Below are 72,089 nucleotides of genomic sequence, written 5' to 3'. Positions count from 1 at the left end.
ATGTAGGCATGTGTTTTTCCTTTTTTTCCTTGCTATTGCTTTTGTTATGAAGAATTTCTTAAAAGTCAATATGTTTTCCAAAAATTGAATATGTTTTGGGATATAAAAGCAAGTAAGTTTATGATATTTTTTCTAAAGAAAACATTGAATCATGAAATTTATATACTTAGGAATTTCATAATTTAAATATTAAAGCTTTAATATTTAAATCCAAAAATTTATCAGAATAAATGATAAATAACATGACTTATGAAGTAATCCATGTAATAATCTTCATTTTTTAAAGTAGTCAGTTTCAGCATTTTTTGCTATAATTGCATATTGTGAAAAACATAATCATTGAGCATAATCTATTATACTTTTTAATTTTAAATATATATTTAAATTTTCTTAATGATATAATAAAGTTTTAAAGCTTCATAGCAATCAAAATAGAGTTTTGAAATTTTTTAGACATTAAATTTATTTATCATTTCAATAATATACTTACTAATTGGAATAGGTTGTGTTTTCAGGAATTGTTTTTGCTTATGGAATATAAAGCTTACAACTGACTTCTGTCATGTACCATTGAATTCAATACTATGCATTAGCCTCTTTGTTTTCTTGGTGCTTAGTTATGTATTAAATGGAATCATAAAAACATAAAATCAGTTTTGTTGAATGTGCACTTCATGAATATTTATATAGGATTTTTTTTCTCTATTACAAAAACTACAGTCTCACTCAATCATTTTAATGAATAAATGGTAGATATATTTGATTTTCAAGTTGAAATTTATTTAAAAGTGGACTTACTAAAGAGTAATATATTAGAAGACCATATATGGTATGTTTTTTAATAAGCCCATGTAATTAGTAATGTATTGTGTTATTTACTTTTATTCTTGTTTAATTACACAATTATTTATGTTACAAAACTAATCGTAAATATTCTATGTTGAAATTAATCTTGACTTAGAACTCAATTATTTACATAAAAAGCCATTCATATTATTTGTTTACTTTTGTAAGTAATGCATGAAAATTTAGGAAATAAATATAAATATAAAGGACAGAAATGAAAGTATGAATATGTGTAACATTTTGTGTTATGTAGTCATGTATCTTATCCCATGTTGATGCCATGTTTTTTTGTTGTTGTTGTCTGTTTGTTTGTTTTTGTAGTCAAAATTTAGACCAGATTTTTTGAGTACTGAAGTAGTAAAAAGGGATAATAATCAATTTTTGTCATACAAAATCCATCACAGGTATTGATATGGCTGAAAAATATTTTGAGTTAAAATAGACAAGAACTTGATTGTGAAAATAATTTATGTATTATTTGTTAGACTGCATAAGGTAATCATTATGATGGTGAGAGAAGAGAGAAGGAGGAGAAAGAGCAGAGAGAGAGAACTGCATGGTTTTGGGAAACTAAATTTTGGTTTAATTTTGAGGTTTTAATAAAATATGAAACAGATCAGTTGGAAGGGTAAAGTAATATCACATATTCTGGAGCTTATAATAATAGTGGTAATAGAAATGTTCAATGAGCCTTGGGGTATAGTATCAAAAGGACCTTGTTTCTTTCTTTTAGTCATAAACTAACATTTTGAGCATCTTCTATAGGCAAGGCATTGGGCTTACTAAAAGAAAGTACAGGATTTTTTTTTTTTTTGGTAGATGATTGGATAACCCAATGAATGGGCCCTCTACTCAGTCTAGGTAGTCAGCTTGAGTAAATTTTGGGCAAAGAAAAGAGAGAAGACAAAGGTTATTTAAGTCACAGTTATCTACATGTGCAAATGTATGGCGGTACCAGTAATAGGAAGAGAAAAAAAAAAAGTAGGAAAAGCACATTTCCCACATCTGATGATATTTACTTTAGACATTTGATAGGGGCACATTCCAACTAGTTCTTTAAATTTCAATACATAATTTTAAAGGAAGTTGGAAGTAAGCATAACTCATCTTAATGTTCTTCCTCTGAAATATTGAGGTTTTATAGTTAATTCCTTGTCTGAGTTTTTATGTATGCTACATGGAATAATTCCCTTATATGTACACACATTGATCTTTGGGATCTCTTTAACACTTCCATCATCCAATCATTTTCTGACTTCCTACTAATACATTTATTTACATCTATTTAGTGACTACTAGGCATCATTTTGCATTTATGTAATTTACAAATCACTAGTACTCATACAATCCCTCAAATTTAGACATTTTTAACTGGATAGCAATATAATTTTATTTCATTTTCCAAATATATAAAAATAAGCTATAACCACAGATTTATTTAATAAAGATGCTAAGGGTATGTGTTTCCTAATATACCCACCAGGAAATACTAATACTAATACGGCATGATTACTATTAAATATGCATGTAATATGATACTTATTGGCAGCAAGAGTGCTCTAACAAAAGGGCACCTCTTTTTTGAGGTAACAATTCTTTAGTGTTTACATTTAATACTAATCAACATACCATTTCTAATGTAAAAATTAGTTTAAAGATTCTCATCCTTAAGGTAGAAAGAGCTTTCTCTGTATGTTTGTAAAATTAGAAAAATATCTGCTGCACATCAAAACCTAAAGGAGAATTAAAATATGTATTTAAAATATTTTAAAAGTCGAATTAGAGTTATATAGAATTGTTGCAATGCTCCATAACTGTTTGATTATTTCACAAAGAGACAGGAAAGTTCTATTCGAAGCCCAAATAACCTTGATTTCATAGAATCTTCTGAGTGTCACCACTACCTCATTAGGCAAACTTCTCACCAGCTGATTGTCATTGTTCTAGGGCAAAGAATTTATTCTTTAAGCATTCTGATTGCAGTGTTCAATAAAATTACCCTGACTTGGGAAATAATGTTAAAAGGAAGAATGCATTTGTTTCCAATGCCTTCTTCCTAAATATAACAGTATTTATTCATTTTCTATTAACCTTATGTTTGTTTGACTTGAAGTGAGGATTCTGCCCAGAAGATGATGAAAAACCCTGTTGTTTTTGACACATAGTTGATGGTTTTGATACAAGATAGTTAAATAAGGAAGACTGTATACAGGTTTGCATGTAATGTGAATATTATATTTTATATTTAAGCTTTCAACTTATTAAATTCTAAAAAAGAATGTGTACAGCATAGTATGTTAGATTCTGTTCCCCTCATCATATTAGAGTCACACTTTATATATATTAAAGCTGATACTTCTGAGAGAATGTGGTCCCAACATCTTAGAAGTGTGATACTCTGCTAGGTCTCTTACTTTTATATCTTCCTGGAAATATTTATATTAAAATAAGCCTCTCAGAAAATATATAGTTTGATTTATTTTTTCAATTCATTCTGACAATTTCTCTAATTTAAATGGTATGCTTAGACCATCACATTTAAAATGATCATTTGTGTGATTATATTGATATCTACTCTATTTGTCACTGTTTTCTCTTTGTCATATTCATTTTTGTTTTATAATCCCTCTATTTTGTTCCTTCTTTTGTTTGGTTGGATGTTTTGTGTAATTCCAATTTATTCTCCTTCTCTTGCGTTACACATACACCTATACACACATAGGCACACACACCTTTTAGCACTTTAATAGTAGTTTATGGAACTATTTTCAAATATTCTTAGGTGACTTAAAAATACACTGTATCATTTCATGTGTAGTGAAAGTACCTTATTAACAGAACATTCTCAATTCCTCCTCTTCTCTCCTCTGATACTATTGAAACTCATTTTAGTTGTTCAAATGCCACAGTCACCTAATACATTATTACTAGTATTTATCCCTCATTTGATGATTAATTATCGTCCATTTGAAAGGTAATTTCACTAAATAATGATTTGGTGGTTGATACTTTTCTCTTTCAATACTTTACTCTCTTATTCTTTGAAATTTCTAATGAGAAAGTTGGCTATGATCCTTTTTTCTCCATGAGTAAACTGTTTCACAGTGCTGTAATTCTTTTAAGATTTTCTTCTTAAACTATCAATATAAATTAATTTCATTCTTTATATTTTTATTCTATTGAGCCATCATTTCCAAAAATATTTAAATACATTTTGATATAGTTTTATTTGCTTTAGATAACATGAAAAGTTGAAAATTCAGGTCATTGCCTGGTATGTTGCCCACCGTGTCATTGAAAAAGTTGGAAATGTCAGAGGATTGGCACTGTATTATAAGTTCTGACTTGGGCTTACTAAAGGGCATACTTTACTTTTATAAAATGGAATAGCTATTAGACATTATTGAATCTCATGAGGATTTTAAAATATAAAGTTTAAAATTAAGCCAATTACTATATATGTATATATAATGTATCACATATATAGAGAGTAAGGGGAGGGGCAGAGAAAGACAAAGAATTTTAAAAACTCAATACAAATGCTGTACTGGAATGTGTCTAAATAATACACACTTATTACATATGTTAGGTAAATAGGAATATAATAATATGAAAGACAACTTAATGAGCATATTTTATCCACAGGTATGTGATGGATGATTGATACATTAATGTTTGAAAAGAAAAAAAAAAGGTCGTTTAAGTTCTCACTTGGAAAAATGCCTTTTCTACTCAACTTTAACATATGCTGAGAGAAGTAAAAACTATGAAGATGATTTTTTTAGCTTACTTGTATATAAGAACCTGCTTGCAAGTAAATCTTACAGAAGGATATCTGCTAAAAACAACTGTGAAAACCACCAAGGGTTGTCATGTTTGGGGATGATTGTCATATCACTCAAGCCTTACAATCTGTTATTCTTCACACTTTATTAAGAACATTGGAAAAAGGAGAGTTGTCATGCAACTTTGTAATTTCATCCATTTTTCATATATATATATATATTAATTTATAATAATTTTAAAATTTATATTTAAATAAGACTATGAGTAATTTGTCTATGAACATTCATCAGTATCATGATAGTTATAACTTAGGAGTCATGTGCAAGGGTGTTCATATTTTAATATTTGTTTTTAAATGACTTATCTTAAAACATAGTTTATATCAAATGAAAAGTATTACACCAAATAATAGATACTCACAAAATATGTTAACTAAAAAAATGTTTTGTTTTTCACACATTCACAATGATTTCATTTAAATAATCTACTGATTCTCATAAAATCCCTGTAATAAAATAGCTCACTTAATGAATCAATTTATACATTGATAGGGTCTTAAAATAACTTCCAATACTTTTTGATTTGGCAAAAAACATCAAACTTCATATGTAAGATAAGAAACTAGTACTTTCAATGTTTCACTTGTTAATGAAGGAGGCTCATGTAAATAAATATACTTAGGTATGGGAGTTGAAAAAAAGCAGTATTTAATCTTTTGGAAAGATAAATTTTATAAACTTTAACCAACAACTGATTTTAACACAATAAAATGGCAGGAAAATTTAAATAAATTAATCATTTAAAATTATGTACATGTTAAAGTTATATTTATATTAAGATTAAAAGTGTATCTCTAATAATTCTTATGGATGCTTTTAAACTATTAAAATATGGAATGTCAAGTACTTTATATGACTTTTTATTCTTTATAATAATCATAGAGTTAAATATTATAAAGCATCTGATGATAATAACTAAACAGTAGAAAAATGAACTAAAACCACAAATGTTTGGGTGAGATATCACTTACATTCCTATTTACAGGAAATGCATTCATTGTACTCAAACCCATCCTAGTTGAATTACAAGAGCCCTGGCTGACATATGTCCTACAGAGAACTGGTAGGAACAGCTGTCAAAATAAAGCTGAGAGTTCACAGCAGAGGATTTCCTCTAACTTTTGCAGGGTACTCAGTTCCAAGGCTCCCATTTTGTAATTGAGTTCATCTCTTAGGTAGCCAGACACTAAATACTCATTTGTAATTTTTTTAATCAAATGGTATTCCATTTCCGTTCTTGAAAATAGTCATCCCAAATTTCCCCATACATATAAAAGGCAATTAAACCCTTTAAGGCTCCACCAGTGAGCTTCACCCATTATCCCAAGATCCTAGCACACAGATTCACCTAAGAATGAAATGGCACCAGCTTTTTGGTCAGTGAGTTTATGCCATTTACATTCAGAGTTATTATTGAGCCAAAAACATGCACTGGAGAAAAGATAGCATCTTCAACAAATGGTGCTGGGAAAACTGGAAATCCATATGCAACAAAATGAAATTGAAGCCCTATCTCTCACCATGCAAAAAACTTAACTCACAATGGATCAAGGACCTAGGAATTAAACCAGATACTCTGCGTCTAATAGAAGACAAAGTAGGCTCTAATCTTCTTCATGTGGGATTAGGCCCCAACTTCCTTAATAAGACTCTTACAGCACAAGAATTAAAACCAAGAATTAATAAATGGGATGGATTCAAACTAAAGAGTTTTTTCTAGGAAAAGAAACAATCTGTGAGGTGAACAGAGAGCATACATCCTAAGAGCAAACTTTTACCCCTCACACATCAGATAGAGCATTAATCTCTAGGGTACATAAAGAACTCAAAAAGCTAAGCACCAAAAAAAAAAAAAATCAACAAATGGGTGTTACTGAGTTCTATAGTATCTTTGTTCAGCTTTTGTTTGGAATATCTATCTAGTGGTGAAAGAGGTGTGTTAACATCACCCAAAATTATTGTGTTGTGGTCTATTTAACTCAAGAACTTGAGAAGAGTTTGTTTGATGAACATAGATTCTCCATTGTTTGGGGCATATATATTTATAATTGTTATGTCTTGTTGATGTATGGTTCCCTTGAGCGGTATATAGTGTTCTTCTTTATCTCTTTGTATTAACTTTAGCTTGTAGTCTACTTTATTTGATATAAGGATGGAAACCCCTGCTTTCTTCCAAAGTCCATGTGAGTGATATGTTTTTTTCCCACCTTTCACCTTCAGTCTTGGGCTAACTTTATTTATGAGAGGAGTATCTTGAAGGCAACATATTGTTGGGTCTTTTTTTTATTCAGTTATGTTTTTTGGTCAGTGGGTTTATGCCATTTACATTCAGAGTTATTATTGAGACATTATTTGTATTCTTAACCATTTTTGCTTACTTTTTGTATTTAATTTAGTTTCTCCTCTGATTAGTTTTTCCTTTAGTATAATACCTCTTTCTGCTGATTTTCATCATTGTTTTTCATTTCCTCTTCATGGACTGTTTTGCCAAGGATGTTCTGTAGTGAAGGCTTCCTAGTTGTAAATTCTTTTAACTTTTGTTTATCATGAAAGGTTTTCATTTCATCATTGAATATAAAGGTTAATTTTGCTGGATATAAGATTCTTGGTTGGCATTTTTTTTTTTTCAGAGCTTGGTATATTTTGTTCCATGATCTCCTGGCTCTGAGGGTCTGGGTTGAAAAATCTGCTAAGATACGAATTGATCTCTCCCATATGTGATCAGATTCATCTCTCTTGTGGCTTTTAATTTTCTATCCTAATTCTGTATGCTAGGCCTTTTCATTATAATGTGCATTGGTGTAGATCTGTTGTAATTTTGTACATTTGATGTCCTGTAAGCCTTTTATATTTGGTTTTCCAATTCTTCATGCTTGAGAAATTTTCTGATATTATCTCATTGAAAAGATTGTGCATTCCTTTCATTTGAAACTCTGTGCCTTCCTCTAACCCAATCACTCTTAGATTTGGTCTTTTGATAATGTCCCATAATTGTTGGATGTTCTGATCATTGTTTCTTACTATCTTCACTGTGTGGCCAATTTTATTTTCCAGATTGTATACTTTGTCTTCATTATCTGACATTCTTTCTTCCAAGTGATCTAGTCTGTTGGTTATGCTTTCTATTGAGTTTTTTATTTGGCTTATTGTTTACTTCATTTCAAGGATTTCTTACTTTTTTTTCACAGTCTCTATCTCTTTCTTGATGTTATCGTTTGCTACCTGTTTTTGCTCTCTTATCTCATTAGGAATGATCAATTTTTGCTTGTATTTTTTCATTTAGGTCATTCTTTAATTCACAGGTGATTTTTAATTATGAACCTTCTGAACTTCTCTGTCATTTCATCAACTTCCCTGTCCATGAGTTCTGTTATTGTAGTATCCTAGGTTGTTTTGGGCACTTTCCTTTCTTGTGTTTTCATATTGTCTATGTGTCTTCCTTTCTTACAGTGTGGATCTGAGATATCACAGTTTCTACCCTATATTCTTATAGTACCTATGCAGATTGTCTGTACCGCATCTTTATATTGAGGTTCCAAACCCTGATGGTGTCCCTCAATTTATGCTACTGCAACTAAAGGTGGTGGTGGTAATAGACAAGGTAACTCAAGATAATAATGAATGTGCCCCAAGATGAATGCAATACCTTACAGAGATGGGGTTGAAAGGTTGGGCCTTACACTGTCTTTGGGATGCCTTCTCTGATATGCAGTTGCTTCTAGGCCCTATCTGTTGTCATAAGGCAAGGAAAACTGTGTGGGGAAGGCTATAGCGATGTCTGTGGTGTCCCAAGTTGTAAGTGAGTTATGGTTGGGCTGGAGGGGGTGGTGGTTGGTGGTAAACTTGAACCTACCCTGGGCCTTTGTCCTGCCTATGTTGGTATGGGCGGATCTGAGCCAGGCCTGGGCTCCTGCGGTGGTCTGCTGGTCTGCAGAGATGGGCATATGCTGAAGCTTAGGCTTCAGCAGGTGTCTGCTGGTGCCATGGATATTATTTTGATAAGATCAACAATATCACCTTAGGAAACACAGAGCACACCCTACAAATTCCTTTGCGTAATATAGGTGCATTTTACTGTTTATTTCATAAGTAATCTCACTACTTTTTGCCCTCTGATGAGATTAAATTAAGATTTATAACCTCAAGGTAGTCAGTGGAGTGCTCACTGGAATTTTCAATGCACAGAACCTCTCAATTAGCTATGTTTTGATTGCTGTTTGAAAGCAAGTTGCAATGTATCCTTAAAAATTATTAAACACATGTTTTCAATGACTAAAACATTGATCTTTTCCAAACTAGTCTGTTCAATTCCTTTATACTGAGATCCTTATGAAGCTTTTTAACTCCAGAAAGTCACATAAGTATCCTTGAAATGATCTAAAATAAAAGTTTTATAAAGGTAAGATCATAGAGGAAAAGGAATGCAACACTAGAATTAAAAAGGAATTGCAAATGTACAGAGAGAACCTTGATGAACTCATTAGTTGTCAAGTCTGAGAGCAAGTACTGTCCCTCTTAGCTGTTACATGTTAGGATGAGTGTAAATCTTGCATGTGTTCTTTTTTTTTTTTTAAGAAAAGAAGAACAAGGGCATTCATTTTCTTCTCTTATTATTATCTAAATTTATAACAGAAAAAGCTGCAGAGATATCAAGTTTTGCCTGCTAGTCACTTAAAAAATATTTTAATAATTATTACTATTTTGGAAAGTAATTCTGTTTCTCTGTCATTTTGTATCCTTCTAGCTTATTTTTTAATATAAATGGACAGCATTATGTGGGTATATTTCATTCATAAAAGAGTACCTTGAAATCGTAGCTTATTTTGATTTATCAAAGAAAAATACAAAATAAGAACAATTTATAATGCTTCTGCTAAAACTGCCTAGAATACAGGTTTGTTTGAACTTCAATTGAGAGCACTTCTTTTTCCAGAGGTAGAAAAAGTGAAAACCAAAGACAGAAAGAAAGAAGGGCATAGTAAGTCTTATGCATTTTCTCACTTTTCTTACAGAAAGAAATAAAAGTGATATTTAAGCAAGTCTCTGGACTGTCTCAAAAGATCATTAGTTTCTAGAATTTAAAAACAAATAGATACAGTACTAAAAATCATCAAGAATTAAAACAAAAGGGAAAAACTTTGAAACTAACTTTCTAACACAGTATGTAACTAATAATTTTAAATATAACTTTTCCTAAGAAAATATGTGGTTATATTTTTATATAGAGACTGTGCTAGATTTTTCATTAGACAAAACATATTTTTTAAATCCTATGAAAGTACTTTTAAATATCCCTCTATTCTTTCTCTTAATTCACTAGTTTTGACTCCCCTGTCTCTGGCTAGAAATAGATATTTTCTACAACTTGAATTTTTGATTTTTCATAATATTCAGACATTTTAAGAATAGTAACATTTCACATAATTTGTAAAAAAAAAAAAAAACCTTTTCTTTTAGAACACTTTTAGATTTGCTGAATGACTGCCATGATAGCTCAAAAATCTCTATATGCCCTACTGCATTACACTGATTATTAATGTCTGACATTTTATGGCACATTTCTCATAACTAATAAACCAATGCTTGTTCATTAGAATGGCTAAAGTTCACATCTCATTAAGATGTTTTCCCCATTTTTCTTCTGCCTTAATTTTTTATTTATTCAATCATTTATATCTCTAAGGACTCCTGAGCTTTTTTACTCCATTTTTTTTACTCATATTATTTCAATTATGACCATCAGGAGTTCTTGCTGTTAGCATCTGTATCCATTTGGTAGATCCTCATCAACGTGCATCAACGTGGTGTTTTGTTTTACTTATATACGGGATATTCTTACTCTCTGGCAGTATAACATCATCATAGGCATATTTTTGACTTGACATATGCATGAATTTTCTAACAGGTAATTAACTACATCGTAAAATACAAGAATTCCTTAAAAATCAGTATATAATTTAACCATATTATAAATAGATAAGATCCTTGAAAGGCATAATATATCCCAATTACAAAAGCATCAAAATATGTAGTTTAAATGTGTTAAAAATGCAAAATGACATATGTAATGCAGTAATAATCCTGTTATGGGTTCAGTTGTGTCTAGCAAAAAGAAAAGTGGAAGTCTTAACTCTCAATCCTGTGAATGTCACCTTATTTTAGAAAAGGATCTTTGAAGATATTATCAAATTAAGAAGAGACCATACCAAATTAAGGTAGACTGTAAAAACTGCAGATGACTTTACAAGAAGAGAAGCAGCATAGACACATTCACATGGAGATGTTGACCCTGTAAGGGCAGAGGTGGAGATGGGCGTGTTGTTGGCCCAAGCGGAAGGATGCTACAGATGGCTGGGGCTGGACAGGCCAGGATACACCTCGGGAGATTTTGCATTTGGGTTCTCTGGAAACCTTGTTTTCAGACTTCCATCCTCCAGGTGGTCAGAATAAATTTCTGTTTTTTAAGTCACTCAGTTTGTGGTAGATTATTATAGTCTCTAGAGAGCACCAATAGAAATACTAAATCAAATACTAAAATCAACTTTAGTGCAACATTCAAAATACTGTTTTCAGATTTTAATGGATCAAATATATAAAAAGTACATGACTAGAAAATGTCAGAGTAAAATCTACTAGAAAACATTTATTTAGTTTGTACTCAATGTTAAATTCTCTTCTAATCATTTTGTATACATAATGTTTTAGTAATTCTGTGATAGGAGATGGTAAATATTCCTATTACGTGATCTTACAAAGTGATACCTAAAGGACTTAAGGAGCTAACATATCAAATATGTATCAGAGCCAGAATTTACAAATTTAATTAAAGACTGTTTGACAACTATCTCTCTCTCTTTTGCTCATGGTCTTTGTGTCTTGATGCTTATTTAAACCATGTTCATCTCAGTCCTCTATAGATCTGTTTTCTTCATTACACTGCTTTCTCCTCATCCCCTCTTTATTATCTATTTAGTTCTTATCACTGCTTTTTCCCTCTAAAATGCTAATATTTTATATGTTAAAGAAAACACATCTCAAGGATTTCATTACCTATTGAGATTTCATGTTTATTGGACATTTAAAGCCAATATGAAACACTGGAAAATATTTTTCAAAAAAGACTTAATATATTACTTTCTCTTGCTGCAATGCATGAAAAATATTTCAAAAATAACTTTCTATACTATAAAGTATTAAAAATATTTGTTCTTTTTTTTTACTGTAGAAACATTATAAAAAGCTCTCTGAGGAAGAAAACAAACTTGAAAATTTAGATTATTTAGAAATCATCAAAAACTATGATGAATGCTCAAGGATATTCTTGAATTAATACAATTGGAACTTTAAATATTATTCTTTTTGGGAAAAAAAATTAAAATAAGTTAGCTCTGTACAGTTCAATAACTTGTTAAGGGAGAGGGAAGAGCAACCGTTTCTTTATCAGCAAATAAACTGACACTTATTGACACCAGTTGACACTTATTATTACAGAGAGGGTTTATTATGAAAGGAATATTTAAGAGATCTGTGAGTTCTACAGCACACAAATGATGTTGTATTAACCCGAAACTTGTAAACAAGAAAGCTGTACCACCATTTTTGGTCCAAAGTTGGAACAGTAAGAAGCAGTGACAAAAAAAAAAAAAAAAAAAAGAACATTTTGGGTAGATAAGCTGAGTCCACAATCCAGAAATAATTTTCCAAGGTGGGAGATGAAGAAATAAAGCTCAGCTTCACTCTTTCCTTTAACTGCGATTTTACTTCAGGGATGTCCGTTGACTGAAACCAACCTAAAATGAGAAATCTGGAAACGTTTGATAGGGCCATTTCAAGTTGAGTCATTGGGAGAAAGAAATGCCAAAGGATGGGCAGCGGATTTAAAAGTTATATTGATTAAATTGTAATACATCCTGAATGAATAACTTCTTTTATTAAATTATGACTGAAAAATCCCTTGTAATGATATCTGCAGAGTTGAGATTCTGGGAACCTCACTGTTCAGTCTGTAGTCTTTCACTTCACCCAAATATTCTTGATATATTCTTCCCACTCTCTGCTTCAGTCTGCCAGTAACTAAAATGGTTAAATAATATTTTGCAGGACAAGAGATGGGAATTAGCATGCAGTGAAAAAAGATACAGGATATTCCAACTCTACTTTTTTTAGGCTACATTTGCCTTACAATGAATAGACTAATTTTTTGTGCCTTCCTGAGTATCTGAACAATAATAGAAGGCTGTGGAATTTCCTTAAATCTGACTACAATTTTAGTTAGGATTATTTCCCACAACTTTACATATTTTATCTCCTTCCCAATTGTAAAATATTCTTGATATTTTATTAATTCATTTTTTATTTTGTTTCATAATTTAAATTCTTTTACAACTTTATAATAAGCATAATGCATTTATAAGAAGATTAGATATAAAAATGTGTGTCCATATTGACATATTTAATATGAGTATGTTATAAAATAATATAACATTTCCTTTAGCCCTTGATTGGTACTAATCACAGAATAGTAAAAGCACATACCTCCATTATAATTTAAGTATAGCAATTGTGTTAACACCTATTCAAGTAGAAATTGTTAATATATCAGTTATAAGTCACAGGTTTTTGGAGAAATGGACAAAAGTAAAAATGATACAATACTTTGGTTCTGTTTGAAGTAGGAATGGAAATAGAGAAACTGATGTTTCTGAGTTGATAAGGAATAAAATACCTAATTTTGGAAGAACACAGAAACAAGATATTGGGAGCAGAGGAATTTAAACTCTGGTAATAAATGCAGCTTTGATAAAGGTTACACAAGTCTTTAAGATTAAAAGGACTTATGCTATAAATAATCATGGAGAAGATTAATCTGATTTTTAATTTCAATTGAAATCCAGGAAGATTATATTGGTAGCAAATTTCTTTGAACTACCTTTTAGATAAGACAAATTATAAAACTTCTCACCTGAACATGGACTGTGATAAAAAAACTTTGTTTAAAAACTTACAGAGGGGTGTAATTTATTATATTTTCATTTGTGTTATTCTCCAGGGATTTTATTCTCTCACAAATTGAATTAATTTCTAAAAGGATCGCATGATAACCAGTAATACAAAAATCTACTTAAAAAATATTCTATTATATACTTTGTAATAATGTCCATAAGCTAAATTTAAAGTAATATAAAAGGTTAAAACAGAGTGGCTATATTTGGAAGTAGATACCAAATCATTTTAGTGATTTCAGAAAAAAAAAAACTCAGAAGATAATATGATACTGTTGTGCTATTATCATTCTTTTTTATCCATAAAAGTAACTCATTTTTAAAATTTTAACTTTGCTGGAGAATTTTATTATGCTGTAATTTTTCTTTTGTTAGTGCTTCATCTTGTTGTGTTTGCTATTAATCTGTAGAAGTAAATATGTCCTTTAATTGTTTTTGTCACTGCTGCCATAGGTATTATCCAAATACTGCACTAAAATATCATTGGGGACATGCTCCATATCTTTTTTTACCAGTTTTACTAATTGCTCTGAACAATGAAGTAGGTCACATGAGAAATGTACAAGGCTTGCTGATACTTCTTCCCTAGATTGATATGCCCTCCATAAATTTTCTCCCAGAACAACTACTCTGTGTGTACGTATTAGTCAACTTTCTTATAGGATTATTTAAAAATATGTTGTATAAAAACCCTGGTATGAACTGTATTACAGCTTTCATTCTAATGTTATCTTATAAACAGATTGGTACACATGTGTTTCCTTCTGTTAAAATTCATGATAGGATAAATGTTGTTTTTCTGTATTTGGTTTTGGTTCCTCTGAGAAAAACTGAATGGAGTCAATTTTTTATGCAAACAATTGTCAAGAGACTGTACAGTTCCAAGTTTAAAAATCTCTCCTTTGAATTCAAGCCTGATTAATTCCTCTTTAATACTGGGAACAGTTTCACAGATGTGAAGTTTTACATATTGTATTTTCATATCAAACATCTACTTTAATTATTTACAATTTCATGTACTAAGTTTATTTAATACTTTTCTTTGGATAAAATTCTAATTTTTAGATTTCTGTTAAAAATTCCCTGCTCCAGATACTTCACAGGAGAAGAAATACAATTGACCAATAAACATATGAAGAAATGTTCATCATCTCTAGCAATTACAGAAATGCAAATCAAAACCACTCTAAGATTTCATCTCACTCCAGTAAGAATGGCAATTATCAAGAATACACATAATCATAAGTGTTGGTGAGGATGTGGGAAAAAAGGCACATATATTGGTACAAATTGGTGCAACCATTCTGTATGTGCTGTCCCACTCCTTGGTTTGTAGCTGAGGAACTTAAAGTCAGCATATTACAGTGACAACAGCAACATCAGTGTTATAGAAGCACAATTCACAATAGCTAAACTATGGAACCAACCTAGATGCCCTTCAACAGATGAATGGATAAAGAAAATGTGGTATATATACACAGTAGAATATTACTCAGCCTTAAAGAAGAATAAAATTATGGCATTTTCAGGTAAATGGATGGAACTAGAGAAGTAATGCTAAACAAAATAAGCCAGTCCCCCCCAAAACAAAGGCTGAATGTTTTCTCTGATAAACTAATGCCTATCCATAGTTGTTGGGATGGTAGGAAAGAATAAAGGAAATGTTGATTATGCAGAGGAGAGTGGGGGGTGGGGCTATTGGGGTAGGAAGGATAGTAGAATGAGACAGACATTGTTACCTTATATACATGTATGATTATACTACTGGTGTGACTGTACACCATGAACAGCCAGAGGAATGAGAAGTTGTGCTCCATTTGTGTTCAATGTGTGAAAATGTATTCTACTGTCATCTATAACTAACTAGAACAAATAAAAAAAATTCCCTACTCGAACACAAAGATAATCATTAAGAATAATTTTATCATTATTCTCTTAAATGAAGGGATATTAATATTCAGTTTCTTCACTTAAAAAATAAAATATAAAAATGTAAGTATTTTATAGAATATTATGCTCCTTTATTGGTGAGAGAATCTTGAAATATAAACTGAATATCTGTGGAAATTTGGGCAATTTAACTTTTTGAAGAATTTTGAAATTAACTTATGAAGTAGAAAAATATCTATCTGTAAGAGTCTGTGAATATTAAATGAAATAAAGTGTATAAAATAATCAATAAAACTCTAGGTATGGTATAGTTACGATACCTTCAGTAAATGAAAATTATTATGAGTTTAAAAACATAATAATTTTATAAAAATATATTTCTAATTCAATGACAATGATCACTTGAATATTTGTTTTATTATACTAGCAAGTTTTTCAATGTATCAGGTTGAAATAACAGTAAAAAGCAAACACTTGATTTAGTAATAAATAGACATAACAGAAAATTCTCTAAATGTTATTACTTGTGCAAATTATGACAATAAAATATGAGAAAGAAAAAAGACTGAAGTATGTATATGAGAAGAATAAAACAAATTATTGAAAAATATAAATTGTTCAAACTTGTATTTGCTTAACTGGGATGAAAAAATCTTTTATCTTCTACAAGTTTAAACTTGTAAAAGACAATGTTAGAATTTTAGACTCAGGAAATAAAACTCTTGAATCTACCTTTAAAGTATAAATAAAGCAGAAGGACATTAGTGTATTCAGCAAGCATGCAGTTATAACTCTAACTTTAATTATCCCTCCTTAGTCCTGCTAATAACTGCCTTTATAAACATGTGCTACCATGTTGGGCTACCTGGAGCTTAATTGCTTAAGATAAACAAAACTTTATTTTGTTAATTTTTACAGAGCTCAAAATTAGAGTCTTTTATGATACTTTTAAAGTGCAAAATCCTTGTTTGTGAGTTCTTAAATTATTCCTTAAGTTAAAAATCTTGTAACTTAATGGAATGTATCTGAATATTTTGTAGATGATTATTAAGAGGGTTGATGTCATAGAAATAAAATGTTCTTTTGGATATTAAAATATTTTTAACCAATGTTTCTGTACCATTATAATTTTGGGAAAATATTATTTTGACATGCAAGTCTCCATGTGTTCAGTGGTTTTGATTTTTTAAAAATGTGTATTGAATATCAGAGAAAATTTTCTGCATATCATCATAATATATAAATTAAAGAAAATATTGAATATGAATTGATGGTGTAGAATATATTTCAATAGAGGGTGGGATAAATAAATGTAATATACAGTATGATTTATTTTAGCTATTTCACTAATTAGAGGGAGCACCAAAGATTTTATTAGTGATTATACTCTCTTAAGAAATTTTCAAAATAAATAAGATGAAATCAGGCCCCATTAATTCCTAATGTTAAAACAATGGGAACCTATAGGAGCAACTAAACTAGGGTGGAGCACATACCTGTAATCCCAGCAATTTGGGAAGATGAGACAGGAGGATCCCAAATTCAAAGCCAGCATCAGCAATTTAGAGAGGCCCTCAGCAACTAAGTGAAGCCCTAAGCAACTTAGTGAAACTTTGTCTCTAAATAAAATACAAAAAAAGGCTGAGACGTGGCTCAATAGTTAAGCACCTGGGTTCAATTCCTAGTACCCCCCCACACACACACAAAAAAAAAAAAAAAAGAAAGAAAGAAATGAGGGTGAGGTCAAGAATCATGAGTGCTGAATTCCTCCAAGAGCTAAGATTATTGTATTACACATGTATCAAACTAGTTCTCTCAATGTTAACTTGAACCATGATTTCAAGCCATGCCACAGAAATTTCAGGCCCTTTGAAAATGCACCTTATTTCTGAAGGGCTCTTCACCACCATCTCGAATTCATGTTCAGTTATATTTGTTGTAGAAGAAGGAAAGTTGATCATGAGATTATCCTGGAAAAATTGTGTGAAATTGAGATTATTCTTTGCTTTCATTTATGACTCTCACTTTTTATCTCTATATAGCACATGTAGGTTTATTTTCTTGGTTTTTGATAGACAGTGCACATATTTTAATTGAATCTTATATATGGGCTAAAAATAATTGCATATTCCATTGCCCTTTAGAAATGTTAAGGCTGATGTGCACCATGTCCAACATTTAGAATCCCTCATGGATCTGTTCCTGTTTTCTTATAATTTCTTGGTCTTTCCTTTAGAATATGTAGTAAGTTTTTATTGCATGCATACTTTCTGTATAAAGATTACAGAGGCTCCAAGTGATTTTGTTTTCTTACCCTAGTGGTTAAGAATAAGTAGCTACAGTAGGAAAAGATCCTTTCTATTCATTCAGGAACTTAAAAAAAAATAGAGAAAAAGTGTCAGACTTTGAAAGCTTTGTTCTACCTTTCGTTTGAGCTTAGTATTAGGATGTAGATTCTTTGATGGGTTCTTTTTAGTAATTCATTACATTAGAATCCATTTTGATATAACTATATAAGCAGGGAATACTTCTTATTCTATTTCAGATCCCAGAACCTCTCTTTCCTTTTCCCTCTCTCTCTACCCCTACTGTCTTTCCTCTATTGATCTTTCTGCCATAGACATTGAGGTATCCCACTTGAGAGCTTATGAATTTTATTAGGGTCATTTCTTTGCTTCATTTTTCCCTTACACTATAAGAATAGCAAAAACTTTATTAATTTTTTTTGTCATCATGAATAGCTTAAGAATTACAAATGATTGTGAAAAAAGCCAGTACACAGAGTTGGGCTTACATTTTTGTACCTCATGCTTTAAGTCTTGCAAGTCCTAGGTACCTCCCTGCACAGCCTCAGCTTCTTGGTGAATTTATACTTATGAGCTGGAAAATTACTCAAGAAGGATGGCTGCATGTATAGCATTTGTGCTCCTATCCATGAACTCTGGTCTTTCCACAGGATCATTATCCCTCACATTTTTACTATCAGAAACTCTTAGAGCTTTAAATATATTTCTGTATTATATCCATATCTAGTTGTTTTTGTGGGAATGTGACTCTCTGAAAAAAGGCAAAAGAGATAAACTAAAGTGTTTATGAACTAAATGCATTAGCTCAAAAATTATCTCATCAGAAGAACTGAGAGCTAATTTCTCATAAAATACCTAAAGACTCTAATAATATACATGATAATAGGAAGATATCTGACAGAAAAGATGTAGGAAGAAATGTGTAATTAATTTCTCCTTCCAAAAGGCTTTACTTTCATTTTTAATGTCAAATCTTATGAACAAGAATTTTAACATAGGGCAAAGGAAATTTCACATATATTATTACCCTGGTAAGTTTGAAAAAGTAACATAAATTAGCTTCTTCGCTTTTGTGAACATAATGAGAAAACTAGAGTGAGCTGGGATAGTTCATACCTGGGGAACTGATCTAGAAAGCAACATACAACAGCGGTATTCTCTTGTTACTTAGCGTTGCTTGGTGGGACTTACCTTTTCATAATTCACTTGTCCCTACTCTAGATGAATTCCCTGCTAATTTCTCCACATGATCTAGCATAATTAAATCAAAATTGATGTTTTTTCTAATTATTCAATTGGAAAATTTTTATCCTTCACGTAAGTGCAAATTTCTTACTGATAATGTTGTGGCATTCACAGAATTATACAACATATTTGAAAAACATGTAGTTGGCAAAAAGTTTGTTTCTAAAATATGTAAAGAACACTGTCGATTTGGTTTTAAAAAGGTAACTATACAATTTAAAAATAAGCAAAGAGGCTGAATAGCCATTGCTTTAAAAGACATACAATTGACTTACAAGCACATGATTAAATATTCAACATAGTAGGATATGGTGGTACATGACTGTAATACCAATTACTCATAAGGCTGAGGCTAATCTGGACAATTTAGAGAGCCCTAGCTGAAATTTTTTTTTCCAAGAAAAAACTGGGGATGTAGCTCATTGGTAAAGTGCTTGCCTAGCATGCATACGTTTCTGAAATCAATCCCAAGTACCACATGCATGCATGTGCTTACATACACACACACACACACACACACACACACACAGAAGGGGGAAAAAGCATATATCACTTATACCCACAAGAATGGTTACAAATGAAAAGTTAATAAAAACTGTTGGTGACAATATATAAAAAAAACACTCCTATGATAATCTTTTCTAAATAATGTCTGCACAGTCATTTTTGTCATACAGATTCATACATTCACAAGTGCTTGATTTATAATGTGTGCACATGTGGGAGGTCATTATTCTGCTCACCTCACCATATGATGGCATATTATTCAGCAACATAACATGATTACTGATACAAGACATATTGCATGTGACTTGAAAAAAAATGTGCTAAGTGAAAGAATTTACCAACAAAAAGCCAGGTAGGGCTTGATTCCATAGACATATATAGATAAAAATAGAATCAGGATTATCCAGGGCAGGGGTAAAAGATAGTCAAAGAAACTGACTTATTAAGAAATTAGATAGAGTTTCTTGGGAGTATAGGAACATTTGGTATGCAATGAAAATGCTGTAAAATCAATTGTGGTGATGGATGCAAAATTCTGTGACTGTATTAAAAATAATTGAATTGTATGATTCAAATGAGTGGAGTATATAACATATGAATTATATATCAACAAAACCATAAGCAAAATAAGTGAGAAAAAATGAAAAAAATGAATTTAAAATTAAATAAAAATGAAACAAAACATGAATAATATATATAAATGTGGAAAAAGAGTATTTAGGGAAAAGTTTATAGCACTAATTTCTTATAGCACAAATAAGAAAAGTGTAAGATAAATTTAGATTATAATTTAAGGAATTTAAAAAGTAACTTCAATATAATCAAAACAAATAGAATAAAGGGAATAATAAAGATAAGCAATAAATAAAATAGCAAAGAGAAATAATAAATAGAATAAAAGAGATTAAAAGCATGTTCTTTGAGAATATCAGTATAATTGATAACATTTTAATCAGACTAATCTGGAATAAAGAAGATAACATTTAGCATTTTTATATGATAGAGATTATTACATCCCATATTTTCTATGAATTTAAAGGATAACATGTGTGTATTTTTAAAACACTAAGTCAATGTATTAGAAACATAGATGAAGTAATTTCAATCTATGAAAAATTAATTTAGAAAATTGAAAGAGTGAATAATTTTCTAACTAAATTTTGTGTCCACCATTATCATGACATGAAAGCAGACATAAAATACTAGAAGAAAATCTACTACACACAATATCCTTTATAAACAGAAATTCAACAATTCTTAAATTGTCAAAAATCAAAGATTAATTTAACATTTGCAAATCAATAATATAATTTGCCATATTAACAAACTAAAAAAAAATCGAAGATATACAATCATTTCAACAGATGTAGAAAACAATTGCATAGAATCCAATAATGGATTTTTATTAAAATTTCCAGCAAATTAGTAATAGAATAAAAATTCCTCCTGTATGAAAAAATCTATAGTAAACATAATACTTAACTGATCAAGTTTCATTGCTGTCTAATTAAGATCAGAAAGATAGGAGAAAGTTCACTCAACACTTAGTGAATGCTCATGGGAATGCAATAAGGTAATGAAAGAACAACTTACCACCTTCAGAAAGAAAGAAATAAACTTATACTTTTAAAAAAATGTTTTTTGTGGAGAAAACCAAAAAGATATGCTAACAAAACAAAACAAAACAAAACTACCAGAATTAACCAACTAATTTGGAAAGTCTTCTGGATAAGATTAGGAGTAATAGACTGATCTAAACATTTATAATGAATAGACATTGAAACTAATAAATAATACCTATTGCACTAGCACTGGAAAGTATAGCTAGTGGTAAATATTGCAGAAGATGTGCAAGTTCTGCAAATGGAAAACAAGTTATTTGTAAAGGAAATTATCAAAATTACTGCATGTGATGCACTGAAAAGCCATCTTTGGCTTATTCTACTATATGGAATCAATTAAAAATTGACATACAAATAATGGAACAGAATAGAGTCCAGGAATATACTCAGAGATTTGTAGACAAGTAACTTGTAAATTGTGATGAACATGCAAAGGAAGTTGAATGGAAAAGGTACAGACTTCAGCAAATTGTGCTGAAATAATTAAACAATAGTTTGCAGAAAAATGAAATTTGGTCTACACCTCACAGACATGTAAAAATTGACTCAAAATGGTCATAGTAGAACTAAATAAACATAAAACTTGAAATTATAAAACTTCAGAAAGTAATTTATCACTTCAGACTTGGCAAATACTTTTTACAAATAGCAAAAAAGACATAGTCCATAAAAGACCAAATAGACTTTATCAAGATTAGGAATATCTATCTGATCTTCAAAAGATAGTATAAAAAGAATTAAATAACAAAGTACAGAACAAGAAAATGGTATATATCTGATTAAGGTCTTGTATCTGGAATTTATAAGGAACAAAAAATCAATTTCAAAAAGCATAAGAATTTTGAACAGATAATTTACCAAAGAAGCTGCATACATTGGTGTTTACATAAATCATTGCTCAAATTAATAATCATTAGGGAAATGAAAACTATTACCATAATGCAATACCACCACGCACTAATTGAAATGTCTGAATTTAAGTATTCTAACTATACCAAGTGTTGACAAGAGTATGGAATCTGAAATTTTTTTAACCTTTATTTTGTGTATTTATTTTTATGTGATGCTGATTGAATGCAGTGCCTCACACATACAAGGCAAGCGCTCTACCATTGAGCCACAACCCCAGCTCCTGAAATTTTTATTTGTTGCTTGTAGGAATATAAAATTTTAGAATCTCCTAGAAAAATATCTTGACAATTTATTAACATATTAAAATATATCTAGCAGTAAATCCAGCTATTTCCTCTCCTACATATTTTCAAGAGATAAATGAAATAAAACAGTCTTATAAGACTTGTCCATGATTGTTTATAAGTACTTAAACTAGCAATGATCAAACTGTCCAACACTAGTTGAGTAGATAAACAAACTCTAGAATATCTACACAAAAGAATGCTACTTATAAACAAAAATGTATTGTACAACACTGCATGAATTTCAAAATAATTATGCTTAGTGAAAGATGATAGATAAGAAAAAATCTATTATATCATTTCTAAAAATAAATCTAAAATAATTAAAATTAATTTATTGTACCAGAAAGTGTTATGAGCTGAATTACGTTCCCCAAAAATGAATCTGATGTAGCTCTAACCTGTATTTAGAGAGAGGATTTTTAAACAGGTAATTATGGTTACATGCAAGCACACAGAAGAAATGATAATGCAATGATTGCCATTTTTATAAGAAGAATGAGCTCTATCAAAATGCATCTGTCTATCTGAGGACAGAGGGATAATTGATCCCACAAGAGAGGATCAAGGGGAAACCAAACCTACACATATATTGGTTTTGAATCACCAGCCTCTAGGACTGACAAAAATAAATCTTTGTTGTTTATATGCCACTGTATTGTTATGACTGCTCTTGAAAACTAATACAAATGGCAAGTAATACCAGTATTTAAAATAAACCCAGACTGTCACTCCCAGATTGATAGTTAAATATATTATTATATATATACACTGTGGAGAAACATACCAGAAAGGAAGAATCAAATGGTTGCAATATACAACAATGTGAGCAAACATTACAAATATAATGTTGAGTGAAGTAAACAAAATTCAAAGCATGGTATAGGAAAATCAAAAAACTTACTAAATAAAAAATAATTAAACCTTTAAAAATCAAATTTGTCTGCAGAATTGCTTTTTATATTCAATTATTGTGATGTCAGGGTAAAAAAATCAAGTCTATACCAGTTTCTCATTCTTTTTAATTCCATTCTGTCTATACTTATATGCATTTCTGGGAGTGTGAAAAGGATAAAGTAAGATTAATTAGATATCTTATTAATTATTTGCCAAATATCTTAGAATAATATCTCACAAAAATCACACAGAAAAAGAATAAAATTGAAATTCCTCCTATATTTCAGTAGTTTTATTAAGCAAATAGTCTTTCATTTGATTAATATTTTTAGATAGTACTCCTAATTTTTTTAGTAATTACAAAAAAAAAACTGTCAGGCATCTTAATTTTAATATTGATTTACTATTCAAATAAATGAATCTAACCCTTTCTTCTACCCTTTTCTTCCTTCCCAGTCTTTCTCCCTATTTCCTTCCTTCCCCCCTCCCTTCTTCCTTTCTTATCCTTTTTCTTTCATTGCAAATTCACCTTTATCCCCCTAAATCTCTAGATTAAATATGTTTGTCTACTATCCTTTTTTTTCTGTTGAATTTTGTAACTAATTTAACAACCTAATTCATCAGCCAGAGGAGTAACTATCTAAAGTGCTTATAAATTTAATGTGTATTTTTGTTTGTTCGTTTTTGACACTGGAGATTGAACCCAAGGGCACATTATCACTGAGGTACACAACCAGTCCTTTTCATTTTTTATTTAGAGAAGGGGTCCTGCTAAGTTGATGAGGGTCTCAATAATTATTGAGACTAGGCTTGAACTTGCAATTCTTCTGCCTCAGCCTTCTAAGTCCCTGGGAATACAGGCCTGTTCCACAGCCCTCAGCAATTTTGGAGTAATTATCTTCACATATTTTTGCTAATCTTCTATTCTCCCAATATCATCAATAACTCTTTCTCCTTTAGCATAAACACTTCAATATATGCCATTGCCCAACAAGTGTAAGTGCAATTACTTTGGAAATTTACTTTTAAAAGAACTCTGCTCCTATTTAAAAATGTCTTTTTTTTTACTTGAATTCATGTGGTAATTTCCTCAATATTCTCTCTCTCTTTCTTTCTCTCTCTCTCTCTCTCTCTCTGTCTCTCTCTCTCATCTCTTACATTTATAATCCTTAATGTTATATTGGTAATTCTTAACTCAGGCATCAAAAACATCAATTCTTGTCCCACAAACAGAGGGAAATATTTCAGAAGATCACACAAAAAATCATTTCTGTTATGTCTCAGTTTTATATTTGAAGACCTTATTGTTACTGCCAATAAGTGACCTTGGATAATGTTGATACAGTAATTGATCATATTGGTTTCAAAGAACTCTGCTTTATTTTCAGAGAAATAAACACCTTTAAGAATACAAAAGAGATCTCCCGATTACTAATTGAAACTGTTTTGCAAGAAATTAAAATTTTGGATAAATTTTACATATGCAAAATCATTTGAAACATGAAAATTCCTACTTCAAACGGAATATGCTGTATCTTTCAGTATAAATGAAATATTTTTATAAAATGTAGGTTTAGCAGCATTATAGAAGTTGATTTGACTTCCATGTTGACTTGAATTATCTGATATCAGATTAAATACATTTAACTCACTAGTTGACCTATTGCTATAATTAGCCAAAAAGGCAACTGCTCTAAATAAATGAATTTAGAGACCTTGTGTGACGGTTGAACAATTTGTCTTTGTTGGTTGAGTGCCCTAGAATTCTGGGCATTCTCTCAAAAGAAGAATTTCAGGTGGTTATGACAATGTTGCCACCTCTTCACTACCTTATAATCACACTTAATTAGTTGTAGCAGGTGGTATGAGCTGGCTCAGTTGAATAGCTCTACTCACTCCACTAACAATTGACTATTTGTTGGCCACATGAAAAGGACTCAATATGAGAAATCAATAGACAATAGCTAGGCAGTGGCTGCTGTTCTACTATTTCTTTCATTCTCTATTTCTTTTCTACTATAGAATTTGTCCTTTCTTCAACAGGCAAAATTGTGTGTTACCTTTTCCAGGGAAATAAATTATATATGTTAATTAAGTATCCCAGAACAGTATGAATTGGATCTAGAGATCTGAAATCAAAATGAATAAGGTCTATTTGGTAAATGAAAGTCACTTTTTCCCCTAGATACCAGGGTCAATGTCGATTGGCCTGATTAAATATTGCTCAATGTATGTATAGTCTGAAACAACATATTGTAAACAATACACATATAATTTCTATATGTCAGTTAGAATTTAAAGAATAAAGGATAAAATGTATTTTCTATATATTTTAAAAGATATTGAAATGTTTTGTTTTATAACACTGTTTCCTAGACATAATGACATATTATGGATTGCTCCAAAACTTCCGTTACAATACTTCTTTATATACTATAAATACACATACTACTATCTTTTATAAACAGGGAGAACTGCACTAATATTGTGAGCTTGAAGCAATGTTTCATTAAAATCTAACTATATATGTGTTATCTCCAAATGATTATGTGTTTGCTTTTTTCCGTTGAGTTTATTAAAATAATAATTATTTTTATGACTGAAAGTTCCTTAATTATTTAGATAATTCCTTACTATGATTATTTTTCTATTTCAATAGATTTTCAAAGAAATTTAATAAGAATCATTTTATCTCTTTGAATTTCTTTTTATATATTCTATAATTACCATTTTATCAAGGTATTATCTAGTTCAGGGAAATGTATTTTTTTAAAAAATTTCTAGCAATATTTGATAGCAACCTGCAGAAAAATATCTCTTAAAAAATCTACTACTGCCGGTGGTGTGAAGTAAGTAAGTAGGCATTTTGCATATGATAAAAGGAAACCTAGTATTAATAGTGTTAACAATGATGTGAAAAAAAGTGATTGATGTATGAATCTGTATTTTATTTCTTTATTTATTTTTGTACCAGGGACTGAACCTCAGAGGCACTCAACCACTGAGCCACATCCCCAGCCCGATTTTGTATTTTTATTAGAGACAGGTCTCACTGAGTTTCTTAGTGCTTCTCCATTGATGAGGCTTGCTTTGAACTCGGGATCCTTTAGTCTCAGCCTCCTGAGCCACTGGGATTACAGGCATGTGCCACTGTGTTCAACTTGTATATTGTTTTTGTTAATCACTTTTTCCCTAGGGTTTTTCAAGAACTGATCTTTCTTTCTAGGAGTTTTTTCTTTCAAAGGAAGAAGAGAAATAATAAAAAGAAGTACACATAAAACTATAATTCTTAATATTTAATGGTGTAAATAGAATGACTGGTTTGGGCAACTTTGCATTCAGATGGGCTACTCTTTGAGTAATGTACAATAGTTATATACAGTATGGTAGATACGTTTATGTTTGTTAAAATGTGTGCTTATGCTAGTTGTAAAATTTTTCTCTGTTCTAAATTGCTTTTGCATTTAAAACATTGTAGTATAGTTCCCGTATTAAATATTTGAATCAAGTGCTCTCATCTCTCAAATTTTACAATATAGCCTTTGATATATTAAAGTGGATAAGAGATATGTGTAAAAGTTCTGAACTATATAAATAAATTGATTTTCATAAACCAATTCATGAACTAGAATAATATTAAAGCTACCTTTATTTATGTGTGTTCTTTAATTGTTCCTCTATTATAAATGAGTAAAAAAGAACATTGAATTCTGTATTCATCACTGTTTTAATTTAAAATATATATATATATATTTGCAGTTGTTCTTGTTTATCTCTTCTCCACTCAGCAGGAACTCCACCCCTCCTATATTTTACTTGTTTCATAGGAAAGAAGCCTAGAACTACATTTCCTTGAAAACTGCCTATCATATTTTGTGTTAGAATTTGAAATTAAGAAATATGTCATACTTGGAAAAAAGGAGAGAAGGAAATATCATTCAAATCTAAAAAGAAGAGGAAAAATTGATCAGCATTTAAGCATATTCATGCAAACAATATATTTATGTGTTGCTACCAGCCAATGAGATTTCTAGACTAGTTCCTGAGATCCCTGAATCCTCTTGATATTCTGCAGTCAGTAAAACATTTCCTGCTATTGGTTTTCTACCTTTTCAGATTCTGTAGGCCTCTCATTCCATAAGTATCTTTATGTTCTCTAAACCTACGGAAATTTCTTTGTTTATATATAAACCTCAACAATATATGTATAAAATCTAAAACAAATTATAGATCTTATTAATTTCTTCTCTTTTGATTCATAAAGTAATGTCAAATTCTAAAATTTCCAATGTAACTTGATTTTTTTCCTCAATGATATATTACTATTAACCAGAGATATTTTCTATAGATGTGTATCAATAATATTTAATCTTGTCACATGATCATTTTGCAATTATGGCATGATTTTTCTATCCACTTCTATGCTGACAAATTTTTAGTTTCTTCTTTTTTTGTTTTTCTTGTTGTTGTTGTTTCTAGTACAGTTATCTTTCAGTATTTTTATGGGATTAGTTTCAGGACACCATTCCTCATTAGATAGCAAAATCTATGAAATACTCGAGTCCCTATGTAAAAGAGTACTTGCATTGTAAGTATTTTCAAATATTTGAATTGTAATTTATGTACATCATACCATCTATTTTAAGTAATCTGTAGATAAATCATAATATGTAATAAAATAAATAAAGGCTACATAAATTTTTCTTCTACTGTATTCTTTAGGAAATAATGACAAAGAAAAAGATGTCTGTATATACTTAGTATAGACAGTCATCATGGGCTTATCTACACTGTGCATGAAGAAGACACAAGAAGAGCAAGTCTCAAAGTGCAGGATATAGGCTGAAAATCTGAAGTGGCAGGAGGCTGCAGCAGTGTGCCCATGTTATGTGCAATTTGTGAGGATTCAGCATAGTGGTTGGAATTACAAACTTAAGTTTTGCTTTTTAGAATTATCTGGAAACTTAAATAACATGTCCAACCTTCAGTTTAATGAATTGATGGATAAAGTACCATGATACGGAGGGTCAACTACAGAAGCAAGACAGGTAGACAGGTAGATGCACTTACTTTTCTTTTGCTAATGGGGATTGAACCCAGGGAAGTTTAACCACTGAGCAACATTCCCCAGCTATTTTATGTTTTATTTGGAGACAGGGCCTTACTAAGTTGTTGAGACTGGTTTTGAATTTATGATCCTCCTGCCTCAGCCTCATGAGCCACTGGGATTATAGGTGTGTGCCATCATAACCAGCAGATACAGTCTTGAAAAGACTCTTTAATGCTTGTCTGCAATAGTTTCTCTAGGGTATTGACCAGATTCTTTGCATGGTCAAATTGTAGTCAGGTTTTTGAAACTTCTTCTATGTCTCTTTGTGTACTTTCTTGTAAAATCCAGTTTTAGCAAAACATCCTGCTCAGTTAATTTATCAAAAATAACTACCCCCGTATCTGATTGCCATCAATATTGGATCAGATTTCTTATCCTCCACTACTGTGAAGGTGATAGCTGATCTTTCAGGCCTGTCTTTAACAATTCTATTAGGTCCCTCACATGGTAAAGGCTGTTCACACTTTACCATTCTGTATTTAGTGTTGAGCCCAAATTTCTTTAACAGCGAGACGCTACTACAGTAGCCCATTTACCACGATGACTTGAAAAGTCTGAATTTCCATGCTTTAAAAGGTATCATAGACTAATTTAAAATGACATTTGAGATATCATTATGGTATTAAGTAGAGATATTTACATGTTCAACATTAAGCACTGATGCAAATATTTTTTTAGGTTGATAATACCATTTCCAATTGCAAGTGTATTAAAAGTTCATGTCTCTTATGCATTGCCCAGATATGGTATTGTATATGTCATGGATTGTCAATCTAATTAGTTTAAGTGTATATCTTATTATAGTTTTAGTTTGTATCAACCTGATTATTAATAAAGTTACAACAGTTTGCCTTTTTGTAAATTCATATTGATTTATTTCATTGAAATACTTATTAACATGACTTGTCCAAATTTTTCAATTATTTTTTATTTCATATATTTTTTCACTTCCTTAAATTTTCAGGACATAATAACTTTGAAAACATACTTATTTAAAATATTTTTTTCCATTTTGTGGTTTGTCCTTTTATTTTCTTTTTGATGTCCCTTGAAGAGAAACATTTTTTTTTCTAAAGCTAGTTTTTCAGATCTTAAGAAAAACTTAAATCTAACTTCATAGTTATAAAGATACCCTTATTCTTATAAAAGTTTTAGGTTTTGATTTTCATGTGTGTTTGATATATTGTAGACTTTCTCATCTCACCTCCATGTCTTTTGACCTCTCTTTTTATCTCTCTGTGGTGCATTCTCTCATCAAACCATATAGTTTATTTTAAACTTACCAAATAATATTTTATTTAACATTATTATACCATCCATCTCTAAGTGTATCATGCTTTTATTCAAATCATCCCTGTTTGGGGCAAGGGAGGTGCATCACTGGGAAATAAATATAGGATTTTCATACATGTTCAGCATATGCTCTACCATTAGCTCCAATACTTATTTTTAATGCTTTATGACTTCTATTTCCCAAAACATAATAAACATAATTATTTATATAAATTTAAAAGCACAAGTACACAAAATTCATATATAAATATATATCTAAAAAGTTTTATAATTAAAATATTATATATATATATATATTCTCTATCTTTTAAAAAAAAATCTCACTTATAGTGGCTTTTCTTGGAAATTTTATTTGCTGAAAGCAATCTGTGATGTTCTGGGAGTTTACAGTAAGAAATCTGTATTCCAAAAAGATTTAAATACACTTGAAATAGAAAAAAAAATAGGCTAATGGGCTGAAGCAGAACTTGTTCACTTCTGGATTCTTGACTTAAGAAATTTGATCTTGTAATAGACATTACAGTACGTAAAAAGGTGTCCCCCCAAATTTCCTGATTTAATATGGAAGATTAAATGATTAGATTATGAGAGCTGTAACCTAATCTGTGGATTAATATTAATTAGCTCAGGGTAATTTTAGGTGGGTGGGCCCTAACTGGAAAAAAGTAGGTCACTAGGGGCATGCCCTTGGGGAGGTTATTTTGTTTCCCTAGCTACTCCTTCAATCTCTGTTTATTGAGCTGTATTAAGAGGAGCCCTGCTCCTCTGCCACACACTGTCACCATTGTGTTCTGCTTAACTCTGTGCATGGGCAATGGAGTCTGCTCAACTCTGTGCATGGGCAATGGAGTCTGCTCACCATGTCTGAACCTCTGAAACCATCAACCAAAATAAAATTTTCTTCTTCAAAGTTATTTTTATTAGTTACTTTGGCCACAAGGATAAAAAGTTGACCAGTATGATAATCCTAAAGGGACATATGTCTCACCCTGTAAAGAACTGAGTACAACATTGGTTTCCACATTGCCCCACTCTCTTCTCCTCCCCTTACCTCTCCTCTCATTTCCTTTCCTCTCCCTTCCCTTCTTTTCCTTTTCTGTTTCTTCCTTCTTCTTTCTTTCTTTTTGGAAACTTTGATTTCTCCTTTATTATGAAATTAGCAGTATAAAAAAAGTTATTTTCAACTTATCCAGCAAAATTTTTAACTACGGTCACCCTCCTGAGGAGCTAATCCATTATATTGTTAGACATACAATTCCTCAAATGTTTTATAATTAAAATATTACTTATATTTCAAATTTAAAATTATAAACTGAAAATACACAAAATTGCTAAATGTATGTTGGGGATAATAGTGTTATTATTTTATTGAGACAGGCTGAAAACTGAATGGGGGAAGAAAATGGTAAACAGCTGCTTGTATATTTTAGCCTTAGGGATAACACCTAAGGAATGAATACTTTATAATCTCTTTATAAAAGCAAGTCAAAGAATTATTAAAAATTCACTTGTATTAGATTCAATATGATTAATGGTCTGGCCAAAACTGTATATCAGACCATACATCAGATCATACCCAGATATCTCCTGGTAATAGTGCAATGAATAATTGGTATTACTGATATATATATAGCAGTGCTAGAGAATGGATTACTAAAGGGTTATGTGTCTAGCTAGTTGCAAAAACTTGAGAAGGTAACTAAAGTACAAAATGGTGCTGACTGCATTCTAATCTGAAATTGTTTTATAACAGCCACATAGGAAATGACCATGCACTCAGTACAGAATGACCAAGTCATGAGGATTTGTGCTTCAGAGTTGTGAGACTTTATGATGCTGTTGTTTCCTGTGTTGGTTTCTCCCAAAAGATAAAAGAAAACTGAAAACGAATAAACAGAAAAAAAAAAAGAAAACAAACAAACAAAAAAATCCAACCTTAGAGCTGAGTGAAACTGAAGGTAGACTGAAGCTCTTGTTAATCATGTTCTCTGCTGTTAAAGGAGACTAGGCTTCAGAATATTATATGTAATTTAAATAATGAAAGGCTTAATGAACTTACAGACTTCATTTATCAAATTATTGCATGAGGAAACTAAGGAGCCCAAATACTAACTTTTTAAAGTGAAGGTCCAAGAATACAGCAAGTTAGCATTTGAATAAAATGTCATATTTAGCCAGAATTTATAGAAGTTTTGAGGAAAGCATTTTAGGATACCTATTTTTTGTTGCACCAGATAAAAAGATAAAAAAGCTGAATGTATATTTTAAAATATTAAATATGCATGGACATAAAACATAATAACATATTTTATATAAATTTATGCCAGAGAAATTATGTACTTATAAAAATTTAAGCAAGAACTGAATGACAAAAACAAAATAAAACTAAGCTGAAGTTTAAAAATAATCCAACAAATACTAATACTACATAGTATAACTAAACAAATAGCTACAGTAATTGAGAGTGCAAAGGAATAGAAGTGACAAAGGGACAGATGTTAGAAATATATACTAAACTTTTGAACAAGTCCATATATGGAAAATAATTAATAGCAGAAATTAAGTTGCAACCTGGGAAATTTTTTTTTCATTTAATGATTCTGAAGCTATTGGGAAAAAAGGTGAAACATTAGGGATAAATTGTGCCACATACAAAAATAAATACAGGGTAAATTGAAGATGAAATGTAAAGTGAAAAAAATGAAGCATTTGGGGAAAAAGTACAAAGTGTAAAAACTGAAACATAACAGGAAAATCATCCTTAACAAAAAATATCTTTAATTATATGAAGACTTCACTCCATATAAGAAAATTCTGGTGAAGTCAACAATACTTAATGTATTTACTTAGTTAACCTATGTACCAAAAAAAATGATGGGAAGGTAAATCAGAAATCGGAAAATGTATTTACAATATATATAATTCATTAAAGGCTGATATCCTTACATGTTAAAGAAATATTAAAAATGAACAAGAAAATATTTGATAAGCCAATAGAATTTTTAAATAGCAAATAATTAAAGTACACTCAATTAAAAGGAAATGTTTGCATTTGCCTGGGGATATAGCTTAGAGTTAGGGAGCCTGCGTAGCATAGCATACACAAGGCTCTGGGATCAATACCCAGAACTACCAAAAAGAAAAAAAAAAGAAGAAAGAAAGGTAATATAAATGTCAAATAAACATATATAAATATTAAAACTCAAAAAAATATTGTGCTACTAATTAAAATCATGACCAAATAATATTTAAACTTATCAGTGTATCAGTGTAGCAATACAAATTCACAAATATTAAGTGGAAACATAAGTATGGGGTAATCATAATTCTTACATATATTATAGTGAAACAAAAAATTTGTATATATATTACAGTTAGTACAGTTTAAGATTCTCTAGTGCTATGACCAAGTCAACTCATCCCTACGAATATTTGTATCTTTTAGGAGTGATATTCAAATGTTTGTCTACTAACTCAGGGGGAAAAGTTGTGTGTTCCAAATAACATACACATGCATTCAAACACATAATTAAATAAATTTTAATGAAAAGGGAGTAAACCTTATTACTGATATCCCATTCAGTTTTTAATAGATAGAATACTTTTATTTTATTTTATATTTTTATGAGGAGCTGAGGATAGAATCCAGTGCTTCACATGTGCTAGGCAAGTGTGCTACCATGGAGCCATGACCACAGCCCTCTCTCCCCATTATGTTTTATTATGATGATTTATTTCCCTTGTTCAATATTCTTTTAAATTATGTCTATGACCATTAAATTGGTTTAACAATCCACAAATTTGTCACAACATCAATCATGAAGTTTCCTGAGACATTACTTGGTCTGTAAAAACTCCAAATAGTAATATTTCAATAGCAAAACCCTAAGAAGTAGAGGTAGCAAATGTCCAATAATAGATTCATGGGTTAGGAAATCATATTTTTAATCATACAATCAAAAAATTGTAGAGTAATAAAAAATTAGTCAACTGAAACTATATACATTCACACTATGAACTCCAAGACCATAAATTGTAAATGATAGGAGAATAAGTTATTATTTATGAAAAACTGAATATTCAAAAGATAAATATATGTATGTCAATCATAAGTCAATATGATGTGAAACTAACAAAAACCAAGGAAATAACAAACAAGATCCAGGTAAAAATCTTGTTGGTGAAAGGGTACAGCAATGATAAGTGTAATGACAGAAAATGCCACTCTTGCTGGAGAAAAAAAAGGATGCTAAAGAGATAAAAAATATATCTGTTATTAAGCTGGATGATAATAACATTAGTATATGATTCTTATTGTTGACAATGAAACATATTTCAATATAATTTAACATAAATTTTACATATAATGAACACATTAAAAGATAATATACAAGCAGTGTGTAATGTTTAAATTGAATTGTCAATTTTATTGGATTAAGAGATGCAGAAGATTTAAAGGCTTCTAGGTATGCCTATGAATGATAGGCATGCGGGATAGCAAATTGAAGTGGAGACCCTCCCTAAGCTTGGGCAGTACCATCCAATAGGTTGAAGACTTGAATGGAATAAAAGTTGGAAGAACAAGGAAGCTGTAACAGAAGAAAGCTCTACTCTTCTTGCCTGAGTTCTGGATTCCTATTGCAATAGCCTGAGGATATCACACTCTCACTCCTTGACTATTCCAAAGTGGAATCTGCCAGTGATTCTCCAGGGAATTTCCAGAAGCCTTAGGTCTCAGGCAGGGATAGTTGATCCCTCTTGTTCTGAGGCATCAGCCTCTTACACTATGTAGCTACTGTATCCTCCAGCTCTCAAGCCTGTAGACAACCATAGTGGACTGTCCAGCTTCCCATTGTGTAAGCCAATCTAATAAATGCCCTTTTTATAATCATACTTCTATTAACTCTGTTCTTCTAAAGAACCCTAATACACAGTGTTAACAACCATAGGCTAATTCGAAATCTTCTGTTGATTCTGTTCCTCTACAGAACCCTGACTAATACATAATGTGAACAACTATAGGCTAATTTGAAAACTTAGATGAAACAGGAAGATATGAAAAGATGTATAACAATTATTTTGACTCACACGCCACCATTTAAACACTGTGTCTTTTCAAGTGTTGGAAACTAATTAAATATACTTTTAAATTCTCACATTCTTCTGATTTACCTTGAAGCTAGGTTTCTAGATGTGATTTTTGTTCTGTAATTAAAATGAAGTTGTAGAAAACAACAGAAGGGCAAATAACAATTTCTGGTGACGACGTGTCAAATGCAAATGAGTGTCAGAATTGAAGACTTTGGCAGCAGATGCATTTCACATTCTGCTGTGCAAACAATGGTTTCTTGAGTGTGAAGCAGCTTGGAGGTGGCAGAAGTTATGTCTTCCAGGCATCTAGAACATAATAAATTCAAGGTTCATTTTTAAGACCTTGTTCCACTCCTAGTGAAGCACAAATAATGGTAGACTCAGAAACTTGCCATAGGGTTCTTAAGTGATCACAGATTCCCCTAGTTTCAAAATGTCCATTTTGCTCATAAATTCTCCGGGTAGTTGAAGTACCTATATATTGTCAAGAAAATGTTCTTTACTGCCTCTTTTTCAAAGTTTTATTTTGCAGTTAATCATCCTCTCATGAGTGTAGTATACTCTAGATCTATGTTTAAATTCTTCCTTTATTCTCTGTGTGGGTAATGGATTGATATGATGTTTGAACTTTTTTCTTTCCCCATTCCTATCACAGAAGTCTCCTTGTCACTTATGGGATTATTTGAAAGCATATATCATACTCAAGAACTAGCTGTGTATTTTGTTAAAAAAAAAGAAGGGGAAAAGAAAAAAAATTCAGATTATCTAAATAATCACATTCCCCCAAATCTATATGCTTCTTCATTTGATACTATACTCACACAGTTTTCCATGCTATTAAATAGTATTCAAAATATGGTAGACAATTAATTGTAGACAATTACTCTGATAAAGAGAGTACAACATTTTATTATTCATTTCTATTAGATGTGATATTTTCAATTTTTATTTATATAAATTATATTTTTTTACTTATTATTTTGTGGTATTGGGGATTGAACCCATGACCTCAAGCATGCTAGGCAAGCACTGTATAACTGAGTCACATACTTGGTCCTTAAATAACGCTTTGTATTTACTCCTGTTTATAAGAGTTTATGAACTTTACATTTTCTCAATTTATATTCTTTAAAATATGTTTATTAAAAGGGTCTGAACATCTTTAAAGAATATTGGTATACAGTTCCAAGATATTCTTTCAAAAGGTTTGTAAGAGATTATTACTTGCTTCTTTAATTAGAGGCTAGAATTTTCAGAAAACAAAACAAAACACTACAAATGAGATAAGAGCACAGAGAAGAGAAAGTTGTGCATACAGACAAGCATAAGAGATCTGTAGAAGGTTCCTTTGTAGATTCAAGCTAAGTAGTTCTGACAGTCAGTTTTATATTACTGAGGCAAAAATATCTGAGAATCACAAATTAAAGGAAGAAAGATTTAATTTATCTCATGATTTCAGAGTTTCAGCCCATGGTTAGCTGGCTCCACTTCAGTGGGCCTCTGATGAGGCAGAGATTCATGGCACAGAGGACTTGGTGGAGGAAAACTGCTGGCCTCATGGCAACCAGAAATCAGAGGAGATGAAGAGTAAGAGGGGGCAGGGAGAGGGAGAGGAAAGAGAAGGAGGAGAGGAAACAGTAGGAGAAGAAGGAGAAGGAGAAGAAGAAGGAGAAGGAGAAGGAGAAGAAGAAGAACAACAACAACCCCCAAGTACCTACTCCCTTTAACTACATCCCACCACCTACATTTTCTACCACCTCCCAATAGTACATTCATATCATTAAGGTTTCAATGGATTAGTCTACTGATGAATGTAGGACCTTCACATCCAAATCATTTCCTAAAAGCCCCATCTCTGAACATTGCTCAATTAAAGACCAAACCTTCTGTATTATTCAGCTTTTTGTTACTCCAAAGCCTGATACAAACTATTTAAAGCAGGTAAGATTTATTTTGGCCCATGGTTTCAACTGGCTTCATTGCATTGGTCCTGAAGTGAGGGCAGACATCATAGCAGATGGAAAAGATAGAGGAAAGCTGTTTGGCCCAGGGCAGCCGAGAATTAGAGAAAGAGAGGAAGGGGCCCAGGATAAGAAATAGTCCCCTATAGCATACCCTCAATGACCTATGTATTCCATCCATGCACCTTCTGCTTACTGTCTCCACCTCCTCCAAGTGTTTTTTTTTTAATTATTAAATCACCAAATGGATTATTCTTCTTATAAGTTTAAAGTGTTAATGTTCCAATTGCTTCCCTAAAGCCCCCACCTCTGGACTTTGCTGTATTGGGACCAAGACTTCAACATATGAGCTTTTAGAGAACATTCCGGATCCAAACCATAACACTTTCAACTTTTGAGTTATTCGATAACATTCTGTTTCCAAACCATTACAGTACCTAAACAGTGAATTTGTAGTAAAATGAAAACAAACAAACAAAAAGCAACAACAAAAACACAATAGCCTAAAAAAGACTCATGCAAATATAATGGGTAGAAAAATTCTTAGACTTCACTTCACTGTAAGGATGGCCTTAGCCTAAGCAACTCCATTTTAAAACTCCAGATTGAAACCTGCAGTTTCACCAGGCACACCTATGGAGCTCTCCAGTATGACCCTCAGGTACAAACAAGTCACTTCACCCCACTCCAACAAGCTCAGAATGAAGTCCTGGTTATGTTGTCCTGGCCCAATAAAGAGGAGAGGGAAGAAAATCAGGTTGGGGACCACCAGACCAGGTGTTTTAACTCCAGGGCAAATGATGTCACTGAGAAATCCAGTGGCAGCTGATATGGATTGAAAGGGGGCTCAGAAGCTCCAAAATTTAGTATAAATGATGGAGCAAATGAATAGACATTCAGCCAGCCAAAACTGAGGTCCTCACGCTGGAAAGCCTGATGAGGGCCTGGACTGATATCCCAACTCTTTTCATTGTTTGCCTGATCCTTTTCATCTTCCTCACCACTCTCAATAGTTTATCATCCAATACATGTTAGCTATAGTATGTTTTTAAGTAACACAGGTTGAGGATATTTTCTTCTATTCATAACTATTTGATCATTATTATTAATATAGGTGTTTGAATTGTATTAATCATTGTTCATAATCCATTGAAATTATCTTTTTTTCTTATGCATTTGGATAATGTGGAGGAAAACCGCATTGTTAAGCATTGTTAAATATTGTTAAATATCACTTGTCTGTATCTAACATTTTTATATATGGCTGTATTTGATTTATTAGCATCATTAAGGATTTTGCATCTATTTTCCTTAAGCATATTAGTCTAAAATTTTTTTCATTTGCAATATTATTCAGATTTTATTGTTAGAGTCTTAGTACTATGACAGAGAAAATGTTTCTTCTTTTGTGTACTTTGAAAGGGTTTATGTAAATTGTGTAATATTTTATTTAGATACTGTGAAAAATTTATAGATGAAGTAATTGAGTTATAGATTGTTTTGAGGGAGTATATAGAATCATAGAATCGTAGCTACAATTTTTTTTTCTTTTTTTTAGACAGACATAGGTAAATTCTTATATTCTACTTCTTTTTTTGTCAGGTCTTTTGTGTTTTTTTTCAAATTGTTATTTTAAAAATTTATTGACTTTTATTATCCTTTTAATTGTTTATTTTATCTTTTTATAATAATAATTGCAATGCCTATGTGAAAATACACATTTCCTTTATTTTTAAAAAAATTTCTAGGGTTGAGGTTATGGTCGGTGGGCTTGCATTGTGGCTCAGTGGTGAAAACACATGACTCACATGTGTGAGGCACTGGGCTCAATTTCCCATGCCACATACAAATAAATGAATGAAATAAGGTCCATCAACAATTAAATTTTTTTTAATTTCTTTAACTTCAAATTCTGGATTAAAAATTATTTTTAAAGTTTTATATATAAAATTTTTCATATATCAACTTCTATTCTATTACAAAAATTCAAAAGCTATTTAAAGAATATATATTCCTTCAGTAAAAGTTGAATAAAATACACTTATTCTATGTAAATTTTATATGTATATTTAGTTTAAATATATTTTGTATTTATGCCATCAGTAAATAAAAAATGTATTATATACATGGTAATATTCACACAATTACTGAGCTAAAATTTAAAGCTTATGTAATCACTTATTGTTATTAAGAAAATAAATTTAGATATTTAAAACTGTCCAAATCCAGAAAATTTATATGTCTGTCATTTGATTTCCATGTTTCTGTCATTTGATTTGTCTGCTATTTTATTATGCTGGTGTGAGATTTTATGTTTTTAACACCATAGGGAATACTCAAAAAAATAGACAATAATTTTACAAATTACTCAATGGCAAGATTGTAAATAGATAAAATTTGGAGTATATGTTTGGGATAATCTAAGATTTAAACTGTCTGGGGTATAAAACAAATTAGGTCACCTTTGTTTAAACTTCAATGAGATAGGAAGATTCATCAATCAGAAAATTTAAAAATTTATATACAGTGAGAGAATTATGACAGTTAATGGGGAAAATTTCTTAGATTTTAAAAATTTCAAACAGAAGCATTGTATTAGTCAGAGGGCACTAGGGATTTATTAATTTGACTATGAAAAGTTAGTTTTTCAATAATACTGAATATTATTAAAGTGTCTGATTAATAAAATTTCAACCAATGCTTCCAAGGGATTTTTTTTTAAAACCTGAAAATGTTTCTAAATTCTATGGGGAAAAAATGTGATGATATTTATACCCACATTACTTGGGAAATAAAAAAAGAAAAAGCTAATTATTAAACAGAGACATATATGTCTCTTAGTAATTAAAAACATCAAATTGCAAGAATGCATGTATGGTTTTAAGTAGTGTGAAACAGATGAAAATGATGGAAAAAAAGCATAAATAAAAGATAGTGGTTGGCTTACTATTGAATGTACACATATACAATTATATAATAGTTAACTCCTAGATAAGAACACCTCAAGTGTTCTAAGTGCATACTATTTTTTTTTAAAGGTATGTTTCTCCCAGGAGAAAACAATTTTTAATTGTTCTGTCAGTCTTCCTCAGGAGTTGATATTACTAGGGTGATCTTTTATTCTCGGTCAACAAGCACTATTTTGATTTGGATTTTGTTAAAGTCTTTCTTATGTCTCTGGTTATATATGATAAGCATCCTTAATAGTTAATCTCCAGATCATAAATATGTCTAATGATTCCCAATATTTCCTGAGAATATAATATAATTCAAGGTTATGACAAGCAATTTAAATAAAAAAACAAGAATAAATAACAACAGACAGTACTGCTCAGTGTAGCTTTACATTGGAATTTGACTAATCCACATCTGGATTTTTAAAAAATTTCTTTCATGTTTCCAGAAATAATTTGCCTTTCTATGCTTTTATTTATCTGATACTTTTCTAGATGAAAACATTCTCATTTAGAAGTATTTGTCACATTAAAAGTGAAACACTTTAGGGAATTTTTTTTCCAATTACTTCCATTTTTAAAACTTTTAAATTACATATATAAACAAGTTAATTTTGCTTTTAAGCTATTAATTTTAAGTATATAGTATTCTCTTTTTAAAAAACATTTTTTTTCTTTTTGATACTATTAATTTATGTGATATTTTCTTTCTTAGAAAAAGACAGCAAATTATTTTATATAATGAAAAAGGCTTCACATTTAAATATGTAAATATATATGCATATTTATGCATATATGCTCTTGAAATTAGTTTGTATGAAAAAAGAAAAATCATCAAAATATCAAAAAATTCTCAAACACAATATTGGTTAAAATTTATTTTATTATTTTTTATTAATGAAAAAAGTTTTAAAAGCTAATTTTCACCATGCAGACCAAGTATTCTGAAATGAGGTTTTGCATTTGGTTTGAAATTATAATTATGATGTGAACATTATCAAAACTATAAAAGAAACAATGAAAGAATTTTAATGTGGGATAATTTGAGAATAAGATGTTTATCCTCCTTGAGGTTTGTAAAGTAGTTCATTAGACTATAAAATATATTGTGGGTGTATCTTATATGGAAACAAAATGCATACAGAGATGAATTTGTATGAAAACTGAGAAATACATAAGTATTTATTAATTTAAAAACTGAAGGTTATTTTAATCATTTTATCTCAATTATCAAAATAGCAAACTAGAAATGAGTAAATTCAATATAAGTGAACAGAATTTCTGGTCCATGTTGGACCTACTTTCAAGACACAGATAAAAATAGATAAAAATTTCTGAACATTAGTATAAATTTATGTGTAAATCTGACCCTTGTGAAAGCAAGCACTTTGTCTTAAATTTAAGTATAAATAAAAATAAATGTATTTTATACCAGAGTTAATAGGTTTTCTAATTAAGGAGATGCTGTGATTAAAATAAATACATAGAGCAAATTCATTAATATATACACTAATTCATCAAATTTTTGAGTACCAATTACTGCTGGGAATTTTTATAGTCACTTGGGATACATCAGGGAGCAGAACAAACATATCCACTGGTGGCTAGAGTTGGAAAAGCCTACTTTGTTATAACAGATTGTTTAATATTTAAGAAGTTATTGTGTCAGTTTTTTGAAACATTACCACTAGTAGCTGGAATTCAGAGATGGTGGGAATATTTACACTAAAGAAATTGTACAAACAAAATAAACCCCAATATTTTTTAAAAAGCCTATTTACTATCACATCATTACAAGTATTCCATTTATAGCATAATAAACCACATGCATAATATGAAAGCATAGGTATAGCATATTTCACAGTGATAATAGCTACTTTTAAAAAATAGACAAGGGGACAGGATTGCAAGTGTGTGAGGAGAAAGGTTTTGCAGCATTAAATAGGTGAGTGAGATCAAGCTTCATTAAAAACAAAAATTAAAAGATTTGTGAGGGAGTTAGCACACAAATGTTTAAACACATATCTGGGAGAAGTGTTCTGGGCATGGGGAACAGGTAGAGAAAAGGCCTACAGGTGAGACTTTGCCCCAGTGAATGGAAGGAACTAGTATACTACTGTATCAGGTGCGAAGTGAACTAGGCAGAGTAATAAGAGGTGAGATTAGAAAGGTAACAGTGTCAGATGAGGTCAACTTCTGTTATCTACTGAAGGACTTTGACTTTTTCAGTCTGAATGAAAAGAAAATAGCCTGCAGGGTTTCAAAGAGAGGGACGAGATTTGACATATTTTAAAAGAATAGCTCTGGCATCTATGTTGAATGTGGCATGTGGCAAGCATGTGGACAAAACTAAAAGAAGAAGTCCTTTAGGATATATCACATTTAACCACGTGAGAAAGGACAAATGCTTGGGATATGGTAAATGAGATGGCCAAGGATTCTGTACACATGTCAGAGCCACAGCTAAAAAGGAATTTATTGATTGTAAATTGCGAAGACCTCCATTATTACTAAACAAACACTTAAAGGTGAATAATTTTTATTAACACATTTTAATAGCAAATATTAATGGGGTTCAGTGTGATATTTCTATATACCCATATAGTGTACACCTTCTTCCTTGTCTGCTTCCTACTCCATCACTCTTCCCAGTCCTTCAGTCCTTAGCAGTCACTACTCTACTTTCTGGTGAATGTTTTTATAAAGTTTCTATATGAAAGATAATATGGTATCTGTGGCTCTGTTTCTGGCTTGTTTATCATGATGCCCTCTAGTTTTATCCAATTTGCTACAAGTGCCAGAATTTCATTTTTCTTTATGACTAAATAATATCCCATTGTGAGTGTGAGTGTGTGAGTGTGTGTGTATAACATTTTCTTTATCTATTCATCTGTGGAGTGTCACCTAGACTGATTCCATATCTTAACTATTGTACCTAGTGCCATAATAAACATGGGTGTGCAGGTGGGTATCTACTTTGTATGCTGATTTCACTTCTTTTGGATATATACCCATTGGTGGAATAACAGGATCATTTAGTAGTTTTATTTAGAGTCTTTTTCTACATACATGTTAATTTTTGTTTATTTTATAATCTTCTACCTGGAAAGACATGGTAAGTTTTTTGAGTTATTGGTATATCATGCATATTAATCATTTGTCAAATGAACAGCTGGTAAATATTTTCTCTCATTCTACTGGTTTCCTCTTCACTGTTTATTAATTCCTCCGTGGTGAAAATGTTTGAATTTTGATGTAATTTCATTTTTCCATTGTTGCTTTTTATTCCTGTGTTTTTGGAATCCTGGCCAGAAAACCATTACCTATACAAATACCTAAGAGTGCTTCCGCTATGTTTTCATCTAGGATTTTCATAGTTTCAGGTCTTACTTTAAGGTCTTCCATCGATTTGAGTTGATTTTTGTACAAGGTGAGAGAGAGGTGTCAAATTTCAATTTTCTCTGTGTGAATATCCAGTTTTTCCACAACAAGTGTCTTCCTCTTGCAGATTTTAACAAACTTTCTTTTTCCTATAAATTTGACACTGTGACTATAATATGTAGTTCTAAAGATCTTATCTGGTTATGTCTATTTGGGATTCCTTAGCCCTGCAGTACATGGATGTCTGTGTGTTTCTCAGATAAGTTTCATATACATCCAACCTATGAATACTCCATTGATGTGTATATTTGATTATTTAACAATATCCCAAAGATCTTGATTGTCCCAAAGATCTTCAATATGCTTTTCATTCTTTCTTTTAATTTTTTTCCATCTGAACATGTTTTTCAGACAATTGATTTTCAGGTTTGATATTTTGTGCTCTACTTGATCTAGTCTATTGTTGAAGCTTTCAACTGAATTATTTGTTCGACTTATTGAGCTCTTCATTTTCATAATTGCTGTTTGGTTCTCTTTTCCTGATGAATTTCTCATTTACAGTCTGCATTGTCTTCTGATTTCATTCAAATCCTGTCTATGTTATTTTGAATCATGTTATGCTTTTTAGAAATCATAATTTTGAATTATTTGTTAGGTATTTTATCAATTTTCATTTATTTGGAATCTCTTACTAGAGAATTATTACCTTTGGGAGTTGTCATATTATCTTATTTTTTTCCTATTTGTTTTGTTCTTTATGTTGAGATTTGTATGTCTGATATATCAGAAATTCTAGCATTTTTATGGAATGGTCTCCTTAGTAAGTGGCTTTCTTCAGAAGAAATGTCTTGGGATATTGTTTTGTTATGCTAGGTTGGCTTGATTTCCAGTTGTACTCCATAATTTAATATTCCTGTAGATTTTTTGGCTGTGGTCAAATGAGTTTGCACAGGGTATATACTGTATACTGTGTCAAAGTCAGAGACCCCAGTCTGTGCAAGAGTTAGGGCACTCTAGCAGTCATGCAGCCAGCAAAAATATTTGTGATATACACTATGTGGTTACTTGGAACCTTGAGTTTTTCCTTAACATGGAGAGCTGGAGACTAATCAATGGCCAGGACTTTTACCTTTCTGTGACATAAGTCCTTTCAGCCTTGGCTTTTATGGAGCCAGTTGCTGTATGGAGCTGGGTGTATGCAAAATTCTTTTCATGGTCTCCTTTTCCCTGCGTGGCTGGGAATGAGACTATAGCTGGGATTTCTTCCTCTGCTCATCTAGCTGAAGTGTCTCTGGGAGCAAACAGGATTAGTACCCATTCAGAACTAGGAAAACGTTCTCTTTGGACATGCTTAGGCCATGGCTCCTGGTAGGGATGATATTCAGAGCCATTGCCTTGTTCAAGGTTTATTCAGTCCACTGCAGGGGGAAGGTCAGCAGTAGAACCATGAAGTTCTAATCTGTTAGTAACAGGAGGCTGTTTGTAGTGCTCAGAGAAGTGGTGGTAGAAACTGCACGGCATCTGACTTAGTCCTGATATCAGCATGAATCTACATGTACTTGGGCATACTTCTGGTCTCAGAGGACAAGTTCTCTGATCTTCTGGTTCCCTTCTTTGTTGTAACACTCATTCCCTACAGTGTAGGGAACACAGTGGATTTGAGTCATAGTTGTTTTACTGGCCCTAGTTTGGTTAGTGAGGCAGCAGCTACTTAGTGACCCAGTGAATTGGGATGTATTGAATTTATAACTCCTAGAGCAGTGCAAATTCAAAATAGGTCTCTTCTCAAGATGACTCCTGGCTAAAACACTCTGGGATTTGTTGAGAGATAATGTGAAATTCTTTCACTAAATAAGACTACAGTGCAGATTTAAGGTTACTTAATTAAATAGGCTGCAAGCCTATGAGGACTGTATAACTTAACACCATCTGGGATTGCCAGCATCCATGCTGATAGAGTTTTCTGGGCCTCACTCACCCTTTACCCTGCAGAGAACAGACCTCCCAGAGCCCTTCACTACCCCATCTGTGGAGTTTGTTTGGCGGGTGCTGGAATATTATTTTTCTCTTAATTTGCTATTTTCTCTTTGAATGTAAAAGGTTCCAGTTTCTCCCTAAATTGATTTCCAGTGCTCTCCCATGGGCAGTCATCTAAAAATACAGCTATATACCTGCTGCATTTGTTCCTCTTTGTGGAAGAATTGGTGAGAGCTGGGTGCATCTATTCAGTCACTTGTAGCTCTCCTCAGGGTGAATAACGTGAAAGATAAGTTTCTATCATGACTACTAAGTTGCCTTTGGTGCCAAAAATTTAAAAGTAAAAGTTCATTTTGATTCTTATGTGCTAGCTTTCCACTTTAATCACAAGCTTTATTTTGCAATTGTTTCAATAAATAATAAAATAATAATAAATAATAGATAATACTATAAGTTTAACTCTTAAAAATTTATATAATTGCAAAATCCTTTTATGCTTATGTTATCACATCCCATGAGATAGTATTGTAGATCAAGAGTGCCACTAGTTTCAGTTAATATCACTGCCAACAACCTGCAATCATTAAAATATATTTTGCTTCAGACATTGAAAACCTACATAATTTTTATCTTAAAAGTTCACATGTGCTTTTTTCCCCCTTTTTCATAATTAATTGAAGTGGTATGGGATTTCTAATTTGCTTAAAACTAAGATCTATTATCCTTCAAGTCTCTGGCTCTACTAATAGAAATCTACTTCAGGGCACATTTCAAGGTACATTAGACACCATCATCCAATCCACACAAAGCTTCCACAAGTAAAACATTAAATGACTGCTCCTCCTTTAAAGCACAACATTTAGTGCATGTAGAAAATAGGAGTTAGCAGAAATCTTCCATATAGAAGTAATCGATGAACTGTTTCTGGATTAAATAATCATTATTTCATACATATAATGTGAGTTCAACCTTGAAAGGGTGCTTCTGTTCAGGTAGCAACTTTCTCTATATACATAAGAAAAAGCTGGATTGTGTAAAATTACTTGTAATATAATTTGAAGGAAATTACTTTGTAGCGTCTTTATTCATCAATAGTCCTATACAATTATGTGTAATATTTGGCCATAATTCCTTTGATGATACCTTGATGACATGCTATAATTATAGTTCACTGAAGTGTTGCTATTATGTGTTTAAAAGAAGTTTGAAAAGTCATATAACTAACCTAAGCACAACCGAAGTATACTTGAAATCAAGTATAATTAATACGAAAATTTAATTTTTAAATTATTACACAAAAAATATATATAAGGTAATTATAACTGAAAGGGGCATTAAAGGTCACATAATGCCTCCTGTTTAAGGGCTGTATGTGGTAACTAATAACAACTGGCCTAGCCGAGGCTATATACACACCACACCAATAGTGCTGGGATTAAAATGTATCTATCATGAGTTCATCTTTTGTGCCAAATCATGCCATACCACACATTTTGCATTTTGCTAACATTTTTAAATTTATTTAAATCATTACAAAATAATCTTTCTATTCTGTGGCTCAACTTCTAAATATTATTCCATGTTGCTGCAAATATTAAAAATCTTAATAATTATATTAAATAAATAAATAATTACTAGTAGATAAATTTATACTTTTGAAAGATATTTTCAAAAACCAAGTAAATAGTATGATTAATAGTTTTATTACACTGTTAATGAATATAGTTTGATTTATTCATTTGTACAATTAAAAACTTTAAAAATCATGCCATTTTTATATCAATGTGCATTTATTGTTTCAAAAAGAAAATTTTTTAGTTTTTTTTATTTTATTGGTTCTTTTTAGTTATACATGAAGTTAGAATCTATTTTGGAAAAATTATACATGCATAGGATATATGTTTTTCTAATTAAGAATCCATTCTTGTGTGAGGACAAAATATTGAGGTTTACTTAGGTATTTTCCTATGAGTACAAAAGGAAAATTATGTTATATTTATTCTACTTTTTTTCTATTCGTACACCCACCTCCATTCCTTTCAATTCCTTTGTCTAATCTACTTAACTTCTCTTCTTCCCCTTCTCCCTGTTTATGTTTATTTAGCTTCCATGTATCAGTGAAAACATTCAACCTTTTTTTTGTTGTTGTTATTGGCTTTTTTTGCTTAGCCAATCCAAACTGGCTTTTTTTTTGCTTGCTAGATTCATCTATTTCATCCATTTACTGGCAATGTAATAAAGACATTCTTTTTATGGATGAGTAATAATCATATAAATTTATAATAATTTCTTTATCCACTCATCTGTTGATGGGCACTTAAGTTGGTTCCACAGTTTAGTTGTTGTGAATTGTGCTGCTATAAACAGAGATGTGACTGAGTCACTGTAGTGTACTGATTTAAAATCCTTTGGATATATGCTGAGGAGTGGATACCTGGGTCAAATGGTGATTCCATTACTATTTTTTTGAGGAATCTTCATAATGTTTTTCATGGTGGTTGCACCAATTTGCAGTCCCTCCTAAAATGTATGAGTTTCTCCCTTCCCCACATCCTCATCAACAATTTTTGTTACTTGTATTAATAACTGCCATTCTGACAGGAATGTGATTGAATTTCAGTGTTTTGATTTTCATTTCTCTATTTACTAGAGATGTTGAACACTTTTCATATATTTGTTGATCACTCATATTTCTTCTTTGGGAAAGCTTTGTTCAGTTCCTTTTCCCATTTATTCATGGGTTAAATCTTTTGTTGGTGTAAAGCTTTTTGAGTTCTTTGTATATCCTGGAAATTAATGCCCTCTCTGAGTGCATGTGGAAAAGATTTTCTCCCATTTTATAGGTTCTTTTTTCACAATCTTGATCATTTCTTTTACTGTTGGTTCTCAAATTTTATTTCTTGTGTTTCAGGAGTTTTGTTAAGAGAGTCAATTCCTGTGCACATATGTTCAAGTGTTGGGCTTTTATATTCTTCTAGTAGGTGCCGAGTTCCTCATTTAATTGTGGGGTAGTTGAGACATTTAGAGTTGATCTTTTTGCAGAGTGAGAAATAGGTATTAACTTTCATTCTGATACATATGGATTTTAGTTTTCCCAGCACCATTTGTTAAAGTGGTATTCTTTTCAAGTGTGTGTTGGGAGATTTGTCTAATATGAGGTAACTGTATATCTGTGAGTTTACTTCTGTGCCTTCTAGTCTGCTCTATTGGTTCTCTTGCCTGTTTTGATGATGATGTTTTTGTTAGTATAGTTCTGTAGTATGATTTAAGGCCTGGAATTGTGATGCCTCCTGCTTAGTATGTTTTTTGATTCTAGTTTGTTATATATGACAACATAATGCATTTCAATTTATATTACACAAATAGAGTAAAATTTTTCATGTCTCTGGTGGTACACAAAGTACAGTCACACCATTCATATTTTCATATATGTACTTAACATAATGATGTCCATCTCATTCCACAGTTTTTCCTAACCCCATTCCCCCCTCTTCCGCTAGTTCCCCTTTGCCTTATCTAAAGTTCCTACATTCCTCCATTATGAATGCAGCACCCCCATCCCTATTATGAATCAGCATCCTTATATCAGAGAAAACATTTAGCATTTGGTTTTGGGGAATTGTCTAACTTCATTTAGCATTATATTCTCCAACTCCATCCATTTGCCTGAAAATACCATGATTTTAATTCTCTTTTAATGATGGGTAATATTCCATTGTATATATATCACATTTTCTTTATCCATTTATCTCATGAAGGGCATCTAGGTTGGTTCCACAGTTTAGCTATTGTGAATTGTGCTGTTCTAAACATTGATGTGGCTATGTCCCTGTAGTATGCTGTTTTTAAGTATGTCTTACTTAATAAGTTTCCTATGGTACAAGAATTAAAATAAAGAATCAATAAATGGGGTAGACTTAAAAAGCTTCTTCTCAGCAAAAGAAACAATCAGTAAAGTGAACACAGAGCCTACAGAATGGGAGCAAATTTTTATTACATGCACATCAGATAGAGCATTCATCTCTAGGATAAATAAAAAACTCAAAAATCTTAACACCACAAAAACAAATAACCCAGTCAATAAATGGGCCAAGGAACTGAATAGACAATTCTCAGATGATGATATACAATCAATTAACAAATATAAGAAGAAATGTTCACATCTCTAATAATTAGAGAAATGCAAATAAAAACCACTGTAAGATTTCACCTCACTCCAGTCATAATGGCAGTTATTAAGAATACAAACATCAGTGTTGGTGAGGACAGAGTGGAAAAGGCACACACACACATTGCTGGTGGTACTGTCAATTGGTGCAGCCAATATGGTAAGCAGTACGGAGATTCCTTGGAAAACTGGGAATGGAACCACCATTTGATCCAGCTAACCCACTCTTTGATTTATATCCTGCTTAGTATTACACACTGAGCTTTGTTTTAACTCTTCTGGGCCTCACATTTTTCCAAATAAATTTTATGACTATTTATTCTATTTCTCTATTTATTCTCTGTCATTTGAGTTTTGATAGGAATTGCATTGAATCTGTATTGCACTTTTGGCAATATGGTCATTTTGACAATATTGATTCTGACTATCACAGGACATGAGAGGTCTTTCCATTCTCAAGGTTTTTCTCAATTTATTTCCTTACTGTTCTGTTATTTTCATTGTAGAGATACTTCACCTCTTTTGTTAGAATGATTCTGAAGTATTTAATCATTTTTTGAGGCTATTATGAATGGAATACTTTCCTAATTCCTCTTTCACTTGATTCATCATTGGAATATAAGAATGCAATTCATTTATTGCTTTTAATTTTATATCCTGCCACTTTACAGAATTCATTTATAAGTTCTATAAGTTTTTTTTGGTGGGTATTTGGGGGTCTTCTAAATATGTAATCATGTCATCAGCAAACAGAGAGTTTGAGATCTTTTTTCCTATTAATACCCCTTTAATTTCTTTCTTTTGTCTAATTGCTCTGACTATATAACAATAATGTTCCTTGAAATAAACGGATCAGAATGAACACTTATTTATATTTTCCAAAGGTGTTCCATGCTGAACTTAGTGCCTTATATACTCAGTATTGATGGAATGATGAGGGAACTATAACCTTTAACTGAAATATGTCTTTAAATTCTTAAATTCACATCCCAGTAATGATGAAAATTAAATAACTGTAATTTTTCATAAAATGAAAACCCAGAATGTTATAACCTTTCTTATGTAGACTCACAAATTACTAAAATATAGGTTCATTGTACCATAACATAAAAATGTCAAAATTCGGCATCACCATGAAATGTTTGACTGTACTTCATGAATAAGGAAGGGTTTTGCAATTTTTAACCAACTATTTAGAGTTGGTCAATTTTTTTACAAGGTGAAAGCTTATAAATGCTTTATTCATGATTAGATTTAAATGCAAAATATACCACTTGAAATTCTGTGCCAATAATTAAAATAATGGTAATTAATACCTGCTATCAGACCAGAGAATATGTATCAACAATGTCAGAAAAATGAAGTACATGATATGTTAGGACATCTAACTGTCAGCTTATGAGGGCAAAATCTAAAATAGATACTCATTAATCATTGCTTTCAAATTATTTGTGCATAATCTTAGACTTATAACTTTTCCATCTTGAAATTATTAACAATTCACTTCAATGATAACTTTTGCTATTATTTCCCAAATTAGATTTATTTTTAAACCTTTCTATGTTTACCAAGTTCCATTCACTCTTCAATTTGCTGAAGTTATCTAGAGAAATAGGAGGGATACACAAATAGAGAGGCATTCATATGTACTACCAAACTATGTAGAATGTGACATAAAATTTCAAAATGTCATGAGGAGAGAGCAATATGTCATCTAAAATATGGGCTTATTTTTAAAACAATAAGCAGTACTTTTTCTTTAGCATTTATTTTAGATTTTTTGAAACAAATTCTACTGCAATACTTGGTCTGTTTGATGTATGCTTGTTAAATTAGTTCTTGATATTCTCCCTGCAAATCAGATTTCTTAAATAATGTCTCAGTAACATTTCTCTTATAAATACAACTTGTTGATTCCTGAGAATTTTTTTTACTAAAGATCAATATTGATATTATTCTTTTTACCTGAATTATTTCCCTCTAAATTAATGCTGTAAAAATTCACCATTTTTTTGAAACATATAAGATGATTTCTGAGGGTATCTCATCTCCCATAAATACTTTGGTGTGAATTTCTTCTAAATGAGTATATTTTTTTCTACATGTACATAATACAACATTCACAATCAGGAATTTTGAAGTGATTCATGGCTACTATATAATTTTCAGAAACTATAAAACTTTCTTCAATTGAGTGACTCCACAGAATATAATTCAGGATCACACATTCTATTTAGCATCATGGTTCCTTATCCTCTTTCACTAAGGTGTAAGAATTTAGTCACCTTTTTTATGTTCATTAATGTGATACTTTTGAAGGTTCCTGGCTAATTGTTTTACATAATTTTTATTTTAGTTTATTCACTATTTAGTAAAATTAATTTTATGAAACTTTTGCCAGAAATATAACAGAAGTTTGTGTTCTCATTTCTTCTTGTCGGGTAGTACATGATTTTAATACGTTCCATTATTAATACTGTTAAATTTAGTCACCTACTTAGGGTAGTGTTTGACAAGTTTCTTTTTTGTGATCTTATTCTTTCTTGCTTTGTGAGAAATAAGGCACAATTTACATACTATAAAATCTACTTAAATGTGCAATGCAATGATTTTTAATAAATTGCAAAGTTGTAAAACCATCACCTCTATTTGCTTTCATTATATTTCTATCACCACATATTTGTGATCAATTTCCATTCCCAGCTCAGATCAAAGCAATCATGAGTATATCTTTTTAAGTTTTGCCTTTATAGATCATTCATATATAAATAAAATTGTAAAAGACATAGTCTTTTGTGGGAAAGTACTTTGAAATTTGAATCCTGAAATTTGTCAAATTTTCACTCAATCTTTTAAGAACTAATATATTTAATGGCTGAATTAATTCTTACTATATTGTTTATTGAAAGATAGTTTCTAATTCCTTACTTTACATAATTATTTTGAGGCCTTCTTCTGTCAGCAAGTACATGCCTGTAGTCCTAGTAACTCCTCAGACTGATACACGAAGATTGCAAGTTTGAGGCCAGCCTCAGCAAATTAGTGAGACAGTTCAGCAATTTTGGGAATTACTATCTCAAAATAAAAAACAAAAAAGAACTGGGCAAGTAGCTCAGTGGTAAAGTGTCCCTAGGTTAAAGCACTGTGGATAGAGAGGTGGGGGAGAGGGAGGGAGGGAGGGAGAGAGAGGGAGAGAGAGAGAGAGAGAGAGAACCTTTTATATATGTCTATTTCTGCATCCATTCAATTTGTATAAGTATGGACTTGTGAATCCATCTTTTACTGTATAATGTACACTCCACTAGAATGATTATTACTTTTGATGCTAAATAAACTGAAATTTGAGCATTAGAAACCTCCTCAAGTGGACTTCTATTTTCTTTACAAACAGGTTGTTCTTCCAGCATTTCTTATTTATGATCAAGAAGATATTTTAGAGTCATTTGGTTTTCTGCTACAGTACTAATTTTTTTTCTTGATTTATTTTTGGGGACATTGTAATTAAAAACAGAATTCTGGACAGTACATATGCTCATTGCTACAATTGGGTGTTCTTTTTCCCAGGTTCTTTCAGTGATCAGAGCCAAGAAAAATATATTCATATATTATGTATGCTAACTATGTATGTATACATGTATGTTTTTTTCACTTTTGTTTATTAATGCACACCTTAGTCTGTTCTTGCTGTTGTATAAAAATGCCTAAGACTGGGTAATTCATAAATTTATTTCTCAGAGCTGTGGAGATTGTGAAATCCACAGTATATCTGTTGTTGGGTGAGGGCTCCTGACTTCAAAGATATTGCTTTATGTCCTCACATGGTTGAATGGCAGGGAAGCTTCCTTCCATCTCTTCATAAGAACACCAAATTCACTAATTAGGGGAGACGTGTTGTGAATCACTCCGTATAGGCCTCACTTCTTAATACCTTTTCTGTTGGGATGATGTTTCAACCTGAATATTGGAGAGGCACATCCAATCCATAGTAATATTGTGAACCATCAGTTCACACTTAAAATTCAAAATGTAATCCAGTACCACAGAATTCATTCCAGTCTTTTCCAATTCTATTATGTGCTCTTTTTCTACTAATAAGAAACATATTTCATTATCCTCAGTAAATATATGTTTTGGGAAACATTTGTATGCAACCAGTGTCTCATTGTGGTGCTCTCTTCTTCAAAATTCATTCACTTGTAAGTGAACTTTTCACTTTATAGCCACTCCTTCAAATTAGATTAATTTGATTTTCAAATATTTTTGCCCAAATGTTTTCCATTCATATTTATTCTTCATCTCCATTATCACTACTATATTCAAAACTTTTCTAAAATCATGCCTAAATTACTAAAAATTATATTGTATTGTTTATAAATTTTTCATCCTTCAAATTGTATGTAGATATCCAAAATGGAGATTTAGGGACAATGCTTTGATTCTTCTTTTCTTTATGGCTTAACTTGTTTTACCATCTAATCTAATTTTAACTTTCCATGTGAATTTCCTTTCATAAAGATTTCTAAATTTCTTAACTTATCAGGATAGTTATCATCTTTATCATTGCATACATTTTAATTCATCTCTCCATTCATTTCTTAGGTTCATTTTATATCTTAATAACCACATCAAAACTTTATATATTTGGATATTCTGGTTTCAATTCTAGCTGCTTACACATTGTTATATTGCTTTATTGGTATGTGTTTGGTTTTGTTCATCCAATCATGTTAGAAAAACACCATATGTTGAACTCATTTCTTTGCAGTATCTTGCATATGATTGTGTACATAATGGACAATACATAATTCTGTACTCAAAATAAGTTACTCTAGTATAATTTCCAAAAGAGCTGTCACCTATAGAAGGTGAGAATAGTATTTATTTTGTTTCATTTTTAAAATTTCACTTGCCTAAAAAGTGAAAAAAATGAAGGCTAATTCTACTTATGAAGCTGATTTCTTAAAAATTAAAAAAGTTATTTGAATTCCTAGGTTATTTCTACTTGCATTGGAGTTAATTTTGCAAGAATCAAGAAAAAAAGCAGCAAGGTGTTGTGATACCTCCAGCAGCCTGGAAGAGTAAGACACGGGGGTCATAAGTTCAAAGCCAGCCTCAGAAAATTAGCAAGGTCCTGGGGGCTGGGGCTGTTGCTCAGTGGCTGGGGCTGTAGCTCAGTAGCATGCTTGAGGCACTGGGTTCCGATTCTCAGCACAATATAAAAATAAACAAATAAAATAAAGGCTTTCTGTCCATCTACAGCTACAACAAATATTTTTTAAAAAGAAAAGAGAATTAGCAAGATCCTAAGCAACTTAGCGACATAGTCTCAAACTAAAAAATACATATAAAAAATAAAAAGGGGCTGAAGATGTGGCTCAGTTGTTAAATGCCCCTCCATTCAATTCCTGATACAAAAAAGAAAGAAAGAAAATATAAACAGTAACTTAGTTTTAAAGAAATTAAAAAATTAGATGCCTCGAGAAAATTTATCTAAACATTTTTATTACAAATATACTCTTAAAATATTGCTACCAATTAGTTCCATGCTATAATAAGAAAATGCTTTTTTATTATTTTATAACTTCTCTATGTATCTGTGTATTTATTGTTTTATTTTCCTGGCAATTTGTATTTTATTTCTATTTATAATTCAGTTAAATTTTTTATTTACAGAGAAATTTCTCTTTTGAACCTGAAATATCTGAATACATGCAGAATATATATATATCGAAAGCAAAGGGCTTTCTCATAACGAGCACTTGAATTAAAATTTGTCAATATTAAATTTGTAGAAGTTTGCCTTGTTATTTTAACCATTATTCTCTATCAATAGAGAAATTGAGCATTTGTTTTCTGTAGCTTTCTCAGTCTTTCAAGTTCCCCTCTTTATGAATTTGTTATTCATAGTCTTTCCCTTTTTAATATTGAGTTGACTTTTTACATCTAATTTAGAAACATACCTTGATATTTCAGGTATTTATCCCTTGTCATTTATAAACATGAAAGATATCATCTCCCAGTTATTCATATGTCAATATTTTGGATTATTTCTGTTTTAAAGAGCTATTTTTGTTTTTATGTATTAAAATTTATCAATATTTTTTCCTATGCTTTAAAATTTTAATTTGGCTTAACAAATCTTATGTACATTGTCATTATAAAAGCTATCCTTCTATATTTTTCTCTAATAGACTTATCTTTCACATTGAATTCATTATCTATCTGAATTTGCATGTTATATTGGTGATAATCCAAGTTCATCTTTTTCTACACATATAGAATTATATGTCTTTTTTCCAAACTTAGTACATGCTTTATCTTTGCTTATTGATTATGACATGGACCTTATCAAATAGCCCTTTTCCACTTTTCCAGAGATTGTGTACTGAGGTCTATCTACTGTTTATTTGCATATACTGCTTTTATTTAAACTTATTGCACCTCAAGTTCTTAAATCAAAGTGTGTATATTAGGGTAGGTGCATCAAGTTTTTGTCTAATTTGAACAAACTTTAGTAAGTGTAGAAATTCTTAGGAAGTTTTCTTAGATAGACAAATTTATAATGTGATCCTCCATTTTAATGAATTATACCCAATTTGAATATGAAAAAAGTAAAAAGTGCATTTATGGATACAGTTCAACACACAGTATTTAAGAGGTGGCATTTAATTTATTATATAGTTGAATTTTAATAATATAGGAAAATATGAATATCAATGTTTACAAAACTCAAATGATATTCAAATCATATCTAAAGAACTACAAAATAGAGATACAGCTTAGTAATGAATAAACATGATTCTCTTTCAATATTTGAAATGGAATTTCATAACCTCTTATCCAGTCCAGCCATGTTCATTTCCTTAACAGATTATTCCATTCAATGACAATTACAACTTAAATATATTAGAATGTTATAAAATAGGACATTACCATAAATAGCATAGAAGAATAGATCATACACTCAATATTTATTTGATATATCTCTTTTAGTTTCAACTAACAATCATACTTTAACTGGATTTGTTTTTATACATTGTCCCTTTTTTGTTCCAAGTATTTATTCAAGACTATGTCTCATTGGGTCTCTTTTGGTAGTGACAGTTATTAAGACCTTTCTTGTTTTTGATAACTTGCATGAAAATAGAAGATAACAGCGGATGCTTTTGATGCCTACCTTTGTAGATCACCACAATACTGAAGGATTTGAGGTCTACCAATCAGATATTTTGTACAATGTCCCTCCCCTGGATTTTTCTAATGTTTTTACTGATTAAACTAGGATTATGGATTTTGAAGCAGAAAATTTGTAAGGTACAGTGACCTTTTCATTAGGTCACATAAAGTATATACACATTAACATGATATATCACTGGCAAGTTAACTGTGATTGCCTGGTTGAAGTAGTGCACGTCAGGTTTCCTCATTGTGTCATTTATTCTGTTTATCACTATTTCTATATTAGAATTTTAAAGGGACGTCATTATGCATAGTTCACACTTAATAAAAATGAAGTTAGGCTCCACCCCAGTGTCTACACAAATTATTTTAAAATTTTCATGATATATTTTTTTATAATTATGAATGTGTGCATACTTATGGTATACTTTAGGTTTTAATCTAATACTGACATTAATTTTGATGCTCAAATTGGTTCAGATTTTCTACTGGGAACTCTTTCCTTCAGCTCCTATGTCATTTTGACCTATCCCCATTAATTGTGTTTATGAGATTTATTTATTAATTTCTTAAGTTCTTCTACTATAAGATGCTCCAGGCTCATCTTGTACATTCCTTGTACTAATGATATAATCAACTGTTTCTCCAAGAGGCCCTAATTCTTTTTTTTTTTTTTAATGGCATAGAAACAAAGTTCTAGGAATGCTGTGTGCTCATTGTTTCTAAGTTGTTATTAGTAAATGGACCAAGAAAATACACACAAATATACTAATCCATGTATGTAACATGTATTTAAGTGTTTCCACTATTTATTTGTCTATGTCATTATTAGTGCTAAACAGGAGCTCATATCGATGTCTTCCACACCCATGTATTATTCTTACATTCTACCTTTGGTTCTGTGTAACCTTAAAGTTCATGAGTGATAAATCTGACTCCTAACATTGGCTAACTATTTACTTCATTATCCGATTTCATTATATTATTGATTCTATTTTATAATATAGTTTTAGAATTGATAACCTATATCACTGTGGAAAACAACCTTTTGAACTGCCTTTAGTTTCACAGTCTCCATTAATTTCCAAAACATCATTTTTTCAACTCCCTTCAATAGGGTTGTTTCATATATTCATAATAGAGTCACATTGTTTTTTAGATCCTTTGGTGTTTCTATATGGACAATCAAGCCATAAATAAGCCATGACAGTTTATTTCCTTTTGATGTGTATATTCTTTGTTATTGTCTTATTACACTAACAATGACTTCCAATATTTTATTTAAAAATGGTGTTGAGAAATATTTCACTTTTATCATTAATTATATAATGGAAGCTCAAATTTTATCTTATTTTTGCTTTTGTATGCCTATTCCATTTATTCAGTAAAAAAAACCCCAAAAATTTACCTTTCACATTTACATTTTGGGGAAATTTTTCCCTAAAAGTATATTGAAACATATCAATTTTTTTCTTTTTTTTTGTGTGTATATCTCTGGATATTTCTTAGATCTTTTTGTTGTTGTTATTTTTCTGTCTCATAATGTGATAAATTAGAATAACTGCTTCACAAATATTGACCCAGGCTTAACTTAGTATAGTATAGTAAATTTAGTTTTGGTATATTATTATACTTAATTTATTGGTAATACTTGCCAACATTTACTAAAGGCTTTGAAATCTATATTTATTAGACAAGCTAGATGGTAATTTTATTTTTTATGTAGGTATATGATGATAGTATTATTATTCTGACTTCAGAAATTAATTAAGAAGCATTCTGTTTTCTTCTCATTTTGGAAAGATGGAAGAGAATTGTTATTATTTTTTCCTTAAATGTTGAAAGATTTTGTTTGCAAAACTCATGGAGACTACTGTATTTTGTGTAATTTTGTTTTTGTTTCTGGATTGGTTTACTTTATTGATTAAATTTATGTAATAAGAAATTATTTCTACTAATATAAATTTTAATACTTTGTGGTTTTTAAGGAATGTATCAATTTCATTTTGTTATTAAATTTTGAGGTAATAGTATTCTTTGTAGTGATCACTTATTTTTTTTAAATCCTTGAGAATATTAGTTATGGCCCCAATGCACTATAATATTAGTGTCTATTTCTTTTTTCTCAGTTATACCAATTAAAATGTTATTAATTTTCTATTTTAAGAGAACCAGGTTTTGATTTATTATTTCTATTATTTCTCTTACATTAATTTTATTAATTTCTGTTCTACTTTATTTTATTTGCTTCTTTTCATTTGTTAATCTATTAAAATTTAAGATTAAGTTACTAGTTTTATAATTTTAACATTTCCTAATATAGTCTCTTTAATTTTCTTCTAGAAACTTTTTCTAAATCCCTCAAATACTGATAAAGGTATATTTGTATCTAGTTGAAAATATGTATTTTTTTAATTCTCTTGAGAGTTTTTCTTAAATCCATGCATTATTTGGAGTGAAAAATTTAAAAATGGGGAATTTTTCATTTTTTGCATTATTGATTTATAGTTCAATTTAAATTTAATATGAAATTTCCATATTTTTAAGTATGTATGGTATAGCTTATGGTACTCCATTTGTTTTATCTTGGTTAATGTTTGTGTTAATCCAAATAGAATGCGTATTTTATTAATTTATAGACTACTCCATTCGACTGATGTTGGATGGAGTAGTCTATAAATGTTGATTTGAACAACTGTTTTACTATTTAAGTAATTCACATCCTTATTAAATTTTTTCTTATTTGAATTATCAATTATTGAGTATATTGATGAACTTATACTCTTTCAGTGTTCACTTTTTCCTCAACCATTTTGATTTTATATTGTTAAAAATTAAAAAATAAAAGAAGCCTTGTATCTTTTGGTATTATCTGTAACATAACTCCCAGCTTTATTTTGTTATATTTTAGTTTTAGCATATTATATCTTTCTTGATCCTTTATTTCGAACTTAATTGAGTGTTTGAAGTTTTTTGTTTTATAAAACATGCTTTTTTTTTATTCAACACTAACCATTCCTAATTGTTAATTGGTAAATTGTTTTGTTTTCGTATTTAAACTTCTAGTTGTTGTAGATATCATTACTGTGATTGAATAAATAGCTAACATTCTATTATTATTATAAATATTATTATTATAAATATTTTCTTTTTGTGTTTATTTTTTCTGTCTTCTAGATTTATAATCTATTGTTTTAATTGAGTGTTTTATATGACTCTTTTATTTCCTCTTAATCATTTGATTTTTTTATTTCTATGCCAGATACATTGTAAATAGCATAGAAATTGGTTTTAATAGATTTTTGGCAGGAGGTTTTATTGTTAATTTTTTAGGGTTAGATTAGGTTTAATGTGTGTTGCATTTAAGTATACCAGAGACCTCAGATTTCTCTAGTGTTTTTGTTTTCTCTTCATTCTTAATTTTGGAGCTTCCTTATGTGCTGCTTCAAATAAATACGCTGTTTCTTGAAACTCTGCTGAAATCTATAACTTTTATTATGTTATTATAACAATATAAATATTATATTGATGTGGTAATATTGAATAGAAAGGTGTGTTTTGTGATGTCCCTAGTATGTTTTTGTTAGTGTTTTTTCCTCTCAGAGCTTGATGTGCACAAATATTGCCACTCCATCTTAAGAAATATATCATTTATTTTCTTACTGTACTGTATTTCTTTCCCTGGATTCAGTATTAGGAGTCTGTTTCCTGGAAACTTTGATCCCTGTTGACTCTTCCATTCATTCTTTAGATGCAGGAAGGCTGAAGGAGCTTAGGGGAATAATTAATTCCTTTTCACCAATAAGCATAATGTTTTAGAATTTCATTCAGAGAAAAAAATTAAGCTTGCCAGTGGGTTTTGATTTTGTTTCTATTTTTTTATTAGAGCATTATAATTGTATATAATATTTGGTTTCACTTTTACATTATGTCTGTTTTTAATGGAAGAGGCTGTGTGCATGTTTCATAGTGGTTCATTTTTCCTTCCCTTGCCAGAGCCTTAATAGATCTTTATTTAGTCTTCAGAGTGAGAACCAGGTGTGATTTTTGAAGAAAGTTCATAAAGGTGTGGGATTCTCCTTAAACTTAGGCAATCAAGGGTTTGCTGCTCTTAAGGTCATCTATATTAAGCTTACAGTAATTTATCAAAAGTTCCTATTAATTAATGACTCCTTAGGCTTCTACTATAGAGAAAAACTTGTCACAGCATCTCTTTCCATTCAACTCTCTCCAGATTTTGTAATGATGATTTACTTTGAAACAGTTACAAGAAAAGCCATTTATTTTCAATTTTTTTTCATTTTTTTTACTTGTTATAAGCAAAGAAATGACATTGTCTAAACTCTGTACAAATGAGAACTGAAACTTGGTGTCTCTAATGCATCACTTTAATCCAGGAGTATTATAATATATTTCAATAATGGATTAAATGGTAAATTACTATAGATTGTTAACATATTCTCTATATAACTCTCAGTGAAAATGAGGGGAAAGTACATGGATCTAAAAGATTTTTTAAAATTCTGTGAGAAATTCTTTGGTAGAGAGAATTGGACTCTCAACAAAAATGGAAGAAAAAAACAGCCTAAGGGAAGATAAGAAATGTTTACAGAAAAGTTTTTATCCATTCTTTTATCTCTGGCATATATTCCATAGTGAATCATTGCTTTCCTGATCATCACTGTAGCACAAAATGTCCTCTTCAAAATAGTCCCACAAGGCTGAGTCCATCTGAAAAGCAAAAGCATTTTAGAAAAATTTCAAAAGGAAGAAAGGGTATAATCATTTACTGATGGTATGATCGTCTACATGAAAATTCAATGGTTTAATAAATCACAATGACTAATACATAATTCATTAAATTTGCCCGAGAGACAAAAAATTTTTAAAATCTGTAAAGTTTGTCTCTTCCCAATAGTAATCCTTAGAAAATGATATGCTCTTACAGTAAACTCTAAATCCATAAAATGTCTACAAATTAACAATTGAAAATCAATATGTAAACCTTTGGAATTACCAAATATATGTCCCCATACCACTTCCTCTGGACTACTTTCAGCAATATCTAAATATGAAAAGGAATCATATAAAATTTTTTGGTTTAAAGACCCTCCATTATTTTTGCTTGGGCTTTCTCAAAACAGTTCTTAAATAATATTTTCTCCCTATGATTTTGTCTTCTTTTTTATTTGTTCATAAGTCTCAGACTAGCTTAGCTGCCTCAGAGCTCTCCTTTCCTACTTTTGCTTCTGAAGTTGGTCAATGGAATGTGTTCTAAGAATGTCACACTATTTCCAAGCTTCTGAATGCTTTTCTCTGCCATTAAATTATCTGTGTTTGCTAATTGGTGCCCACTGAGTTAGGCTGCTACCTTCCCAAAGAGATTAGGAGATAGGGGTGGTATCTTCCCTGATGGTCACATTTCTTCAAAGGAATGGCTCCAAGGTCTTTGATAAAGACATGATTGGGTCATAAAATCAGCAAGAGAGCGTTTTAAAAGGGCCAGAGAAAGAATGTGCAATTGCAGGTATTCTAAATTAAATGTTCTACAAATAAAGGAGGTCAGAAGCCTAGAGTCAAGAAAAAGCCTATCTAAAATTTAATTATGTCGGGGAGAACATTAAGGCCATCTTTGTCACTTGTAAAGAAAAAAATGAATTCCAAATACTGAAGACTGAACACTTAAAAAAGATAAACTGTAATTTACTGTGTTCATAAAAACAAAAGATTAAATGACATTATTTAGCTTTGATAAATCGTCTCTTATTCCAAGGAGGAAACTTTTACAGGCTTGTTACATCTTTGAGGATCTATATGGATGGCATAATACAAAGAATTCTCCCTAGAACAGTTTTTGAGCTTCGTGGATTCTCTGTGTACTGGTTTTTGAAAAACTAGATGAGGACGGGGACATTATATTATCTGCATTTTCCTCAATCAGTATTCAAGGATCTTGAATTTTAGAGGATGCTTCTCCATATATCTTAATTAAGACTCAACCCTAATGAAAAATTATGTTTTTCCTAAGGCTCAGGATTCTAGTTTTACATATATCTGGGGTTTTCTTCAGGCTTATAACTTAAAAATACCCTGAATATAATGACACTTTAATTTTACAACTTTCTTTGCATCCTGACCCTCATCTATTTGCATTCCAAAATTAATGATATCTTCTAAGATGGCAGTATGGTATGCTTGAATTTTGGCTCTGAGATTAAGTCATCATCTTCAAATAATAAAATAAATACCTTATTATTGTAGATAATTTTAAAGATCCTTATTTTATTGATGCCTGAGGTCTCTTTTTTCTTTCACATGCACAACATTTTTTAATTGAAATTCATTATATTCATTTTGAAAGATAATAATGCTATTGTCCTATTTAATTACAAATAGATATAAATGAACAAACCTGATTTTTAATGATTTTCCAATTGTATCAAAGTGAAGTAATCTAGAATATAGAGCATTTTTTTTTAAAAAAAGAACCAAATTCTTTCTTTTCTCTCTCACAAAAATATTATTTAAATGTGAAGGTACAGTATAGATTCTTGAAAAACATTTTCTTTTTGGAGTTAAATTTTGACAACAATGCCAACAGCTTATAGTAGGTTAAAACAGTGTAAGAAATAATCTTATGTTTATTTCTCAGCATGCTTGTGCTAAACTACTTAGGAGGACAAAGAAAATATAGACTGTTTATGTTCAATTATATCAAATGGTTTCTAAATTATGAACTCTAAAAGATTAAAGCTTTGTAATTTATTTTCCAGTTAAACTAAACAGCTAGTGTTATGTACATTTATTATAGATTTATTTCAAAAGAATATGAAGGCTTCTAATTCAAATCCTATCAAAATACCATATGGCTTTTTCTCATCCACTCTTTCATAGGGAAATAGGTTATCAATTATTTATCCTTCCCTTTGGTGATTTTCCTTTATTTATATGCATAAGTAACTTCCCTTCTATTTTATAGAAATCAAGCTAAACAGTGAGTAAAGACAGACAAAATGAGATAATATTCAAAATATGTTTCTACAGTGTTGTTTATATCTAAGTATCTCATATACTTGTTCTCTGGATATAATTTTCTCAATTTAAAATATTGCATGGTAAAGCAAAACCTAACTTTCTTTCAGTGACATGTCAATTTGTAGTGCCATGGTCACCTAAAAATAATCACAAATAAGAAACTGTATATCTTTCCTGTATTAATATTCTGACTTATGGCAATACTGAGCAAATGTAAGTTATAGGAAACTTCCTCATGATTTTCTTCCTATGATATCTTTTTTTTTCAAATCCATAATGTACATTAATTTGATTTATAGCAATAAATAGAATGAATATTTACAATTAATTAAAATATAGCTTTAATAAACAGCTTTGATAAAATAGTGGTTGTAAAAATTTACCTAATATATGTAAGTTTGCTTGTTCAAGTAACAGCTCATGTGTATTATCTACTGTGATGGTAACACATGAATATTTTTTACATACTCAAGGTAGTACAGTTATGCCACCTAAATAAAACTTTTGATTTTGGGTGGCATAGCTCAACAGTTAAACTAAACAGATAGTGTTATATATATTTATTATAGGAGATACATGCCCCATTTCAAAATGGATCATGATTTTGAGACTGTCAATTGAAGTTCTCTTGTATATTATTCTAGTAATCGGAGGGTATAAATCCTGGTCAATATTTACATTCCCATTTTCAGATAAAAAATATTTCCTTTAGTGGAGAAGATGAGACATTATTGTAGCTGATGCTTTCACAACTTGGTTAGCTTGATGTTCACACCACTTCATCTGTGTCAAGCCATGCATACTTTCAAATGTCATTTGCTTTCAAGAACAGCTAAAAGAATTAAAATTAATGGAATAATGGTATAATTGTGGTGAAATAAGATAAATCACTTATAAAAGAATAGCTTAGATGTTTGTTTGCTTTCAAGAATGTCATAAAAATACAAATTTAACGAAGTGTTCCTAAATAGAATTTATGCATTAATCACTATAATTTCCTTAACTACTTCTTCCTACTATATAAACATGTTTCTAAACAGAGTTATTATACATTTTTCATTGTTGTTCTTTCCAGTCAATGATTTTTCTGACTAAGAAATATGTTAACACATTTAATTTGAGTCTTCATTAGTTTAATATATGAAGAAATCATGAGCAGTTTAAACCATGCTTCTCCTTGCTTGAGTCTGGACAATCAAATGTTCTCTGGGGAGTTGTTTTTCCTATGATTACAGAAAAGTCATTTCTTTGGGCTGCATGCATCTAGTCTCTGCCATAAGGCTACATTCTTTGGTATAACTTTTTTTTACAACTAACTAATTTGAAATAAATAAACATGTCATGCTTATTTTAAATGAGTACAAAAAAACCATAATTAGAATTATACAAGTAACCCAGCTTTTAAACATATGCTACTGTGCTCAAACTAATGTGAAATGAAGATCTAGAAGATTGCTTTTCTGACTGATCCTTTTAAACTATAGCATATTTCCTTATGATCTTTATTTCTAAACCATGAGCATTTCTCATGTACATATATAGTCTGGCTCATCATTAATTAAATAAAATACATGGGATACTTCAAAGTATTAATTCATTATATAATTTAATTCCTATATATACAGTCATATATACTGTACATGATAGATTTGGTTCAGGCATAATTTATGAGGGTGCACAGAATTTATATGGGCACAGATTCACATCATTTTAAAGTAATTTTCTATCTCTTTAATGGTCTACCATAATGTTTAGTTTTATTCTTAGTTTTTGTTAAAGGAAAAAAGTATGGTGATCTAATTGGTTACTGCCCATAACATTTTGTGAGATAAAAATCTATGAATTTTGTGAGATAAAATCTGATTTCTGTGACTATGAGTTAAGGTTCACTTGCATATTTTAAGCATATCATATCCGGTCTGGTTAGTGTGCACCTGTAGCTAACTGTGCTGGATATTTTCCATTTCCCCTTTAAATCCATTATTTTCCATTCTTCAGCAGTTTTCTGCCCCAGGAGCCTGACTATTCTACTAGTGCAAAAAAGTTATCTTGTCTTTTCTCCACTGGATCAGATTGGGTTTGGGCCCATCAAAATTAGAAGGCAGGAGAAGAAAGAAACCAGTGTTCTTATTCCTTCAGGATTCTCTTTGCTCCTATACACAGATTGGTTATATTCCTCTAGCTCTTCTGGCTCCTATCAGGTGACACTAAGACTCAGTTAGATTTGTGATATGATAGCCCTGTTATACTACACCATTCCTTGATAATGATTCTAAATATTTATAAATGGTCCCTTAAAAAACCTCTATTTAGTCCCAAAGATTAAGTGAGCCACTTGTTCATAAAAAAAAAAAAAATCCCTTGTTGATACAACCATTTCTTGAATCTTAAGATGGGACACTACTGAGATGATGGAGATATTGAGGATATTGTGCTGTTGATATTTTTTAAACAGTGTTAGTTTCTAAAGTCTAATCTCTTACAAAGCTTGATTAGATAATCTTTAGAGTTGATAGATGAAATGATGTATTAATAAAACTTTGGTGGTTTATTGTTTTTTTCCCCAGTCAACACTAAAAACAACATATGTATTCATATACATAGAAACACATACTTTAATTGCAGATTACATATGTTTGAGAATTTGGGTTATTCCATTTTAATTAAGCAAAGTCAACTGAAATGAGGAATAAACTCCTGTTCATACTTACCTTATTTTGATCTCAATCCATATTTTAAAAAGAGGACCAGTTGATTTCTAAAGTTTACTCCAATATGTAATTTCCAAATTAATTGAATGTGATCATATTCAATCATACAGTTTTCATAGACAGAATCTCTACCTATATTTTGAATTTGATAAACCCACATTGTAAAATGAAAACACAGGTGTATAGTTGCCATGACCTACACCTCCATTAATTCAGAAACAAACAAGGGTTCGATGGGGGATTAGAAATAACAAACAGACATATAGAAAGAAAGGTGGGACATTATCAGAGGAGGGACAATGACCCAGAGCTAGCTCAGCATGCTTATTATATAGGTTTTATCATCAAATGGATTTTCTGTGAGAGATGAAGTATTGGCAACCAATTATAATTTTCTCTTTGCACTTACAATTCTCTACCCTTGGGGGCTGTTGTCTGAACTTAGGGTCAAGACTGATAGTCCTGTGCCTTGCACAAAACCTCTTTAAGCAGGGCATCACCATAGCAACTAAGCAATCTTGACCTTCATATTTCCACAGGAAGTTCCCAGCACAGGTGCAGGCTCCTTCAACAAGAAGGAGACTCTTAGCCAAGTCACCACTCCCAACATTTAATATTACATAAAAGACCTAGTGTCAGAAATGTGATTAAGACTCAAAATGAAGAGTTTTGACCATGTTATTTAACTTGTCCTCCTCATAGGAAAATATTTCAACTTTCATTTTTACATTTTCACATTGCCTATTATTTCCTTTTATATTCATTTAGAGCAATATTTAAAGTTCTCAAATAGAATTTAAATTCAGGAGGACTAAAAATCTTATCCATATTGCTGACTGCTAATTCCAAATTCTTAGAAGTTTTTAAAGTATAGTACCCACCAATTATAGAAAATTAATGGAAATACCTATCAGGAATACTGTATTACTAGTAAGTTTGGAAAGTATAAAAATTATTGCCAGAAAAATTGGAGAAACTTTTGAAGCACAACTTCATATTGTCCTCCTAAATAATTATTATACTGATCCAAGATGTAAATGTAAAAATGAAAGAAGAAATTAGTTTAAAAACATAGTAGAAAATAATCATATCATTTTAAAGTAATTTTCAAAAATGTGCAGACAAAAGAAATACAAGAGATATGCTCTCTTTCTGCCAAGTAGTTATTTTATAAGAGACATTTTGGTAAATAAATAAAAATGATTTAATAAAGTTTTCTTAATTTATTTTCTGAAAAGAGATATTTAATATGTTCACAATATAATATGCAATATTTAATATGTTCACAATTACTGTAATTCAAATACATCATAACTTTTCTAAAACTTCAATGCAAAAAATTACAAAATTGACATCTCTTATGTTTTCATTTAAAAAAGTAAAGCAAAGTAAAAGAATAGACATGATTACTCAAGTGAAAAAACAGAATTTAGAGTTGACAGTGCCTAGAGTTTAATTAAATATTTGTATTTAAAATTTGAAAATTCCAGTTTTAAAATAAATTCTAAAAGAGCAAAAATCTATACAAATCTTACAAAAGTAAATTCTGTGTCAATTACTTTCTAGCACAGTAAACATAAGTAATTCTTTTCTTTGCTTCACAAATGGATAATAAATTTTTATACTGAAAGCAAAGAGTCCTCCAATTATGGACATGGTATGCTTAAACATTGTGCTTTGATTTTGGGGAAATCCATGAGCTCGTCAAATTTCTTATGTGTAAATTCTTTTGCCAGTAGTACTCCTGAAGATAAAGTCACCTGGCTAGTAACTCTCCTTATAGTAAATGCATGCATTGCATTCTTATCCCCAAGTTTTGAGTTTCACTTCCTTACTGGCAAGATTACTCAAAAAACCTCACTGTCTTGTGACTACAAAAATTAATAATAGGTAAAAACATGACCTACTAATTTATACTTTATGAGGAAACATTTTAAAAATTATGCATGCAATGGACAAAGGGTGATATTTCAAGTAAATAGCTTTGGGTACTTCTTGGGTAATGCAGGCTAATTTGCCTCTCGCATTGATAGAATATTAGACAGTATAAATAAGCACGATATGTTTTAACCAATTTTTCTTATCTATACTATCACTATTGGAGAGGAAACCTAGAATAGAAAAACAGAAGAGCTCATTTAGCTGGTGGGAAATGTTTTAGGTCACAAATTATTGAGGATTATGTTGCTGTTGTTGTTCTTCCTGAATTAATAATAATGAAGTTAAATAGTCCTAAAATGTTAAGCAGAGATTATTTTCAATTTTTTGAGAAATATGAAGATCATACCCTTCAAAGTTATTTACACAACATTTCTATTTTCTAAATTATTGTTGACAAGGGAAGAATTCTACAGGGCATTGCAGAGTATAACATTATACTCATGATATAAGAAAATTTAGATATAGTATAATATATCACAAATCAACAGATTCTATTCAGTTCTTGAAGCATAAATTAATAGAAAGTGTTCTAACCAGTAATACAGGATTCTATCCTTAAGTGGTAAAAATGATTACTTCCTTAGTTCATCTGAATGATCTAAATAATTTCTTCCCAAATTATTAAAACTCTCTTAAATATAATTTACCACTGATTATTTAGACAAATTATATACCATTCATGAAATGATTGCTTAATCATTCAATTCTCAGTAAATGTAAGTTTAATATTCGTCAGCACAATGATCAAAATTAATTTTGTCATCCATTTTTGCACATGTGCTTCAAAGTTAATAAAAGTGGGATGATACATTAAATTACAAAATCTATTTTAAAATATAAAATAAGCAAAAGGGTTTTAAAAAATTTTTTTTTCAACTTCAGAGTTGATAAAATGAGATTTGGTGAAAAAAGATGAAATTGGACACTGTAACAGCTATTGCTACTAGATAATAAATCTAAAAGAGCAAAATTCTATAAATTGAGAGAATACGTGATTAAAGAAAAAAATGATAGGTACATATCTATTAAAATAATATTTGCATGAAAATTTATGAGAGGAGTGGTCAAGTTGCAAATATATGTGATTTTCTTTCCTCTGGAATTGTCGTAATGTAAATATTTTCACGGATGAATGTATGTTATAATGGGTTTCTGGTTTTGTTTTTTTGAATTTTGGATAAGCATTTTATTCTTCTATTAGGAAAAAAAGTAAGGGTTTCAGAGAGTAATTAATATGTATACAATAAATATGTATATATATTTATGTTTTACATTAAAAATATTGATTTGAATAAGAAATGGAACAATCCCAACCCCTTGGTTTTCTGATTAAAAAAATCAAAACTTACCCAACAAACTAAATCCATTATCTGGAGGCATGCCATTAGCATGGCAAGGGACTTAAAGAGACCATTCTTCTAACCTAAAACATTGACTGGAAAGATCAGGAAGTATACATGAAAAATTTAAAATCCTTCTTATATTTGTCAGTGAGTATTTCCAGGGTCCAGCTTTTTCATTCTGATTTAATTTTTCTTTAATGGGTCCCAGAACAGTCCACTGGGGTCAGCCTCCCTCTGTAACATTAAGCACTCTTTGATCTTATTATTCAGAGTAATATACTAGTCATTCATGTTGGTCCTCCACTGGAATTTATTCAATATAATATTCATATGAAGAATCAATGTGAATCAAAAATAAAATTTTAGATTTGCATAATTTATTCTTTTTTTTTTTGCTTTTTATTGCCTCTCATGTTACATTCTCAAACCTATATCAAATTATAGTAGAAGTTCCAAACTGTTAATGGTGTGTCATGTCTTACTTGTGTTTTAAGAACCCATCTCCTAGCACACATCTCATTGTACTGATATTTTTCTTAGTTCTAGACTATACAAATTATTGTACAACGTTATCAAATAGAAAAAGAACATGTAGAAATAAACAACTCTAAAGAAGGACTCTAGTCATGTATTTTTCTCAGCTCTATTGTTTTTTTTAAAGAATATTTTTTTAGAGGGAGAGAGAATTTTTTAAATATTTATTTATTTATTTTTAGTTTTCGGTGGACACAACATCTTTATTTTTATTTTTATGTGGTGCTGAGGATTGAACCCAGTGCCCCATGCATGCCAGGTGAGCACGCTACTACTTGAGCCACATCACCAGCCCTTCTCAACTCTATTCTATAAAAATTACTAAATGCTATTGCCAAAGGCACAGAAGTCTGATCTGGAGGACTCTACAAGAAACATATTTTTTTTCAGTTCATAATAATAAAAAAATATCATTTGAGAAACATTCATTTCCCAAATGTTAACTTCTAAATATATCTTAACTGATTCAAATAGCTTTTCATGGTTCTTGTGAAATTTGGGAACTCTTTATCACCATGTAACTCCAGAATCAAGAATGAATTAAAATAATGGAAATAGTACATCTAATAAAAGGATTAAAAGATAACTTTTTTTTACAAGCCTGGATTCATCTTTAATTTGTCCTTTTTCATTGTGTTCACTAATTCTCCTGAAGTATTAGGATTCTGTGAAAACCATACAAGAGACAAATTTATTTAGAGTAATATTTATAGAAAGTAAATTAGAATCACTTCAGTTTATTATTTTGCACCATTATCAACTTAAAAATACATAGATGCAAAAACTAAGAGAGTGTAGGTGCCTCTCTTCTCTTTTGCTTTCTTTCCTGAGGAATTAGCTAACTACATCCATTGTGTTAAAGGACTCTGGAGTCATCATTTTTCCAGCAGTCTACCCGGTTGGTTTCTCTATCCTGCTGAGGGCCATTACCAAGTAGGAATGACGCATCGAAATTTCCTTGCCAAGCGTACCCCATGCTGCTTAGAGGACATTTGATGGAACATTGCATGCATGCTTTAATAAGGTGACCTTGCTCAAGGACCAAGGCGGATTCGGGTTTAGAGCTGATCAGGTTTGAGGAAGTAACCGGCTCCTTGAGTTTAAGGCGTTGCCAGTTTAAGATATGGGTTTTAGGGAAGTTGGCGGTTGAAGATTATTGCTGGGATTAGGGTGTTCCTGCTGCTTGTTCCCATTGAGTTCTCGTGAGATTAAAATGGGATTTGGAGAGAGCCTCGTGGAGTAGGTGGTTGGTGCGGGAGACAGCAGAACGCGTTTGCCCCTGGACCTGTGTGGAGGTGGTGTGAGAGCTGGAATAAAGAATTGCTGTTTGAACCTACAAAGCTGTGAGTGCCTCGTGATTCTGGTGCCAAGCCGAGACATTGGCTTTGGCATTATGGTGGTCCGTACGTGGGATGTCTGAAGCTTGGGGGTAAGTGAATTTGCTCGATCCTGAAGGAGAGCAAAAAAAATGGGTGACCATTTCAAAAAACAACGTGTTCTTGTTTTGATTTATTTTGTTTTTATTTCAAGTTGCCTGTTCCTAGAACTTTCTCAGGCAAACTGGGGAAAATGGTTGACTCAAGGTTTGAAGTTTTTCGCCTCCGAGGAAGAGAGATTGTTAGAGGAAGGAGGCACCCCAGTAAGACCAAGAAAAATTAGGGCATATGTTGATATGATACAAAAATGTAGCCCATGGCTTTTTAAAGACGAGTTATTAAGTATATCGATGGGACCATCATGGTATCCTGTAGAAGGATTTTTCTTCAACAAGAAAGAGATGGCTAGTTCTATTTACTATACTTGTCTAAGATCTTGGTTTTTTCAGACATCTGATTAATTTACAAAGCTAAAGTGTTAAAATATCAACCACTAAATATGAAATCAAGTACTCTTTACTTATTAAGTTCTATAAGGTAATATATTTAAACATTATGTGTGTTTTCATAAATTGGTAAATAGAAAAAAGTTTATTGCTTTGGTCTGTGTCTTTGCTAAACAAGGCTACTAAGAGTTAAGATTCTATCATGTGTAATTTATATACAGAGAGTATAAGAA

Source organism: Ictidomys tridecemlineatus, chromosome 3 (assembly GCF_052094955.1).
Source record: "Ictidomys tridecemlineatus isolate mIctTri1 chromosome 3, mIctTri1.hap1, whole genome shotgun sequence".
Classification (NCBI taxonomy): Eukaryota; Metazoa; Chordata; class Mammalia; order Rodentia; family Sciuridae; genus Ictidomys; species Ictidomys tridecemlineatus.
This window is presented reverse-complemented; position numbering follows the sequence as displayed.